At 41.7% G+C, this 72089-nt stretch overlaps 2 protein-coding genes and 1 pseudogene across 2 annotated transcripts; 1 reads left to right on the top strand and 2 right to left on the bottom strand.

Annotated features, from left to right (window-relative positions):
* The window catches only part of LOC147620055 (uncharacterized), a 17656-nt pseudogene extending 8957 nt beyond the window's left edge, over positions 1-8699 (top strand).
* Positions 8700-20090: 11391 nt separating this feature from the next.
* Positions 20091-25506, bottom strand: LOC147620054 (glycerophosphodiester phosphodiesterase GDPD6-like). The gene is made up of 8 exons (XM_086772206.1): positions 25350-25506; positions 25091-25260; positions 24285-24468; positions 23187-23261; positions 22709-22818; positions 21539-21757; positions 21259-21417; positions 20091-20593 (listed from the first exon to the last, which is right to left on the bottom strand). The coding sequence occupies exons 1-8, from the start codon at positions 25381-25383 to the stop codon at positions 20339-20341; spliced, it is 1206 nt and encodes a 401-aa protein (XP_086628332.1). The 5' UTR covers positions 25384-25506; the 3' UTR covers positions 20091-20338.
* Positions 25507-25998: 492 nt separating this feature from the next.
* LOC147620053 (uncharacterized) lies at positions 25999-31987 on the bottom strand. The gene is made up of 2 exons (XM_086772205.1): positions 31276-31987; positions 25999-26681 (listed from the first exon to the last, which is right to left on the bottom strand). The coding sequence occupies exons 1-2, from the start codon at positions 31888-31890 to the stop codon at positions 26445-26447; spliced, it is 852 nt and encodes a 283-aa protein (XP_086628331.1). The 5' UTR covers positions 31891-31987; the 3' UTR covers positions 25999-26444.
* Between the last annotated feature and the right edge of the window lie 40102 nt (positions 31988-72089).

Genomic DNA, 72089 nt, shown 5'->3' with positions numbered 1-72089 from the left:
ATACAGAAACACCTACAGCACAAGCAAGTATAAACAAGAAGCGTGATGGTGTAGCAAGAACTATATCTTAGGGTGGAAATATGCTTGAGAATAGCAATGGCAATGATGCAGCAAAATATTCAGCCCACCACAATGTGATACTGTGCATGGTAGTTGTAAGGGTGATGATGCAAGAGAAAATGCTACATAAATGAAAATGAAATGTTAGATGATCTTGTTGCCATATATATATATAGGCAGTGATGTGTGTGAACACACTTAGGACTGCCGGGGTACTTTTTCCCTCTTTAGGAGGTTTTTTCCCCCGGCTTGTATATACGCCCATCCTTCGAGGGCTAACTTATCTTTTGTACATTGACACAATCTAATACATTGTGTGTTGTGTGCATTCTTGCTTCTTCTTCTCCAAGCTTTGTGTGCTTTCCTGCAACCCTAATTCCAACAATTGGTATCAGAGCTCGTGGAGCTTGCTTTAAACCATATAAAGCCTTTTTCAACTTGCACACTTTGTTTTCGTGCCCTTTTTGAACAAAACCACGAGGCTGCGATACATACACCTCCTCATGCAAATCTCCATTCAAGAACGCAGTCTTTATGTCCAACTGATGTACATTTCAACCATTAAGAGCTGCCAATGCACAAATGCTACGAATGGTAGTCATACGACAAGTGGGAGCAAAGGTCTCATCAAAATCAATGCCCTTTTCTTGAGCATAACCCTTTGCAATAAGTCTAGCCTTATAGCAATCAACACTGCCATCTGGCTTTCGTTTCAACTTAAAAATCCACTTACATCCAATGGCCTTTTTACCAATAGGCAAATCACATAAAGACCATGTACCATTCTTCATTATAGCATCATATTCACTTTGCATTGCAGCCAACCAATTTTTTTATTTTTGTGCCTCATCAAATGAAAGAGGTTCTCTTCATACATACTAGACACAGCCAAAGCATAACAATCTGATGCATAAGAGGCATGCTGAAAACCTGAATGAGTACGACTAGATATAGGTGCATCAATTTTACTATCACGCAAGGTTGGCACCAGCCATTTAGGCATATTTCTAGCCTGCTCATTTTCAGCCCTATCCTCAGAAATTACATCCTGTAAATTTGCATCAGAAATAGGTTGATCTATGATGTCGTTTGAAATCTGCATAGGCTGAATATTTGGGGATACAATTTAAGCAGTGTGATGGAGGTATTGCTTTGTGTCAGACAAAGTATATTGAGACATTGTTTGAAATTTGCATAGGCTGAATATTTGGGGATACAATTTAAGCAGTGTGATGGAGGTATTGCTTTGTGTCAGACAAAGTATATTGAGACATTGTTGCGGAGATTTGGCCTTGAAGACTGCAAGCCTATTGCTACTCCAATGGAGACAGGTTTGAAGTTGAGTCTTCATGATGCTGGAGATCACTTTGATGTCACACTTTATCAGACAGTTGTTGGTTGCCTTATTTATGTATGCATTACGAGGCCGGACATTCAGTTTGTAGTCTCACAGGTGAGCAGGTTTATGCATAGCTTAGGGTCTCAGCATTGGAAGGCAGTTAGACACATCTTTCGCTACTTGAGTGGCACCATACATCTTGGGTTGTTTTATCCCAAGGGGGGGGATCGTTGCCGCCAGATTTACATGCTTTTTCGGACTCAGATTGGGCTGGTTGCTATGACACAAGAGTGTCCACAAGTGGTTTTTTGTAGTGGCTTTTCTATGTTAGGAGCTCTTGGTCTTTGGCTCTTAATTCCACCTGTAAGTGGGACACTTCTAACGGGCCGTGTTTGTGGGTGCCTTGTCCTTAGCCACCAATTCACCTTCTTTCTCCTTTACCAATTGAGCAATGAGATGCTACAATTTTCATGTAGTGATGGTAGGATCTAATGGTGTAGCTTGTTATTTCCTTTGTGGCAATGGTGGTTTAGCATGGGTGGCTTCCTCTTCCTTTAATGATAAAGATGAGAGAGCTTATCATTTTGGTAGGTGTGGTACTCGTGGTGGTAAAGCTTTCTTTCCTTTCTTCCTTATGATGATTATGATGATGGTTCGCACATGGCATGTTTTGCTCCAGTGTGGCTTGCATCTCTGGTGCTTTTGGGGGGACATGCAGGCGGCGGGCCCTAGCACTGAAGCGCACCATTCGTGCAGCACGTTCGTTGGAACGCCTTCATCAAATACAGTCCCAACATTCCCTCAGCTACTTCGAATAGTGTGGTGCTATGTGACTGCTCATTTTTTTGTGCTCCAAAAATAATTTTCTTGTGCTAGGTATTGTTGGGTTCTGCTTAAGCAATGATAAGGTACGCCCTTCTCTGGTCCTCTACGCACCTCAATTATGTTTCCTTCCTTTTCTCTTCTATATTTATCTTCTCCACCCCTAATACTCATTTGTCAGCGTGAGTCTATTCATGATTCCGGCCAGCAAGCCCTTTAAAAAGCCTACAAAAAAATAGGGCTTGCAAAGGGCATAAAAGAGCTTCCTAAAATGAATAATCCACCACCCTAGATGTTCTCGATGGATAAAAATTTTTGCATGTCTGCTGATTCAAGGAATTTCCAAACCCGGAGCGAGATTTTCCAAGCGAAACATTCCAAACAATGAAGTCGTAACCTTATCACAACGATTTTTATCCCCAACAGTGTCGCATATGACATAGACGCCACAACAAAAAATAGTTCATCACAATATTACATTGTTGCAAAGAAAGTAGACGCAAATAAGTGTAAAAAATGGTGAGTTGCACCTATATAGGGTTCGTTTGTCTCTTCTAGGATTTCACATGAAGTGAGGACTCAATGTTAAGTTAAAGAGGACTCGTCGCATATGCTTGGAAAATTGCTCCTTAGTTTGGTGAGATTGATGGGAGAACCTTTCATAGGCAAAGATGAATCTATCTTATCTGCCATTCAAACTAGGGATGCCAGATAGAGACATGGATGTTTCCTCCCTACAGCATCAAGAAAAGTTCTAGTGAATCGTAGCTAGGTTTTTTTTCGAGTCTAGACTTCACATTTGTAGGGTTCGTAGTCTACCCTAAAGTTTCTATATTGCAACCTAGGCCCTTCTCAATGGAAGGCCCTCAAGGCTATCTTCTATTATACCTTCTCAATGGAAATGTAACAACACTTAAGTATAAAAAATATTTTCACAATGGAAATGTAACAACACTTATGTAACAACACTTAAGTATAAAAAATATATCAAATTCGACTCCTCTGTGAAACCCTAGCATAACACCAGAGCCTTATATCTCTTTCTGCCTTCAGCGTAAATGACGGGTTGAGCACACCAGAAATCGTCCAAACCCCCCAGGGATCTCTCTCTCTCTCTCTCTCTCTCTCTCTCTCTCTCTCTCTCTCTCTCACACACACACACACACACACACACACACACTCTTCAAAAAAATTTACCTGATACATGTAACTTTTTTTGAAGAGTTTTTGTGAGTTAGTAGTGAGAGAGAGAGGGAGAGAGCTTTATGAAATGATCCACCTAAAAAAAACTAGATAGCATCCTGGAAGAGGACTTGGGCTCTGGTAAGTTTTTGAGGTGGAGAGTGTAGGATCCGCATCCTTGACTTTGCTCCTGAGCTGCCTATGTAAGAGGAGGTGAAGTTTGCCTTGCTTTTTGAAAAGAGGTGATGATGTATATGACATAAAAAATCTGCCTGCAGTTCAGGAGGTCCTGTCGGTGTGGCCTCCTGCATGCAGTTTTTCTTATCCATCATCCACAATCTCTACATCTCTCCTCATTTTAATGGTGAACTTGGGTCCTTGCTCTTTCTTTGCTTACTTTTCATGAAATTATCGACATAAAAAAAACTTCATGCAAGAGGCCGCATTGGCGCGGCCTCCCACAAAGGCAAATTTTTTATGGACAACATGCCATAGCCTCTTCATATATACATGACATCATGCCATACCCGCTTCAATTTTTTTTTGTGGACAACATGCCATAGCTGCTTAAGATGTTGGAAATGCACAACATGCCATAGCCTCTTCAGATGTACATGACATAAAAAAAACTGCCTGTAGGAGGCCGCGCGACAGCCGCTTCAATTTTTCTTTGTGGACAACATGCCATAGTTGCTTAAGATGTTGGAAATGCACAACATGCCATAGCCTCTTCAGATGTACATGACATAAAAAAAACTGCCTGTAGGAGGCCGCACGACGCGATCTACTGCAGACAGTTTTTTTAATGTCATGTACATATGGGTGCTGTTGGAAATGGTGAGGAGCTTGTGTTGCATGCTCCTTATGATGATTATGTGATAGCTCACTGTATCAGTGTAACCATTAGGGGAAGGTTGAGGTCTATAGGGGCCCTTTAAGATGCCATGTGATTAAAAGGTTATTAAAGAAAAGGGCCAATCATGTGATGCCATGTATACAAAAATGTTGGGTGATTAAAGGTGGTCAAAGATTCTCTAGAAGATGCCTTTTTGTACTTTTCATTCCCAAAAAGTGGGGGGAAAAGTTTTTGAAATTTCGAACATCCATAACTTCTACATATAGGCTCAAAATTTGTCGGAGATTAGAGATCTAGAATCTACTCGCTGAGCTCTTTCCATAGATATGTCACATGATATGGTTTTGCCCACTCAATTTTAAATTTACTTTTGGCGAAAAACTTTGAAATTCAAACTTCTAGCCATTTGAAGAATAAGAAGGTATCTAAAGTCAAAGAAACTTGACATGTTAACAAAAAGTCATTAAAATCATAATATGGCAGCTTAAAGGGCTCCTATAGACCTCAACCTTCCCCTAATGCCCCTATTCGATGTACAACAAAAAGGGATGGTACTAACCCTCTGTGGCTACCTAAGAGCCTATCTAATGATGCTTGCCACCATTACTATGTCGGACATGACACCGTGTAGGTTTTCTACTCGTAGTCTTGCTTTATGTAATCTAGGTGCTAATTTCCCTTCACTTTTAAGCTATCTGCACTGGGCTATCCAAGTATGGCTTATGTTATGAATGATGGGTTTTTGGTCTTTGTACCACTTAGTATAACAACTACAAGTTCACTCTCCATTTGCATGCCATCATGTACTTACTTGGTGGAATGCTTCGACCAAGTTATCTAGGAGTGGTCTCCATTTCTCTTCATATGCTACTGGAATTGGCCTCTTCACGGCCTCTTGGAGTTGGATCAGGTCTTCAGCTCCCTAATGGCTCTCAACCAATTGTCTTTCTAGCAAGTAGATTATGCCTTCTAAATACTATGTGCATTTTTTATAGTGGCTTTTCTATGCTAGGAGCTCTTGGTCTTTGGCTCTTAATTCCACCTATAAGTGAGACACTTCTAACAGGCCATGTTTGTGGGTGCCCTGTCCTTAGCCACCAATTCACCTTCTTTCTCCTTTACCAATTGAGCAATGAGATGCTACATTTTTCATGTAGTGATGGTAGGATCTAATGGTGTAGCTTGTCATTTCCTTTGTGGCAATGGTGGTTTAGCATGGGTGGCTTCCTCTTCCTTTACAGATAAAGATGAGAGAGCTTATCATTTTAGTAGGTGTGGTACTCGTGGTAAAGCTTTCTTTCCTTTCTTATGATGATTATGATGATGATGTACATCTCATGGGAGCATAATGCACACACACACACATGATAATTGTAGTTGACTAAGCCAAACTGTAGTAATACATGTGGTACTTATGTCAAGTGTTGTGGCCTTCAAAAGGCATGATGTGTATTATGGGTGTTGATCCAATAGGAACTATTTAATACAGAAGTAAAAGAACTGCCCAACATGAGGGAACTGTCTATTAAGATGGTGATTTTGGTACTGTGTTGATGATGATAATGATGAAGTGGCCACAAGTGTGTGTGTGTGTGTGTGTGTGTGTGTGTGTGTGTGTGTGTGAGAGAGAGAGAGAGAGAGAGAGAGAGAGAGAGAAGAAGAAATTTCTATGTTGGGGTGTGTGTGTGTGTGTGTGTGTGTGTGTGTGTGTGTGTGTGTGTGAGAGAGAGAGAGAGAGAGAGAGAGAGAGAGAGAGAGAGAGAGAGAGAGAGAGAGAGAGAGAGAGAGAAGAAATGTATATGTTGGTGCTATGTCTAGAATGGTAATTTTTGAAAACTTAAGCTCAATGTTCAATTTTTGAGCCTATCCAACACAGTTTTGACACAGCATATTGTCATGTTTCTCTTTGTTATTATAGCCCTTCTACCCGTGGGAGAGGCAAGCGTGGAAGGGGCTCTCGTTGGTTGAGGATCTACCTGGGTTGAGAATATTGACCAAGTATTGTTGCGGAGACAGATATACAAGTAGACTCTGACACACAGGTAGATGAGGCTCAAAGTCGGGATATGAGCATAGGAGCAGTTCATGAGGTGGATAATACTATGGGCCCTCTGGAGGCTTGCTTACAGATTGTCCCTTTTATTGTTCAGCCAAGGATACCTTCGAGAGTTAATTTCGAGGATGAAAACAAGCTTTAGATAGATAGGAGAGGAGACATATTGCATCGAACCAAGATGTTTAGCTATTTTTAATGTCCTCCCATCCCATTGTGCAAGCTCATCCCATATGCTAAAGTTTGGGGATTGCGTGATGATGTCTCGGGATTGAAGACAGCGAAGCATTATAGAGTTTTGTGTACCGTGATTGACCCAACAAGAGTACCTAAGATTGCCTTGCTATTGAGTCTACAATGAATGAACTTGTGAGTGCTTTTTTTTTAATGATTGAGTCTACACATTGCGTATGTCTATCTAGTTGAAAATTGAAAACCAATGCACTTGTTTTGTTTTGTTTTGTTTTGTTTTCAAGTTTGAATACCCATGCACTAGTGGCCATTAGCCTAAGAGATGAGATTATAAAATGTGCCAACATTTGTGTGGCAAGCTATAGTGACTACATGGATGGTTTGCCAGAGAGGGACAGGAGGTTGATTGCTCAAATTAGAAATAAGTATACAAAATGGTCAGAGCCGTGGTATCCTCTTACAAGGAGGTATTCGGGAAAACTAGTTTATAATGTAAGTTTATGTGGTATGAACTTCGATGCTGTACAACAATATTTTCTCTTGTTTCTATGACCAAAGTAGTAGATTGTTGCCAAGTTTTGACTTGGACTTTTCATGCCAAGTTCAAATGACTCATGAGCAAGCAAGGTGTAGTATGTTAGAGGAGGAATTGAAAAGGTTGAAGGAGAAGGAGCTCGTTCAGCTTGCATCTTGGTTTGGTGACTATATTGGGAAGGTATGTAAGTGTTAACTCTTGCAAACTAGATGCATGACTATGTGATATGAGAATGTGTCATAATTATGTCGACATGGTTTGTAGATACTCAACGTTATTAATCCTAAGCTTGGTGATGAATGGCAGACGAAAGTTTGAGCTCTGAAATGGGGACACGATAGCTTCACGACTTTGGAGAAGCTAAATATGTTGGCCTTGTGCGATGCTTCAATTGAAACAAAGGTGTTTTGGTTGTCTCTCTTAGAGGCTAATAAGGTAACAAAGGCAGCTTATTGGCTTACTCATGGGGATCATGTATTTAGAAAATAAGTACCTTAATCATTAAAGTGTTTTTGAAAATCATTGCTTCACCTATACATTGTCAATTTCTCAATGAGTTTTTTAATTTAATGTAGTTGGTTATGAAGAGAGGGCTTGCTTGATAAAGTGTATTAGAGAGCACAACATGTTCTAGGTGATTATGTCAATGTGCCTGGAGGAATCATTATTTCGCAAGATTGCCCTATGTTTGACTATTTTAAAGAGGTGAAGCTTGAGGCTAGGAAGCACATTTTCCCTATTGAGAGTAAAATTGAGATAAAGGAAAAGAGCCTTGAATTGAGATCTCTTAAAAGCTTGACCTTATTCAAATGATGCTGGCTCAAAGAAGGCTAGTTTATAGGTATGTTTTTTTGCTATGGAAATCTAATGATTCATGTGCATCTTTATGGCAACTTAGTGGATTGTTCTTTATATTGTGCAGATTCTTTTTGTGGTTGAAAGAAAAGCGCCACATTCCCTTGGTTCCTGTTAGGGCAAGAAAATGGCTCTTGCTTAACAACAAGGAGGATTGTACGTATCCACCACCCATGCACAACCTCTCTCGTTGGGAGTTGGATAACTGCCCATGGTGGATAGATATGGTGTCGGTGCATGTGCTTGAGAGAGAGAGGGAGATTCGTGACCAAATGTAATGACTCTGTTGAAGAGCCTCTACAAGGATATGGACTCCTCAAGATACAGGTTTTATAAATTCTTGTTTCGTGAGGTTACTTATTTCTTGTTTTGGTGTTGGTTTTTTGGTGTTGGTTGTATGTTTAAAAGGATGATGTGTGCTTTCAAGGTCTTGGGGGGCAAGGTGAAGCTTGCCCTTCTTCAACTTTTGCAAAGAGCAGCATGTCGATGATGTGCCAGAGGATGTGCCACCTCCACATGATATTGCTATCATGATTTATTGTATTGTGATTGTGTTTCAATTATTTGGGGTCTTGCCCTGTGTTTTAGTTCTAGGTTATTTGGTTTTTATGTAGGCCTTAAAGATCCCATCATTGTAAAAAAGTCCTCTCCTTTTGTATATGTGTCAGAGCTTGCGTATTGTGATCTACAACTACTTGGAGATGCCAAGTGCATAGCGATAGCTACCAACTACATTGCTATAGGCCGCAATTTTGCATCTGGCATCGTGAGAAAACTTGGGCGGGGGCGGTACATGAGCATATGATCAAAACTAAGCCAAAGGGCAGAGAGTACATTAGGAAGGGCAGGCCAGTGGGTTGGGCTGCATATTTCATCTTCTTGGACCTCCTGTTTGCAGGCCTTAAAGATCCCATCATTGTCAAAAAGTCCTCTCCTTTTGTATATGTGTCGGAGCTTGCGTATTGTGATCTACAACTACTTGGAGATGCCAAGTGCATAGCAATAGCTACCAACTACATTGCTATAGGCCGCGATTTTGCATCTGGCGTCGTGAGAAAACTTGGGCGGGGGTGGTACATGAGCATATGATCAAAACTAAGCCAAAGGGCAGAGAGTACATTAGGAAGGGGAGGCCAGTGGTGGGGTTGGGCTACATATTTCATCTTCTTGGGCCTCCTATTTGCAGGGGTGCATCATGCACCAACCACATACCCTGTTTGGGATGTGTGTACAAAGGACCATGTGCATTATGGTGTGGCCCTTTCTGCTTCAACACTATCAGACTGGTTGGTTGCTTTATTATGGCATCATTGGGAGGTACATCTACAACTTTTGCTTAGAAATTGAGTGTATTTGATATTGTTTCCACATGAATCATCGCTCCTCTCACTCTTCACTAGCTACACGTTTCTTGCTACTTATGGATATTTATGATAGGGTTTTGATTGCTAGGAGTTTTTGATATGGTGTATGTTTTGACATATCATGGACATTTATGATACGGTTCTGGTTTTGATGCTATCAGTTTGCCTTCTGAGTGGTGATTTCTGAAAGTTAATGTATCTTTTGGTTTCTTGGAAAAGTGTGTTGTCGATGTATGCTGAAGCAATGGCAAGATCAATGGCGGATGATGAACGGTGCAAGAAGGATGTCCAACAATGTCAACTAGGGCGCAACGTCTTCATTGATGATGAGTGTGACTCATCTTAGTCATTCAGATTAGCTCTTATATTTGTGTTTTGATTTTGTTTGCAAGGTGATCTTTTTGCCTAGTATCTTGTTTTATTGTTAGTCTTTCGATATTAAACTCACATAAGCTACAAATATACCGAGGGTATTTTGTGTACAATGCATTCAAAAACAAGAAACTAAATTGTATACTGTAATCTTTTGTTGTGGATGCAAAATCTTCATTGGCAATAGGTGCAACTTGTCTTTGTCTTTGTTTTTTGGTTTTGTTACATAGTGATAAAGTACCATCGTATCTTGTTTGATCATGTGTTGTTTTGATGGGTTCTACTCGGTTATTTTGGTTCTCCTGGAAAATCTCTCTCGGTGCTTCTAACTCACGGACTCATTGCAATACAATGCATGCATGCATGCTCTTGCAATTCAAACTTCTCGATCAACAGGTATGTTCTATTCGATCTACCTCCCTATCATTTCTTTAACCTGAGCAACTTCCAAATCCAAAAATCTTATTTCCTTCCTTTTCATAAAACTCTTAAACACATAACTATTCATATCCAAAGCAAGGGTACAGTATTATAACAAAGTTACATCATTTTCGACCTTAACCTTCTCTCAACTCTGAGAAATCAAGTGGTCTTACACAATATGAGGGTGGAGATAGCAGTGCCCTAGGTAGCACTAAGGCTATATTCATATAGTAAGCATATGTACATACAAATAATCTTAAAGCGCTTCACCTTTGAGCAGCCCAAATCTTTAGGATGATGCAGCTATACCAGCTTTCTAGGCAACATGCTATTAAAGGTCTTAGTCATTGGGAATATCAAGTAGAAATGGGTATATAAGCATGTAAACTATATCATTTTTTTGATACCTAATGCAACTTGGGTTATTCACCATTTTATAATTCTCACTCCATGATGTTCGCAGCATACATTTGTATACCTTCATGGACATACATAATGTAATATAATATAGTGTTCATATAATTTTACTATTAGGATTGGTATTCTTAATAATTGTATATAAGTATTAAAGACTGATTTCAGAAGATGTTTTGTTCCACTTATCACAAACCTACTCTCCTCTTAGATGACCAACAAGGATAACACTGACTCAATGCCTTAGTACCCTAGTACATCTTTCAGGACAATGCACTTAAGATTCTTATAAGCAAACCTACATTTATTTTCAGAAGTCTATGATTTCAGAAGATGTTTTGTTTCACTTATCACAAACCTACTCTCCTCTTAGATGACCAATAGGGATAACACTGACTCAATTCCTTAGTACCCTAGTACATCTTTCAGGCCAATACACTTAGTATATAAGCAAACCTACATTTATTTTCCCATGAACTATCCGCATTATTCTTAATTGTCAATAGGCACTTACCAAGTTCTTAGGGCTACTAGCAGCTGGAGATCGCTGGTGTTGGCGAGACCTTGGACCACTCAATGCTACCCTCTTTCACCCAACCATGCCCTAGGGTAGGGGTGATAGGAAGGTGAGAAGAGAGGGCTAGAAGAAAGTAATATCCTATTACGTAGAAGGAAGTAGGAATCCCAAGTGTTGCTATTGCAAGGAAACTAGTAAGTGAGGGCTATAAGAAAGTGTTGACAATCCTAATATGGGATTGATCATGGTGGATAAACATAGATTAAGCATAAACACTAAGGTGGATTAAACCATACAAGAAACTCCATGGTGACCACCACAGAGAGAGAGAGAGTAGCACACTCAACAATATCTCTCTTGAAATATGTTGTAAACCATACAATGATATAGGCCTTCTAGACTTATCCCACTTTACACATCATCATACCATGTGGCACTCCCTTTCCCACATTCTTTTATGTGGCTCTCAACATTCACACACCATACAATATCATATGTGGCATTCTTATCTTTCCACAATATCTTGCACCTCTAGGGTGCCTTCCCACACACACATAAACCGAGCTTACATATTTCAACACCCCCTCTTAAGCGAGGTGTTCTCACTCACCCATCACCCACACGACAATAGGCATTACGCCTTTCTACACTCCCTCTCAATGCTACCAGAGTGTTACATCACATTGTGCTAGGGCAGGAACATGCACAATATCCACTTTTGAGTCTCAACTCGGGTAGGACCACACCTCCACTTTGAGCACCTAGTTTTGCTCAAGTTGGGAACCTAGTTCCATTTTTAGAACCATACATCCCTTTTGAGACCTTCACCTCGGGTAGGAGAACCCTCATGCACTGGGTGAATACAAATTCTCATTTTGAGCTTTTAGCTCCTTGGGTTTGGTTACCCTCATAATCATGGGTGAAAAAAAAAATACATTTCCTTTTGGCGGCTGAAGTCGGGCAACAAATTTGAGCGTGAAATAAACCATGGCTAAATACGAGAGAATACAGTATATGCGTGTTATTACCCGGTGGTACAAGCTTGGTATGTGTGAATAATTCCATTATGGATACATAGTGCAAATATGCCCATTAAAGGCAAGATACTTGGTGTGTGTGAATGTACCCTTAAAGAACCAAATAAAAAATATATATATATTTTTAACTTTTGTAGCCTTGCGTCAAACTACAGGGTAGCTGGCACATGCAATGCACGCTGCAGTCGGGGTTTGACATCGTATTCTTCCACAAGTCCATTGTTGTGTATCTTCACCATAGTCGTAACGTGCTTCTCTGCTTGTTGTGAAGCTCGTGGTGTACACTGCTGCTTGGTGACGTGCTCCTGAGGTTGGCTTTTTCAACGCATCTCTTCTTCTCACAAGCCGCTACTTCTCTACAATTCACAAAGAGCTCTACTGTGCTTTGCACATGAGCTCAGTGGAGACCAGTTTTTTTTCTCTACGCCATCTTCTACAACTGCTCCAACTCTATTATCCGCTACATCAATTGATATCATCAGTCTTCTTCTGCACTACAATCGTGACCTTAGACTTAGCTATGTGAACCGACTCCATGCTTACTTAACTCCTCACTCACGAACTATTGCTCTCAAGCTTCTTCGAGCTTCTTCTTTGGGTTGCACACAGAAACACTACACTTGCATCGATACTGTCAGTTGCCTCTTGTGCTCTTTGTCAACTAGCTGCATGGATTCAAAGTCCTTGTTGATTGTGACCTTTCCTTTGATTTGCTTACATGAGCATGACTCTCCTCACAGCCTTCTATGACGGGGCTCCTCTTTTGCTCTACAGCAACATAGATATTGTAGCTAGCAAAACTGTTGCATTCCCTACTGTTGTAGGGGTTTGCTTCTCTCTGTTGCGTTCCATTATGCTTTTTCTTTATGCTTAACCGCTATAGGCCGCTTTCCTCTTAGTGCAACCTCCCTTAGCAGCCTTTCTATGCTACTCATACAAAAGCTAATCCAAAATATGACTCAGTTCCATATGGCTTGCCTTTCATGCAAGCTAAATGGCTGCATATGCTACACTTTCTACTGTGTTTGTTGCAATTTCTCTGCCTGCAATCTTTACTTTTGCCTCAGCAAACCTCTGTCATGAGGTTCAATGTGACCATAGATTTGGCCTCTTCAAGCTCCCAATTGAGTTCATCTATGCATGCTTTTGCTTACTGCATGCTTCTTCAAGGGTGCTTTGATCTAATCTCTCATCAGAGACCACAAGGTGCCAAACATGTGAAAGCTCAAATGCCTCCACTCCTTGCCTATCTTCTATGAGCAACACACACGTGTATCCTCCTCTTGATACACACATGAACTCCCAAATGAGCCCATAAACTCGCTTGCCACAAGCTTGACAAGCGTGCACCTGATTCGCTCTTCACTAAATTTGCAACCCTTCTCAAACTTTGAGCAAATCCATGCTCAAAAAAATCTCATAAAACCAAGCTTTTCTTGGTGTGAAATTCTTCTTGGCAGCTCCTTGTTGACAATGTAGACTCCAAAGGTCTTCATATGGCTGAAATCTCTATTTTCAGCTTTGTAGGCAGCTTCATGATCTCTCCAATCACTAGCAACATAATCTCTCTCCAAATGCAATACTAATGATAATGAGTATGCTTAATTTTTTCATAATAGGATGAAAATAATACTTAATCAAATAACCTCATAAACAGGAAAACTATACATAGATATGCACCATGATCAAGAGCCCACCCTAGCTCTGATACCATGTTGACAATCCTAATATGGGATTGATCATGGTAGATAAACATAGATTAAACATAAATACTAAGGTGGATTAAAGCACACAAGAAACTCCATGACTAGAGAGAGAAAGAGTAGCACGCTCAACAATAGCTCTCTTGCAATATGTTGTAAACCATACAATGATATAGGCCTTCTAGCCTTATCCCACTTTACACATCATCATGCCATGTGGCACTCTCTTTACCACATTCTTTTATGTAGCTCTCAACATTCACACACCATACAATATCGTATGTGGCATCCTTATCTTTCCACAATATCTTGCACCTCTAGGGTGCTTTCCCACACACGCATAAACCGAGCTTACATATTTCAACACCCCCTCTTAAGTGAGGTGTTCTCACTCATCCATGACCCACATGACAATAGGCATTGCGCCTTTCTACAGAAAGTAGTATCATGTTACCCTCTAGAATCCCAAGTGTGATACATCAACCGGGATACATGATACATTAAACGAGATTATCCGAGGAACTAGGAAGCGAGGACTAGAAGAAAGTAGTATCATGTTACCCTCTAGAATCCCAAGTGTGATACATTAATTGGGATACATGATACATTAACCAAGATTATCCGAGACATATTGAGAGCTTGAGCCCATCATATGTGGAGAGAGAGAAGCTCTTGTAACTGCTTGTCTTTTAGCATTCCTCCTACCTTGGTCACTTTTGTAATCAATCCATGTGATTAGCATTAATCAGAAGGATAACATTCTTATCTATGTAGATAGATCCATTGCTATGTCGATTAACAAGAGAGCACCACCTTCTTGGGCCATGCATGCTTGAAACGTACAAAGCCCATACACAAGATTCAATTTCTTTTACTGACATGATGACTACTCCTTAGGGGGCCTAACGGAGGAAATTAAGTTCATTGCATCATTGCTGGTGCATTGAAAAAACTCACAATATCAGCACAGATAGAATTAGAGTTCTACCCAATGGGCAAAGGTCAGCCATGTAGTGTGGGATGATTCTGTGACATTCACGCTTCTCAAATGATATAAGGAGGTATGGTCACATATGAAGAAGGGGAATTTATGGGCCAAGGACTGGAATAAACTCTGAGATGCACTAAACTTGGACACTAATGATCATACTAGGAATAGAGTAGACACTTTGAAGAAATAATAAAAGAAAGAAAGAACAAAGCAGAACTCATTTGGAGCAACTCCAACTGCAATTTGTGATGCTATGTAGAGTAGTACTCCTAAATGCTCTGGATTGAATGGGGCTATTGATAGTGAAGTACCAACACTAATGAATCGCAAGCAACACCAACTGAAATAGCTAATGAAGATGAAAAGGGTCCACAAGTACATGCAACCAACACAGCATACCAGCAGGAGCCGTCACCAGGTGGAACTAATGTAGTCAACGGAAGGGGCAAAGGGGAAAAAGGCCAAGGTATCACAGAAGTCTACCTTGACCAATCTTACTCGCATGATGGGCGATGGGTTGGAGGGGATGTGTGAGACTATCCGCGAAGTTGAAGAGAAGCATAATGTGACATTACGACAATTGGAGGAGAATAGAATTGCATTAGAGGAACAGCTCATGCGGATTAGGGAGGAAAAACCAAATGATAACAAACTTATCCTGCTAATCAACTTGAAATAGCAAAGCTTTTGAGCAAGTCTAGGGAATAGTGAGTTTTCAATCCTTTGTCATATCCTTCACTAATAACAGCATCCTTGCTTCAACCTATTCTTAAATTATTTTCAATGTTGTGCAGACTACTTGGATCTTCGCCAGGTAACAAGACGCTTGATATAGGTATAAAACTGCATCTTTCTTATTCATGGATCCATATGTGTTTATTTATGTGGCTTATGTTGATGTGGGATGTAGCATGCTTCAAAGTATGTCTATGTATCAATGCTCATCTACTTTGCCTCATTTGCATGAGTTTGCGTTGTTGACTAGGTACATGCTTGTTATTATTAGTTGCCTTACAATGTTTTCCATAATCATAACGTACTTAGAGAAGGAGGGTTGGAGGTATGGGCCGAGGGAGTGGTGGTGCTTTTCTACAGCAAGAGACCTTTGGCAAGCCATCCACTCCAACATTTGGTCCGAGGCATGATTGGAGAATCAGCACAAGTTCTTCTATGCATATAGAATGCCTATCAATCTTTTTGTTTACTTGCTTTGAACAATTACTGACTTGGGAGTGGGTGGGTGGGAAGCCTCTTGGTTGCAAAGTAGCAAACATGCTACTTTGGGGTTTGATTCCCCATAGGCTAGAAAAATTTGTGTTTGAGTGCAGGTCCTTATATGGCAGTGGAGGTCTTCTATTAGAAGTCGGTGGTGATGAAAAGTAATTTTAGTAATTGTTTATTTTACAACTGCACTTTTTGGTTGACTGATTGGATTTATCCCTTCATGTGTGAGAAAGGCCTGAGTCCCCGACTTACTCCAAACCAAGTCACTTTTGGGTCGGACGAAGGCCACCAGAGACAGTCATGTGCACAAGGTCTCTCTCCCGCGGTATCTCTTCATCAATCTCTGTGTTCACCAACACGTCCCCTATCTTAGTAGTCCCCCATCTAGCAGGGGGCAGTCAAAGCATGACCTAGAAGCCTCAAAGTATTTCCGTAGAAGCCATGGAAACTCAACTTGTTGGATGAAGGTGGAGACATTTAATGGAGGGAATGAATTTGCCAAGGGAGCTTCTACATGCAGTCTAAGAGACAGCTCCTTCCCACGTGTGCTATGATAGATGCCACTGCCTTAGGGGACTCAACCACCTATCCCAAGTGACTATTAATAACTGAGAAAAGCCTACGATCCTTTGGCATCCCCACTAGCATGAGAAATGCAATTTTAGCCCCGCGATTGTCAGTTAAGAAACCATAAAAACAGAGAAAACTAAGATGCAACACTCTCTTCACCATGACCTCCAGTAGAATTCAACCTTGAAACTTGGCCAGGAGCTGGATCTCTACATGTGCCTCAGCATGGCATACAAAGCAGCTTTTAATTGATAATGGGCTGGTCTTCATATAGCAATCCTACCAATTAAAGTCATGGACTCCAATGAAACAACCAAAGCATAAAGAGGATGAAGGTCTGCTTTTAAAAAAAATACATTTGATGGTATCACCTCAAAGAGGTTATCATGGAATCCTTGTGGTGCATGGGGACCAAGATCAATCAAATGTCGATAAGAGAAGGGACGTTGCGGAAGCACCTGAGGGTGAAGAGAACAGCAAAAGAAACCATTAGAAGAACGCAGCAGAGCAGATAGAAGGTTCAAAGAAAGAAGAGAGGGCATGCGGACAGCCAGAGGAAAGGGGGAAGAGAGGGCCCAAAAGAGATAAGTGAAAGTCACACACAGGGGAATCTTGCAGGGAGGGCGAAAGAAAGCACCACAAACTTGGGAGAACAAGGACTTGCACAGAGAGGGAGAAATTTGGAAGGATGATTGAAGAATAAACATGGAGGTGCAGATAGGCTGTTGATTGCAAGAGCAATGTTGATAGATGTAGTGCTACGGAGCACAAGAAAGTTAGAGAGTGAGTCACATGAGCAAAAAGAGAAGCATGCACATTAGAAAAAGGAATAGACTAAGGTCGAAAGCCAAAGGTTGAATTATGTGGTCATTCGTAAAAAAGGTGAAGTCAAAGGTCAAAAAGGTAACACATGGAAAGTGCAAGGAGACACATGTAGTGTGAGCATTTATGGACACATAGATGGCACAAGGTAGCACACCTAGTGTGATTTGGAAGCTCTATGAGAGCTATAAAATGATATACTCTTGGCTCATTTGAGTGTGATTAATGTGAGATTATGTGTGGTTCTATGTCTATCTTATGCTCCCATTATTGTGCTTAATTACTAGCTTAATTATCTTTTAATCAAGTTGTTAATCTCATCATTATGGTTGTGATTATTTTTGAGCCACCATAGCCATGCTTAGATCCATGCATTTTCTAACATGGTATTAGAGACATGGTAGTGCATAGGCTATGGTTAGGAGGATAAGATTAGGATTTCTCTTATCATTAAAGTCTCAATCAACATGTGATTAAGTCTAAACAATTGGTATCACCTTGGAGTGGGCTAGAAGTTTCGACTCCAAATGTTAGGTTGCGGGGTTTGGTTTTACTATATAAGGTTGGTGATGCAGGTGTTCCACTCACACCCAAAGTGAATAGCAAAGCAACTCCTAATAAGCCAACACTGAAACCTCTGGTCTCCTTTCTTGGCTTCAAAGAATCTGATAAAGAAGAAGACCAAGTACGGATTTCTCCTGCATCAAGGTCAAGTGGAAGCTTTACTTATAGTACTAGTAAAGACAAACAACAGTGAAGATAGAGAGAAAAAAACTAGGGTGTTAAGAGAACACACTCTATATGTGCCCAGGAGGGGACGGAGTCAGGTTAACGAAACTATAAGCGATATAAAAACATAAGACATGGTGGGCTGAGTCTGGGATCATGACAAGAAACAAGAGAAAGTGTCGTCAAAGAAACGTTGGCAAGATTCTCAATGGTGATCTGAAAAAAGAGGCTCCAAGGATAAAGCGCTACAACTTTAGGCACTCTACCATTACAAAGATAGGAGCTCCAAAAGTATCAAATGATACTAAAGAGAGAGCAATATCAAGCCAAGACGAGGAAAATCAAGAGAAGGGACAAGAAGTATCGTCTCCTAGTCACGCCGTGATAGTGGAAACTGATGATCAAGCTCAAAGCCAAGCTATGGCTGGAGATGAAGGTAAAATTGAGGTTATATTACAGGAACAATTGAATGTGTTTATAAGACAAAGTGCGACTTATATTGGCACCAACATTGAGCAAGATCAAGAAGATGAGACAATATGTTAACCACCCAGAGAGAGAGAAAGATAACAAAGATGAGAACGAGAATGATGCAGATGCAAAAGCGGAGGCAGCAGACGTAGGAAAGAGAGATATAGCTGAGCGAGAAAATATTATTCATTTAACCCTTGTAATTTTTCATCGCCAAATAAGCAAGTATATGTGAGGAACCATGAATCAAACAAATGGAATGTAAGCGACCAAATGAGCACATAAAAAATCTCACTACCCAAGCCAAAAAAGTTGTAACACTCAACCACCACTGAGAGTAGGCAAAGCAACACTTTGGGGAAGTGAAAATTAACCCGACCATCTCTAAAATAACCTTTGAACTAGAGAGTAACCAAACCAAAAGAGCCTTTGAGTTACCCAACCAAGTTAGAAATGATGGGAGGTGATGATATATTATAAGCCTCAAATCCGACCACCTTGCACTAGCCTAAAAATATGGCACCAAGGAAAAGTGTTGAGAGATGTGGTGCCATGGAGCACAAAAAAGTTAGAGATTGAGTCACATGAGCAAAAAGAGACGCATGCACATTAAAAAAAGGAATAGACTAAGCATGCACATGATCATTTGTAAAAGATGAAGTCAAAAAACGTAACACATGGAAAGTACAAGGAGACATGTGTAGTGCGAGCATTTATGGACACACGGATGACACAAGGTAAAACACCTAGTGTGATTTGGGAGCTCCATGAGAGCTATAAAATGTACTCTTGGCTCATTTGAGTGTGTGATTAATGTGAGATTATGTGTGGTTTTGTGTCTATCTTATGCTCCCATTAGTGTGCTTAATCACTAGCTTAATTACCTTTTAATCAAGTCATTAATCTCATCATTATGGCTGTGATTATCTTTGAGCCACCATAGCCATGCTTAGATCCATGTGTTTTCTAACAAGCAAGCACACAGGAAAGTGCTAGTTGAAGGATAGTCATGGAGGTGCAGATTGGTTGTTCAAGGAGCAATCACAGACAGGGAAGTGCTGGTCGAAGTATAGGCATGGAGGTACAGATAGGCTGTTGCAGGGTAAGCGCACGGAAAATAATCGTCCAGAAAATCACCGTTTTGTTGTGTGAAGTTCATCTGCTATAATAATTGACCAATATAAGTCTATCATATCCCCAGGCTGTTGAGATACCAGATTTGGTCGATAAGCAGATAGGTTATCCATTGTGATTTGCCTCTTGGTTTTGCTTTGGAGCATATCAAGAAAGCCATGGAAGCTCAGGCAAGAGAATGTTAGAAAGTGCATTGAACTTGCATCTGCTGCCTCATGAATGCTTATAGATGCGTCATCCATCAAAGAAAAGGCATGAAATACATTAAGTAAACTGCAAAGCAGCCTTATGAAAGAGCAGCACACAAGCGTAGGGGGTAGATGTGGCGCACGCCAGAAATAAATTTGCACCAGCAAAGTAGTGTGAACACCCTCAAGAGGGGCCAGTAACCTGCACCTCAGCACACACACAACAACAAAACAAGCTTACTTGGACAGAGTTAGCCTGAGTATTAGCATGTGGAAGAGTAACCTCCAAAATGGTAATTGCATGTCCCCAAGGCAAAAAGCTTGGCCTCTATCCTCGGGCTCATAGACCAGACGACACTACATGTGCATGCCCAACACACACACGTGCGCGCTCTTAAAGAAAGAGAGATTCTATTACGTCAAAGATAACATAGTAGCATGTTCAGGCATGATTTACTTGCACCCTCGGAGGATATAGAGGGAGATCAATCATGTGGCACTTTATGTCTGTAAGAATAAATCATTCTAGAGAAAGTGTCAAGCAAGGCCACAGCTGAGGATTCTGTCAGCAAGTCCAGAGGCGAAGTCCATTCTTGGTACAAATGTAGACTGCCCGTAAAATCAGTAAACAGTCCATCAACTTCCATGATGTTTATCCAGTATTTGTACTCTTGATATGGATCTTGATGGAAGTCAAAATGCAGAAACGTGTTCTCATTCTTGTAGGTATAAGGGTGCACCTGAAATCCCAACAAGTAGAATCAATATGAAAACTCCAGCTCAAGAGAAGGGAACACAGAAGTCATCTTCTGGGCACATGTATATGTATCTTAATAACCACTCTATCTCCAACCCTCAACAAGATTTTAACTCAGCAGCTTATTGTAACAAAAGCCCTTGGATCATTCTGCACATGTGTGTGTGTGTGTCTCTGTGTACGCGCGCGCACCTGTGTTCATGTTTATGTATGCATGTGCTTACAGGTGCATATGTGTGGGGGTGTGCACACGTGTGATTATTTATTATCAACAGGTGTGTGCATGTGTATGTGGACAGATGTGGTTATTTATTATCAACAGGTATGTGCATGTGTGGGTGTGCGCACTTGGGCACTCTCTCCCACGATGGGTGTGAGCATGCGCACATGAGAGAGAGAGAGAGGGAGAGAAAGAGGGAGAGAATGAGAGAGAGAGAGATTTATTATCATCTTACAAAAGACCAGAAGGGTTTATGAGAATATATGTTTCAAGCTATCATGCGCAATGGCATGACTCCAACAAAACAAAACTGATTCCTCAAGCAAGGTACATAAGAACCAAAATGAACCCTTGCATGCAAGTGCCCACGCACGAGCAATGGGTGCGCATGCAATATTGTGTGGGTGTGTGTGCTGAGAGAGAGAGACCTGCAAGCCATGGGCATGAGCAGTTGCCACCAAATGCGTTGGAGGCTTCAAATAGTTATGAGAGTCAGGGGGTACAATTGTGTCCTTCCAAGGTCCAATTCCCACAACATAGTGTTTGATGTAGCTTAGATATTGATCAGATGTGATTTCCCAATATGACTGCATGCACCAACCATTATGTCAGTCGTGATTTAAAAAATAAAACTAAAAACATGCACACGTGATCCAAGCAAGACATGCGTGGGTGCAGCTTTTAAGCAAACTACAGAGACCTGTTTACCTGATTTGTGTCTTGTGTGGGAACGGTGACATCATCAATAAGAAAAATCTTGGGGGAGTTAATCAGACCAGAAGCATAAATCAGTGATGTTGGAGCTAATGACTGTATAAAAATGGGCTTTTCCCTCCATTGTTCTGAGAGGTACTCCCCTGTGTATCCATACTTCAGCAGTGTCTCTACAAATACATCCTCAAATTTCTTTCCCCCTCCCCATGTAACCTGCATTACCATAAGACAAACTTTAGTGCTTGAACAAAACTAATAACACTTGAATCTTTGCAAGACCTTAAAAGGCACTCCACCAGAGTAGGGGGATTTATTACAATTTACGAACAGTAACATTTCTTCAAATAGGGCCCCCAGAGCACCCATTTCATTAAATGAGGCGTGGTAGCATGGTCGACGGAGATGGACTCCACTCTAAACTCCCAGGAGGATGGCATGCACAAAAGACTACTTGTGGATCACAACAGTGGAGACCCAGTAGGTTTCATGGAGAAGTTGAAATCTGGCCATGCCTAAGGACTTCAGATGAAGGATGATCCCCAACAAATTGGAATCTGGCCAGGCCTTAGGACTCCAGATGAAGGATAAGCAATAATCCTTACAGACACCGAGGGAATTCCCACTGCCCAGCATTTGATCACCCGTGCCATTGAGACAAATCTGGTTGACATACTTTTTTTGCACTCCAAGTGCCAGAAACTTTCAGGTGTGATGAAGGAACAAAGAGCGGCATTTTCGCACATCTAAAGCCCCAAGAACCTTTCTGGCCAGGGGGATCCGATGGTACTACAAGCCCCCAGTGTGGCTTTTCTCCCAGCTATGGAGGGATCTCAGTCTTTGCCTTTAGTATATAATGTTTCTTTCAACTATAGGACCCTCTTTTTTTGGTTTGGGGTAGGGATGGGGGTGGGGGTGGGGGTGGGGTGGGGGGTGTTTTAAATTTGAGTTGTCCTTCACAACGGCTTCTAATCCGCCTCCTTTGGAATCACTGGTCAGTGATGGCCCACCACAAAATGCCCACGAGAAAAATGCATAGCTCATGAAGAGTTTTCAGCAATTCCATGAATAGATCCTTGAGCCAATCAAAAAATAAATTACACATTGGATAATCAAAGAAATGGCATAGGTGGACTTCAAAATTAAAAAGTAGGTAAGGTCACTTACATGTTGATTGATGAAAACAGGGTTTTTTATTTCAGGATAAATCCCAACTATCCGTGAAGCATTCAAGGCAATCTCAATATATTCTTCAAATCTAATGATTGGAAATTTACCTGTAATCAAAATAGAAATGTACAGAAAGTTAGCCACCCCCATGTAGCGTAGTGGTGAGGGGATTGGAGTCTTGAGCAGGTATTCTTGAGTTCAATGCCCACTTGCTGCACCCAGGAGCGATATTGCAAGGGACCAAGGGGAGGGCCCAATGATGGGTACATGGGTATGGGTGTTCTCTCTCAAAAAAAAAGGTACAGAAGTGTTTCTGCTTACTCATGAAAAAGTCTTACACTCCGATTTTGTAGAATATATTATTGATCAACACACTTGAAGAAGCTTAAAAAGTCATAAGAGGAATACAGCAAAGCAATCAATTCATGTCATAGAGGAAAAGTATATCAATTTAGTTCAACAAGAATGTAATTACCATCAAAAGAATGATCACGAAAGCTGTATCTTTGCCGTGTGCGTAGAGTTTTGAGTTCCTCCCATGTAAAATCAACTGCAAAACATACATGATGTATATCTGGGTCAACAATTCTCATATTAATGCTATCATAAAATGAGCTAGGAGCTTAAGGTTATAGATCACGAGGTAGCATACATGAAAATGGTTACATCACATTCTGCAAACGCACATGCAGTGAAAAACTTCTATTAAATATGAAAGATGGTACAAAATAATAACAGACCCAAAGCTAGCATGGCTAAGGCAGTGTAACACCTCTCCAGAACATATCTGTGCAGATCAGATGTATTTCTTGCACCCGGACAAAGAACATGGAGGGCAGCTTTCCTCATAGACAGATTTCACACGTGTGCAAGCTGCTCCAAGTCCCAGACAACTCAGGTACATCCACACCTTTCCAGGCAATCTGAGTGGGCCAGATGGGAAGCAGGCAGTGTTTCCTCAAGAATGGCTGCCTCTGCAACCTCCACTTTAAGGGTCAAATTGGGTTTTGGAGTCGGGGGAGTGTGGCGGGTGTGGCGGGGGGGGGTCGGTGGGGGGGTGGTGGGGGGATTCGTGAGGAAATGGAGAAGGGCAGGAAGGGAGAGGAGAAGAAAGGAAGCGGGTATGTCTGTCACACCCCACCACACAACAGCTCCCCAACCCTTCTCCACAACAACTCCCCAACCCTTCTCCCCCCCACATCTCCTTTCTTCACCTCCCTTGCTGACATGGTGTTTTCGTCCCCCTCACAAATGCAGCTTCTATTTTCCATAACTATGATGGCAGCAGCAGCAATGATGGTAGAGACAAACAGATCATGTATTTTAGTCTACCACATCTAATCAATACTATGTATCTCTGAATGGACTCACTTATTTGTTGCCTGAGTAATGGTTGGTGGGCCGGCATAATGTCATGTACATATGTACATATTATATACAGCCATATGTATCTGCACATATAGGCACAGTATACACATATAGCCGTATGTATCTACACATAAGCAATGTACACACTTCTTAAATTGAAATTTTCCACACTGAAGATGATAAAGATATATTCTGAAGAAATTACCAGGGAACCATCCAGTAATGTTGCTTCCCTGTACTTCATACGTGGCAACCCGATCGGCAAATTCTGAATGCTCAGCAATGTTGGTGGTATCATTGAGAGTAACATCATGGAAGCAGATAAGCACTCCATCTTTTGTTGAGAGTATATCTGTTTCTATGAAGTCTGCACCCTCCTTTATGGCTCTCTGCAGTAAGAGTTCAAGATCAAAACACCTAATTGGCTTTTAATAGGACTTATCATGATACTTTAGGAAGATTTGATTACTTTAATCAACATTCTGATTGCCTGAAATTTAGTGTAATAACTGGCCTTTGATGAGATAAATAATGAGTCAAATATGGTTAATTAACCTTTAATTAGATTTGATCAAGATTAAATCATCTGATTGTAAATAAATTGGGTTCTCAAATGATATTTGATGAGATAAGCATGGAAAAGCCAAACAAAAAATGTCTGGTTTTTAGTAACTTGGATATTATCTATGGCCTTTGATGACAGAAATCATTGGCAAAGCTAAACCATTAATCAAGACCAAATCACCTGATTATAAACAAAATGGGTATTATGGCATTTGATGAGATAAAGCATGAAAAGCTAAACACGTAATATCTGGTTTTTAGCAACTTGTAATCATCTAAACGGGCAAAGCCAAATCATTCATGCTTAACTGACCTTAAATCAGCTTAAGCAAGATCAAAGCATCTCATTTTGGGCATGGCATCGTAATTGACCTAAAGCATGGCACAGCTTAATTATGGATATTAAATATGATTCTAAGAAGATTTGGCCGAAGGCCAATAATTTACCAGGTAGGCTGGAGCGGTCTCCTCGGGCAATTCACCACTGGAACCCCGATGGGCGATGTTAAATGGGCGGACTGTTTGAATGGGCTGGCGTTGTTTCTGTGATTGAGAAGAATGAAGCGGCCTTGCATGGCCACTGACAAGGCAGCAGCAAGCCCAAAAGAAGAGCAAAACTGCATGCGAAATACAGCCATGGAAAACAGTGAGATTGAGGGGTTTCAATTTCTTCAATGACGCTAATCAAGAGGAGACTTGAGCTTACACTGGGGCGAGAGGAGAGACGCCATGAGCTGCATAGCAGTATGCTAGCGATGGAGATGATGATCTCGCATGTGAAGAGCCCTGGAATTTCAGAAGAATAGGCTACGTTGGATCCTCCTCGTGTTTTTCCCTTTCACTCTTTAAACTCTTGAAAAAGTCCAAATTATTAAATCCAATTATAACCCACTAAAATTATCTAACATGATGATTGAATGTTTTAATTCATTATAATTGCACCATTGAAATTATTGTAGCACCCTTAATTATATTATATTATCTATATTATGGAGAGATTTTACACTAGATGTAACCTTGTCCACGACCTAAGAAAAAACCTTTTTCCCACCAATCAAAATAAAGGAAAAGTCTTTATCTTCGTCGGCTTTTTTTAAAAAAATCTAACCGATTCAAAACTATAATTGCCAGAGTGTCATCATTTATTTCAACATTAACCTTGGTTTTTTTCAAGCTTAGTAGTGAAAATTGCAAAATAGGACAATTTTTTTTAGCATTAGTCAAGGCATCTGTATGGGCTCTACTTTAGTACACTCAGTGGTCAACATCTATCATTAAATAGTATATATAATCTCTCAAAAAAAGTTACAAATGCACATGTGGTACGTGATGGGGTCATTAAAGTTCCTAACTCTTTTTTTTTTTTTTTTTTTTTTTTTTTTTTTTTTTAGTTAAAACAGCGGAATATATTAAAAGAAAAAGATGTTACAAGAACCCATGTGGAAGGTCCATGGGGAGACACATAGGTCTGGAGTACCCTTCAGAAAAAGGGGGACAAAACCTCTGAAACAAAACTGAGACCAGATCGGCCAGCACTGCATATAAACAGCCGTGTTGATGCAACAGTTCAAGAGACAAACGGCAGCCAGCCCCTCTTCTATTTAGGGAGAGAGGATGGTTCAAATTAGAGAGCAGATGACTAAGGGCTAACAACATTGCAGCATGACTACTTTGATGTACCAATTTGACAAATGAAACCTGAAGCCCAGACTGAGGCTCTAGGCAGTGGCCAGCCAGCCCCAGTTGCAGCAAGATTAACCTTTATTCAGACGAGAGGCTGAGAAAATCTCGTGACCAGAAGTTAGGGGCCATGAGGGCTTAAGGAAACCCACAGCAGCCTTCTGAGGCCTGGATGTAAAACTCGGAATTCTGGAGTCTTCTTTGACATTCCATCTGAAGCTCTTGTATCATAGCATCCTTCGTTAGACAATGCGAGGAGACATGGAATCTCTTCCATTTCCTCCAAGGTAGTTCTTGCCACCGGTCCACCTCCATGGGAGCACCACTCGGCCGGAGATGATGAATTAGCTTGAGTACACTGTCAAGAAAAAGATAAAAGTGGTGATTAGTTTTTGTTCCATAAAGAGCTTCATTACGTTGCTTCCAAACATGCCAAAGAAACAAAATTCTGACGGAATGCCACATTAAAGGGTCAAGCGAGTGGCATTCGCCTAAGAGGACTTCTTTCCAGCTCAAAGGGATTTTCCTAATTTTCTTAAAAGCCTTGTTAAGAACATCCAAGAATTGTCTAGTGTCAGGGCAAGAGAAAAAGAGATGGGGGACCGTTTCAATCTTGGAATTACAGCGGGGGCAAAGACCGTTACCATGCCCAAACTTCAGGGCTTTCTCAAGGGTCCAGGTCGCTTTGTGCATGACAAGCCAGGCCAAAATGGCGTGTTTTCTTTCATTAGCGAAGGCCCAAATGAGCTTAAAACGGAAGGCCCATTGATGTTGGTTCCAGGCCAAGGACCATCTCTTATTGAGCTTAAGAATCAGCTTACTTGCATGCCAGTTGTTAGGTAACTTGACCAGGTTACTGGAGTAGCCCCACCGGATGGCTTTAGAAAAGGTTATACAGTCACAACTCAACCCCGGGGGAATGGACACCTTAAGAGCATTACACCTCTGAATGACCAACTCAACTCCACTACGAGACAATATGAATTTATTGCAGATTTGATCTCTGTTTAACATCCCCGTTGAGTCACATAAGTCGCCCCAAACCTTTATACCAGCTTTGAAACAAGAAAGACTGGTCTGGAACTGTTCATTGGAGATCGGAGACACAAGATGTCCAAACCACACAGAGTCAGCCGAATAGGCATATCTACCTCTCTTGGTAAAGGTTTGAAAGAAAAAGAGCTTTTTGTATTTCATCCACGACTCCCACATCCTACAGCACAGTTTACTACCTGTAGGGGAGAGATCGGCCTTTGAGAACAAAGCTTCATTGAGAGAGAAACCCTTCCAAGATCTTTTACCTTTGAGCCAAAATTTATTGATATCCCTTTTGAGTAAGTCGGCCCAAACATCCTTAGAATAGATAGCCCTTTGCACCCATTTAGCTGCAAGCTTCTCAGCAAGCAACCCGATGTTGATGATACCAAGACCTCCTTGCTCTTTTTCCAAGCAACATGACTGAAATGCTACTTTGCTGACCTTCTTACTTCCGAGAGATCCCCCCCAAAGATAGTTCCCCATGATCGAGTAAAGGGATTGGAGTTGGGTCTCAGAGGGTCTCCAACAGGCCAGGAAGTAAACAACAGAGGGGATAATGAAGTGATTGAGGACAAAGGCTCTTGACGCTACCCCTGTGTTGATGTGACTCCATTTCTTTACCTGATTCTTGAGTTTATCGAGCACATAGTCCCACCTTTGTTTGGAAGAGATGTTGAAGCCCATGGGGATTCCAAGAAGCCTGAAAACAACACCATCAGGGATATTCTTACAACCAGCGGACAGGATCGAGGGAGGGGGCAGCCCTTCCCCGACTCTGAAGCTGGTCTTGGAGTGATTTATTTGCGAGCCACTGGCAAGACAAAAGGTATCCAGGCAAGTCATAAAATGAACAGCAGTCTGAACATCATTGCGGAGCAGCACATTCGTATCATCAGCAAAAAGCTGCAGGCATAAAGGATCAGCCCTGTTGGGGATCTCAATACCCTTAATATTATTGTCAGATAACTCCTTGTTAACCAGCCACCCCAGCGCATCCGCAACAATAGCAAAAAGAAGCGGGGACAGGGGACAACCTTGACGAATAGATTTCCTCAGAGGGAAGGCACCAGTGAGAGACCCATTGACAGCCACCTTGGAAGACGCATTCCCAAGCAAGGTTTGGACATATTTTATGAATTTTCTATTGAGGCCAATATCTTGAAGGGATTGGAAGAGGAAAGACCAGTCTATTCTATCATAGGCTTTATCAAAGTCTATTTTAAGGAAGATGTAGTTCTGGCCCGAGTTTTCAGCATGTTCCATACCCTCCCATAGACTAATGATAGCATCAAGAATATATCTTCCCTTTATAAAGCCCTTTTGCTCTTTGAGGATCCACTCATCCATATAGGGGTTGATTCTGTTAGTCAGGATATGAGCAAACACTTTGTAGAGGGACGAGAGACATGTTATGGGTCTCCAATTACCAAGATCTTCTTTCTCATCCTTTTTGTGAATAAGCTTGATGATCCCCATGTTTGTCTTTTCAGCTAAACCTCCCTTCCTCATGGCTTCCCTCCAAATGTCAAGGATGTGAGGGGACAATTCGTCTTTGAAAACAAGAAAGAATTCGTTGGGGATCCCATCTTCACCCGGAGATTTACATTTTTTAAGATGAGAGATAGCCTCCTTCACCTCCTTTTCAGTGAAGGGGGAGTCTAGCTTCAAGGCTAAAGAGGGGTTCACCATCTTCTTCCTAATGCTGGCAATCTTGGCCCTAGCGGCCGAAACTTCATGTGACGGAGGGAGGGCTGTGGAGAACAAGTTATAAAAGTGGTCCTTAATAACCTGCAAGTTTTCCACATCACCAATAGCCAGGTGACCATCCGGTTTCTTGACCATAGGGATAAGATCTCTACCTTTCTTCCTTTTAAGGAGAGAAAACATCTTGGGGTGAGGAGTATCGATTTTTCCAGCCCAAACCTCCCTGAACCACAATCTAGTGGCCTTAGCAGCTAATAACTCTTCAAGTCTGAGCTGATTCTTTAGCTCAATCAAAGAGTGATTTACTGCAACATCTTTAGACAGATAAATGTCTTGAATCTGGTTCCTGATTTGCATTCTCCGATTCAAACGAATCAAAGAGACTTGCATCTTATACTCCTTGCAGATAGAATGAACCTTATTCACCAGACTTTCCCATCCCTTGGAAGGGGAGATGAATTGATTGAAAGCCTCAGCAATGGAGGCTTTGATCATCTGTTGGATACAAGGGAGACGGAAGAGAGAGGGGTCAAGGTGAGGCCATCCAGCCCTACCTTTGGCCTGGCCAAGGGACAGGTTACAGATAAGAGGGATGTGATCAGAGATGGTTAGGGAGGGATCCGTGGTAACCTTGATTTTTAGGAACATATCAATCAAACTCCCCGAGGCATACAGTCTGTCCAATCTGGCCGCCCTGTGAAAGGAGCCTTTTTGATTGTTAGACCAAGAGAATCCAGTTTTCGAAGAGAGGTCAGAGAGGTCTTTCTCACCCTTTAACCCATCCCATTTAACCTTTTCATAACCACTGATGGTACTGCCCAGAAGTCTACTTCTATCAACCTGAGCCTCTACCATATTAAAGTCACCAATGAGAAAGATGGGACCCACAATCTGAGTGATAGACTGCCAGGTAGAAGCTCTCAAGCTAGCCAGGCAGGGGGCATAAACCGAAACAAGAGTGAAATTGAAAGGGTTGCCCATCCTAACCGCGGTCCAAGAGTGATTAACATCCGACCAGGAATCTAAAATGGCGTGATCCCATTTCATGTGAATGCCAATAGCTGTCCCACCTTTCCCTGAGGGGTGATTGGTAGAAAACCACCGAGAATTCCTAGAGATTTTTTGAAGGTTCAACTGGAGTTGAGGACCCCCAATTTTGAGCTCTTGAAGACTGATAAGGTCGAAGACAAACGTTGAGTCCCTTAACCACATATTAATGGCTAAAGCCCTCTCCGGGTTTGTAAGCCCTTTACAGTTCAAAGAGAGAAGGTTCAGAGAATTCATTTTTTACTTGTTTTTGAAGGTTTCCCCGCAGATACGGAGGTTCTTAGGACATCTTGGCTTTTTTCTTTTTTCCTCTTCATTTTAGACCCCATAAGAAGGGGGGAGAAGTCCTCCTCGACATGTTGTTTCATTGGTGAGAGGGACATCCTCTTCATCAACGAAGCATCTTCTTCGTCAAGTTGGGCTTTGAAAACTTCATCCATATGCTGCGTTTTGTCTATGAAATCATCATCCGATTCCATAGGTGAATCAAGGTCTTGACTAACGAAAACGCGGTCCTTGTTGGGGACCCTTCCCGGGGATGGTTGATCTACATCTGGAGGGGCTGGGCTGCCAGCCTCTTTGGCCTGGAACTGGACTTCTAGACCGTCCTGAACCTCAGCTAAGAGGGGGGCATATCTATTAGCTGGGATATGCCAATTAGGTTTACTGTTTTTAGACTTGGACACATGTTTACGCTGAGGCTGGACAAACGCCTCCTCCTTAGCTGGGGTTCTATCATTAGAGGCTGGTTGATGGAGGTCGGGGCAATCTCTAATAAGATGCCCTTGTTTGTTGCAATTGAAACAAGCGTTCGGGAGGTTCTTGTATGTGAGAGTTTGCTCATAGATAATCTGACCCTCTCTGTTTTTCAGGGGAACTTTCTCTTTGAGGGGTTTGGCGGTGTCAACCTCAATGAGCATTTGGTGAGCCCATTGGGGGTTGACAACCTGAAACGGTTTTTGCCCTAGAACCTTACCTACAGCACCCCCTATCCTTTTAGCCCATATAGAATACTTGGTTGGCATATCTGTAAACTCTACCCAGACGGGGATTTTAGTGGGTTTGGGTCCTTTAGGGTCAAATGAATCATACCATCTAAAAAAAGATATGGGGGTATTCCTGATAATCCACTGCCCGCTGTTAATAACAGAAGAGGCACTTACCTTATCTTCAAAGAGGAACATATAGTACGCATTAGGCAGATGCTGGACGGAGGCTACTTTGATGCCCTTTTGGTCCCAGTTAGATCTAATCCAGAATTTCAGGGTGTCTACAGGCGGTCTTGCACCATGACAGAGACCAATCAGGGCGTGGGCAGCCAGATGGTCTTGCCAAGCTGCCAATTCCTCATCGTCACAGATAACAGCACCATCATTGTCAACATCATATTCACCAGTTCTTTCCTCAAATGCAGGGTTCTGTGACAGATTAATCACTGTATTATCAATAGCTTTAAAGGGTAGAGTTGGAACAACATGACCTGATGATGGCTGACGCACAGCATCAGCAAAAGACGTAGGGGGAGTCGAACGCAGAGGGCCAGACAGGCCCTGAGGGGGGGCGTCCAGAAGGGAACCCCGCTTGCCTTCCGCATCACCCAGGCCTCCAGAACCTTTCTGCTGACGAGTGAAAGGCAAAGAAGCTTTTAGTGTTGTGAGGGAGCCACCCGTCGGCCTGGATGGCACCTGCTGAAGAACCAGAGACGGTAGAGCAGCTGCTTCGCGAGAGGACTGCGCAGATGAAGAGGCGCCAGCAAGAACCAAATCGTGTAGTGACATCCTGAAACAGAGTTCCCCCCCCTCTGGGGGAGGAGGAGAAGCGCCGGGCTGCACAGCAGGGCGACTGACGGAAGATTCAGGGCAGAAGTGCTGAGGGTTTAGCATGCAAAGCCAGAGGGCTTGGACGACACCTGGTTCGCTCACAGCGGCAAGGCGTCAAAGCAATGCACCTTTTTCTTGTGGATGTGCTTTAACAATTTTTGGTTGATAGCACTCCTTTGCATCAACCAAAACTATAATTGCCAGAGTGTCATCATTTATTTCAACATTAACCTTGGTTTTTTTCAAGCTTAGTAGTGAAAATTGCAAAATAGGACAATTTTTTTTAGCATTAGTCAAGGCATCTGTATGGGCTCTACTTTAGTACACTCAGTGGTCAACATCTATCATTAAATAGTATATATAATCTCTCAAAAAAAGTTACAAATGCACATGTGGTACGTGATGGGGTCATTAAAGTTCCTAACTCTTTATCAAAGCAATGCACCTTTTTCTTGTGGATGTGCTTTAACAATTTTTGGTTGATAGCACTCCTTTGCACTCTTAGAAACATTGTGACTTAACTCATCTTCTCAAGGGTTGCTCTAGTGCCTAAAAGGAGAGGAAATCTTATGCCAAAATGAGGCAGATGGCAAATAACTCTCTCAATAACAATGCTTTTATTGCTTATCCATAATACTTTGTTGGAAAATAGTAAAATAATCAAGTGTTCATTTTAATTTCATATTACAATTTACTTGTATCAATTATTGATGCTCTCAATCAAATTTTCTAAGGTTGTTCTAAGGTTTTATTTTAAGACAATTAAGATCATATCTCATCTCTCATCACTAACCTCTAGTGTAACCTAGGTTGTCCTCTAGCTAGTTGCTTGCCATCTCTCCTTATCCCCCTCTTGCTCTACTACTCAAACTAGATATGCCCATCCTTCCATTTTCTCCAGCCCCACCTACAGAGAAAGAGGGAGAGTCCCCTCGTTTGCCTCCTCCCTCTTCTAAATCCCTCTTTTAAATCCCCTATCTGGATTGTGTTGTGTATGTCGCCCCTCCTTAATGGCCTTGGGAATCCCCTATCTAGTATGGCACCCCTCCTTAATGGTTGTCACCTTTCCTGAGGTCCTCTACCTCCCTTTAGTAGGCATGGCAGTGTCTTTTGCGTGCATTGAAAACTCAAACTCATAATGGCCTTCACCTTTCCTAAGGTCCTCTACCTCCCTTTAGGCTTGGTGATGTCTTATGCCTGCATTGAAAACTCAAACCACAAAGACACTCATGCGGCAAACTTGAGGAGTTCAAAAAAAAAATAAGAGAACAAATAGAGAGGACGTGGGGGAGGGGGAGGGGGAGGGGGGGATGCAAGCAACATAGAGAAAAGAGAAAGATGGCTTGAAAGAAACATGAAAGAGAGAGAGAAAGAAAGATGCCTTGAATGATATATGGGCTATGAGATTTTTATTCCCAAAAATGTAGTTATTATTTAAATAACTTAATTTACTCTAGCATTGTTGACCTTTGCCCCCTTTATTTAATCCATCATGAAAATGCATCCATAGGGCATATTTATACTATAACAAAAATTAAACTTTGCAATAATCGATACATATTAAAGTATGAAAAATCAAGAATAGTAGAAGCATTTAACCATACAAATGTTGTAGATATCAACAAGCATAGAACCATTTTGTTATTGATGTTGCAATAACAAGCTAAGAGTTAGAACAAGAATCTATGAAGATAAAGTAAGTGATTGAAAAATGAAAGGCATGACCATCATTTCCACATCTTATGATTGGTGACTTATTGATTCAAAGGCCTTCTAGTCTTTGCCCTTGACTAAAAAGGCTTGAGGAAAAAGCATGCACAAAACTACACTAATATGTGTTGGACTACTATGTGTTAAACTTTTAGTTCTTTGAAATGCATGTGAATTGATAACTCTTTAAAGGCTTAGACAACATGCTAACCAAATCTTACTAATACTTAGGTACAATCTAAAAATTTCTCAAAACTTGTTTAAAGACCATTAAAAAGCTTGAGGCCATCATTGAATGCATAGAATTCAACATTATATGTAGCTTATTGCGTGGAGGATGTGGGTCCTTCCATGCAAGGTGGCAACCCACACCCCACCCTTCTCTTTTGTGGCCTTAACTAAAAAGGCTCGAGGAAGAGGCATGCACAAACTACATTAATATTTGTTGGATTACTAAACTTTTAGTTCTTTGAATTGACAACTCTTTAAAGGCTTATACAACGTGCTAACTAAATCTTACTATTACTTAGGTACAATCTAAAAAATTTGTTAAAAGACCATTAAAAAGCTTGAGGCCAACATTAAATGCATAGAATTTAGCATTATATGCAGCTTATTATGTGGAGGCTGTGGATGTGAAATGCAAATCAGAGATTTTGTTTGGTTAGGGTATGATAGTCTGCTCCCACCAATAGCCAGTTATAAAACTATGGAGGATCCCCCTCTTTATGTTAAGTTTAACTCTAGGTGGAACCTCTCTTAGGATAGAAGGCAGTGGTGGCAATTCAAACTTACTAACATTTGGTCTAGCACCATTTCCCCCAAAATCTCTTGTCTCATGTAGTTGATTCTTCATATGGCCCTCTTGATGCAAGAGGGGGATCAAAGGATTAGCATCACGGCTAGATGATGGACCTAGATGTAAAGTGGACATTGAAACCATTCCTTATCTTTTCATTACATATCTAGGAAATAGGTGACCTCTTACCTTTCTGTCCACCATCATCTCCTCAGCCCATGTGGATACCTTTAATAGGAAATAATTATTACTTGGAGAGGCTAAGGGAATATCAACAAATTAGAGTTACCTATTGTGGATAGGAAGCCAGGTCCTCCACACTCTACCAAGAGCTTCTGTTAATCCCATTTTGGATTAACAAACATGATCCTCCAATCCGCAAAGAAGGTTTCACGTCATGAACAAGAGAGGTTTTCACGCTGTGAGAATGCTTTGCTGAACTTTCACGTGCTCAAAAATTTTGGCAGACTTCGCGGTGTCAGAGGTGTCAGGTAAAGGAGGGCACCCTATATCAAAAAGAGGGGATCTAACCCGAAAGGCAAAATTTTTAAGCACGTGAAAGTGTAGAATAACATTCACACCGTGAACCTTTTCTGACTTTTCACGACATGAACCATTCTCTGCAATTTCACGCCTTCTGAAATAGAGCGATAGAATCGGCAAAAAAATAAAATTGGGTTGACAAATAGCTTATCAAATCATACATACATGCACTTAAGATCTAGAAAACTCATCGGAGATGATCTTACGCCCCGATCTTACGCCTAACAATATGTTATGGCTCACCCTAACCCTCCTTTGAAACACATCCAAAAAGAGATTACCTGGTGAACCGCAACTGTCGTGAGGATCTTTCCAATGGCCGAGCTCGTAACCCTTGAGGTCTCCAAGCTCTACAACTCCTTGAGAAGAAATTCCACCGCTTCTCCCGTGAGTGTTGTCACCGCCGCATTGCACTACGGGTCCTCGTCCCTCCTCTCACCTCACTTCACTAACACACACTCATTAGCATGCATTAGGGAGAGAGATTAGCAAGAGCAAGACTCAATTGCACAATGGGAGAGTATGTTTTATTATGAGAGAAATTCACTTATATACATGGCTCACCCTAACCCTACACATCCAAAAAGAGATTACCTGGTGAACCGCAAACTGTCGTAAGATATTTCCAATGGCCGAGCTCATAACCCTTGAGGTCTCCAAGGTCTACAACTCCTTGAGAAGAAATTCCACCGCGTCTCCCGCGAACGTTGTCACACCTCTGCGTTACACTACGGGTCCTCGTCCTCCCTCCTCTCACCTCACTCCACTCACACACACTCACTAGCATGCATTAGGGAGAGAGATTAGCAAGAGCAAGACTCAATTGCACAGTGGGAGAGTATGTTGTATTATGAGAGAAATTCACTTATATACATGGCCATAAGTGTTCGCAGTCACTTAAACTATGGCCGACCGGGCACTTTAGGCTCATAAGAGGCCTAATGCTATTACAATGACTACTCTCATAATATATCCATGAAGTACATCACTTAGGACTTTATCCTAACTTGCTACCACACGCTCTTGAAGCAAAAATTGCCATAAATACTCCGTCACACCATTATACGTGCGCCCGTCCAAGTTGTAGCTTTGGACACTATTGCTTCATATCATGAATGTATGACCCTTTGGTGTATCTACCATGACTCCTTGATGTAAGATAATGGCGGTAGATCTTGTTAATCCTAGAATTGGATTAACACAATAGTGCATCGAATCACCCAAGATCTTCCTATCAAAGAAGTGTGGGATCAGGACATCCCGCAAGCACACACCTAAGTGTTCTGAGAAACCTGACCACCACTGAAACTAGTAGCGAAGAGTCCATGGAAGAAGGGCTGAGATACGCTGGTTTTGGGAAAGAGGAGAAACCACTCTTCCCAACCAGGTCCAGTGGTATCATTGATATCGCCCAGGGATTTTTTGGTCTCCAAAGCATTCATGAGACGAAGAAGCGCAATCTGTAGGGCATGGGTCCATCAACCAGCGCTGGACTTGGTCCACGACAAGAAGTGCCTATCCAAGCATCAAATTCTAGATTGTCAAATACCGGCACCCCCCAAATAAGATGGGACATAGAAAGTACAGCTAGGATGGGTCAAATATTCTTCCCCACCACCGAGGAAGTAGAGTTAGACCTCAAACGGAGTGAGGTGGAATGACAACTACGAGAATTGAGCTTAAGGAAACAAGCGCTCGATACTCAAAGGATGAGAGTTGAGCAAAAGGAAATGGGAAGTTTTAACCCACTCTAGTCTCACGAGGGAAGGAACTAGAAACGGTTATGGGTAGAAGTGAGGGAGAAATTCCAAACTTGGAACCCATAAACGAGGAATCCATAACGGAGGAAGGGTTTACAACCGTAGAAGAGGAGGGTAACCTAGCAAGGATGGCGAGTGAAGTAGAGGACCGTCTGTACACCAAAAAGGATATTGAGCAGATGATCAATCACCCTACGTTCCTACAAGATATGGAACTCCTGATTCTGCAAAGACGTACATAGGCGACTAATGGAGTCACTCCAAGGTATAGCAGCTGGACCATCCCATGGACTAGAAATACCTAGAAGAGCCAATACAGGAAGGGGACGAGGTCTAGGAAGGGGGGGAGAAATTCCTCAAAGGCCTAGGATAGATCCAACCATGGACCTTAATACAACCACAAGGACAGACCTATTAAATATGGCAGCAAAGATGGGTTGGGGGATTAATGATACATGCCTTCTCACTGACCTTGGAAGGAAAAGCTCATCAGTGGTTCTGAACCCTTAAGCCTGAGGATAAGGTTAACTTCACAAGGCTAAAGAATGTTTTTGTGCCCAGTTTTACCTGAAATGGTGACATATGGAGCCATGTGGCACAGTTACATAATATCAAACAAAAGGAAGATGAGTCGATGAGAGACTATGTGTCTCGTCTTAAGCACTTAAATTCGAGGTGCAAACTTCAGGAGAGGTTAACTGATGATCAATTGTTGCCTTGCTTCTGGAGAGAGGGGTTAGAGACCACAAAATGCATGATTACCTGGTACTAGCCCGACTTGCTACTCTTGATGCATGTTGCAAACTGGCAATCGAATATGAAGATAATATGTTGGAATTACTGCAACCGGAAGATGTTAAAACATCTTCAGCAACTACGACTTCGCGTGTCTCGAGCCACCAAGAAATTGGAACTCAAAGCAAGCAAGTCGGAAACATGACAGTGGATAAGCTCAATAATGCCATATTAGAGAAATTGAAAGTCAAAGAGGGAAGAGAAACATCTGGGCATGGGCATAATCATCTTTACCCCTGCCGGCAGGGAATTGGTGTGGTGCTCTATGTGCAGATTAAATCACACTACCATTTAGTGTCCACAGTTAAGAGCAAGGCCATTACTCTATTGTGCTCACTGTGTAAAATTAGGAAATTATGACACTCAATGTGTAGATATCCAAGATTTCAAAATGTTGCATAGCTACCAGCACTTAGAGCCCCATTGGCTTTACCGGCGCCACATGTACAGATCACCGCTACTGCTGGACATGAAAGATACCTGCCCCCTCTACGCAACGAATTCGGGGGAGCTAGCAGCGGAAGTAGCACTTCTTGCACAGGACAGAGACTCTCACTCAGGGCCTCGCCCACGGATATCCGGACAAGAGACTAATCCCTCGGTTCTTCCAAAACCGAACCCGAAAAAACTTCCCTCACCCAGCAAGCACGGGAGATTTCTCTAAAATATTTTTATTCTAACGTAGTCAAGAGCCTTAACTAACCGAACTGATCCAATCGAACCTGTAAGTCACATGGTCAGATCAAGGAAAAGACTTGCACTTGGATCATAGAGACCAACGCTTTTTTCCTCATCGAGACACAACCGTTGATTCTTTTCCATAGAACAAGAACTATCCGGGATTTACTTCATCTATCGTATCCCATAACAGAATTGAGTCTCATTTTAGGGATCCATCAATCTAGCCTAACCCCATCCAATCCCATGGGTTAGCCAACTGCCCAACCACTGGTAGTGATGGGATCCATTTAGGAATTTGGTTAGGTTTTGTCTCGGGTACCAGGGAAAAGAGTTCCCAGGCCCCCTAGCCGGCGCTTCATGCAAACTTCAAGATAGTCACACCAATTACACACCCAATATGAAATTGCCTGTTTCACAGATTCAGCTAACTTTAAAACAATCTTTTAATGAAATCATAGTATCATTGATCATAATCCTCCAAAATCTTTGGTTGATTTCTAGTTTCTGATCATTCCTTCATCGGTGTACCTATGGCATCATTGGCAACCAGAACGCTTACCACCTGTTCACTCAGGGGCCTTTTCAATAGTTCCTAGCTCATAGTACCCGGAAATATATTCACTTATAAAAATCCAAATGGACTCTCCATTGAAGATCAGCAAGATCAACCAACAGATCCATATAAAAGAGCCATGGACTCATCCGTTGTTGAGGACCAGCAAGGTCAATCAACCAGATCCATGCTCGATTTCAAAAAACAACTCTTACTCCTTGTTCCAATATCTTCCTTGACGCACATATGGGTATCTTCGGTGACCCAGAGCCCGAGCACCGTATGGTCAGCACCCTCTAGGATCCTTCGCAAGTCACCTAGCGCTTCACTCTCATAGGCCGCTTCCTTGCTCCCTCATCCACCGTACCGGAAGCTCACCATTTAAATCGAACTGAGGCTGGTCAAGACCTCAGTCGACCGTGCTACGCGAAACATCCTCCGTTGACTCTCTGTCCAGCTGTTTGCAACTTTATCACTTAGGTCTCCCATGACCTCATTCACAAGACGGTCAAAATGCTTCCCCAGCATTCTTGACATAAATCAGTCATTTAAAAATAGGTCATAAATACAGTTTCTATAACGAACTCTCATCTTTCCACATTGTTCCACACAATCCACATTACTTAATCCAAGTCCAATCATATGTATTCCCATCGTCCTTCATCCATTCTCATCCAATCACATCATTTTCCATATCATCACATCTTTCCACATTTATACTCATCACATCTCATCCACTCGCATCTACCCATATCCACATCTCATCCACTCACATCTACCCATATCCACATCTCATCACATCACATTCATTCAATCTCATCCATCACATCACATTCATTCAATCTCATCCATTCATATCTACCCCGATCCACATCACATCACATCCATTTCACCTCACATCTCATTCATTCACATCTATCCTGATTCACATCCCATCACATCTCATCCATTCACATCACATCTCATTCATTCACATATATCCTGATTCACATCACATCACATCCATTCACATCACATATCATCCATTCACATCTATCCCAATTTACATCATATCACATCACATCACAGCTCACCCATTCACACTTATCCCGACTCACATCACATCACATCCATTCACATTCATCACATTCATTGTATCCCCATTCCATCACTATATTCTATCTACCTTACATCACGTCCACATCTATCCACATCATATCCCATTCATTCCATCCACTTTACATTACATCCATATCATATCTCATTCATTCCATCCACTTTACATTACATCCATATCATATCTCATTCATACACATCCCATCTCATTCACCCACATCCATCCAATCATTCACATGCGTCCACATCTATCCATACATTCACATCTATCACTTCACATCCACATATATTCACATCACATTCTTTCATATACACATCCACATCCATTTACTTCCCATCTCACCCTTTCACATATCCTCTCATCTCATCATTCACATCCACATCCATTTACTTCACATCTCATCCACATTCATTTTCATCACACCACATCCTATCACATCCCATTCACATCTTATCACATCCATTCACATCCTATCGCATCCCGTTTACATCTTATCACATTTATTCGCATCCTATCACATCCCATTTACATCTTTTCACATCCTATTTACATCTTTTCACATCCTGTCGCATCCCATTTACATCTTATCACATCCATTCACATCTTATCGCATCCCATTTTCATCTTATCACATCCATTCACATCTATTCGCATCCCATTTACATCTTATCGCATCCATTCACATCTTATCGCATCCCATTTACATCTTATCACATCCATTCACATCTTATCGCATCCCATTTACATCTTATCACATCCATTCACATCCTATCGCATCCCATTCACATCTTATTTCCATTTAGTATCTTTTCCTACTTCGATACCGATAATGAAACTTTTTCTAAATTTCTGCCAATTGTTTGGCTTAGATAAAGGTTCTTTTTCTTGACGACTATTTCCATATTCTTTCTTCATTTCTCAAATGAATTATATTCAATATTCCTTTTTTGAATAAAAGAATTCATGGGATTTACAAAAATCAATTCTACACATATTTCCACTTTTGATAAATATTCATAAATTGAATTATACTAAAAATTTCTCTTTTTTCCATTTAATTTCTTGGATCTCAAATATCATGGGAATTTCTCTTTTTACACTTAATTCCTTGAATTCTAAATGTCATGGGAATTCCTCTTTTATCATCAGATAAATTTATCTAAAATTTATCTTTTTTTTAATAAAAATATTCAATATTCTAATTATACCAAGAATTTCTTGTTTTTTATTTAAATGATTGAATTCCAAATATGATGAAAATTCCTCTTTCATCATTTAAATTTATACATACATAAAATAATTTTAACTAAAATTTCTCTTAAAAATTAAATAAAAATTAATCCTAATATGATAAGAATTTCACTTTTTCCATTTAAATGATTGAATTCCAAATATGATAAAAATTTCTCTTTCATCATTTAAATTTATACATGCATAAAATAATTTTAACTAAAATTTCTCTTAAAAATTTAATAAAAATATCCATTAATCCTAATATGACAAGAATTTCACTTTTTCCATTTAAATGATTGAATTCCAAATATGATGAGAATTACTCTTTTATTATTTAAATTTATTCATGCATAAAATAATTTATCTAAAATTATTTTTTAATTTTTAAATAAAATATCCATTATTTTAATATTTCAAATTTTCTCTTTCTCCATTGGAATACATGGATCTCCATTATCATGGAAATTTCTCTTTTATCATAAAAATAAAATTACTAAAAATTCTTCTTTTTCTCTAATTAACTATTTATACATAAACATTAAAAATCAATTTTCCATGGATATGATGAGAATTATTTATTTAACATAGGATGAGTAATCCTAGAATATGGTAGGAAGTCCTCTTTTCACATTATGCATAAAAATGATTTATGTGTTAATTTTTAAAAATTTTGCCATAGCTCCGCTGCTATTACTGATAATTTTCAATAATTTTGAAAAGCATAAGGTTTAGTGATACAATATGATAGAATAGCTATCATTTGGACCAATATCAAATTTATGGACTTAATTCCTAAGTTTATCATAATTTAAGTAACATAAAAGCATTAAAAAGCCATTTCTTTGGCCTCTAGCTTGACTAGCATAGAGTTTGCTTTTAGAATTAAGAATTGCTCCATGAGAAGCATCATTTGAATAGAGAATTGGTCATAGGAATGACCATTCTTTGGGGGAGAGAGAGATATACATAAAAAAACATCCTAAATTAAGCATAAATGTAAACTTTTTGTGATTAATCATTAGAATTCATTGGAGAGCTTCATTTGCACTGAAAAACCATTCATTTGAATACTTCTCAAGCTTGAGAGGGGTTGAGAAGTGAAAAACGTTTAGAAGATTAAAGAAAAACCATAAAGTCACACCTTACCTCTTGTTTTGCTTGATTCTCTATTCTTAGGAGAGGCCCCCAACCAATCAATTGGTAAATATGTTGAGAAAAGCTCCAAGGAAGGTTGAAGAGAGAGAGAAGCTCCAATCTCTCCAAAATGTAGAGGATTTTTAGGGGATAATAGAAAATATACTTATTTTTAGGGGATAATAGAAAATATACTTATTTTTAGGGGATACTGGCATGGTCTAGTTCACAAATGAGAATACAAAAGAATGAGGGTCTATTTATAGGTGAGGGAGGCCACTAACTGAGTCCAACTAAGTTCTAGAATTTTCTAGCTTCAGTTTGGCTGAATTTGGACCAGTTTGGCTCTCTTTTTTATTTGTTTTGATCGAGGAGAGAGGAGAGATAAAAATATCTTAATATTTTTGAGTTTAAAACTCATTCACATGTATGAAATAGGTGCCTCCTTGAAGGCTCTCCCTTTCCTTACTACCAAGGTATCAAAATTGTATGATTACTCTAAAATAGAACCCATTTTCCTCAAACATTCTGGACAGTGTGTTTACTTGGGACTCCTCTTCTGTTTCTTTTGGAATTGGGGTTGGCACGTCCAATTCACTACCCCGAGTTGGCTTGTTTCATGGTGGACAAACTGTATCCCTTACCCAGTTGGCCCTCAGCTTGGCTTCATGAAGCCATTGACACTCTTCAACTAAGGCCTTGGCATCTTCGAGCTTCCTTATTTCTTTGTCGGCATTGGGGTATTCATCGACCCCCTTAGGAGTTGTTGGTTGCTCTCTTTGCGCTTCCTGGTTTGATCCTCTATGACCAATCCCTTGATATCCCTCTTCCTTTGATTGGGTGGATTCGGTGTCAATTGTATCTTCTTTGGATCCGTCTTGAATTGTGACCCTTGTGTCACCCTTACCCACTTTTTTCACTCTTCTCTTGCGGCCAGCTCTGGAAATAGTTGCATTCGCTCGATTCCTTCCCTTGTCTCCTAATTGAACTTGAGCTCTTGTTAGGACATTGAGTGGTGTGATATTCTCAGGCTGTACACTAATGGTCCGGATGGTGGCTTGTTTGGCAGTAGAAGTTGAGCCACTTGCGCGGTATGGACAATCCTTGATCAAATGATCAATTCCACATTTAGTACAGGTGAGTACTGGCATGTCATTGGGCGAAGCCGCCACTTGTTGTGGTTGATGTGTATGAACCATATTCTTCTTTGGGCACTCGGCGACTCGATGCGGCCTTCCACAGCTAAAGCATTGTAGTGGTCCTCTTCTCAGATTTGAGTTCATGTCCTAGCCCTTCCATTGTACCATGGTTTGAAACATAGGTACTGGCGTGTTATTCTATAGGATATAATATTCTAGCGTAACCTCAGCCGTTTCCTCGTAGTACTCCCCGTTAAGTTCTACTTCCCGCACCATGTCAACATCTTCTGTTTGACGGCTCTTAGATCAATCCTTGATTGATCTTAGCTTGTGGTGGTTGTGGTGGTAGAATTGGTGGTGGTAGAGGTGAAGCGTCTTGTACCCCGGAACATCCCCCTAAGTAAGTAGGAAGAGTTGGGTTGTCTTGTAAGAGTCCTCCCCTCAGCCTGAATAATGAATAAGCTTTACTTCAATCCCCTGTAATCATTCCCTATTTCTGAATACAAGAAAATATTATTTTTCCTTGTTTTTGTTTAGTGAGATAAAAATTTCTAGAGAGGGATAATTCAATATTAAGATATTTTTGGATATATAAATTCTACAAATATCAAAAATATGTTTCCTTGAAACAGAAAATCAAAATAAAATTTCCAAGGTGCATTAAGAATCAATTAAAAATGATTTAAAAGACCTTAGCCTAAGGGTCAAGATTTTCTGAAATTTTTGGATTATGGTCTAATTAAGGTTCCTATGGACCAATAAGATTAATCCAAGTGTTGGGATGAGATAAATCCAATGAACAAAAAAAAGTATCCAAAAATGAGTAAATGCCCACATAAGATGAAGAGTTGATTGAGTACAAGATTTATTAGTTAAAAATTATGAAATATTACTAAAAAAATGACCCTTGAGGCATACAAGAAAAACCCGAGTCGTTAAGATACCAGTTAACCAACTGGGATGCTACTACGAAAGAGATGACACAAATGCTACAATTCCGATTCATCATAATTGGTACCAGGCACTAGCTATCCTGGATGGTGTGGCGGGGGTTAGCATCATCACAAAACGTTGTTGGAAAAACTGGGGGAACCCCGATCTAAAAAAAGCAAATCTAATCGTTAAAATGGCCGACGAAACATCTTTGAGGCCCATTGGGCTTTTAGAGAATGTTAAATTCAGACTCTTTACGTTTCGCTATCATCATACATTCGTGGTCATGGACTTCCTGCGCCAACTTGATTCATATGACATAATATTGGGGAGACCCTTCATGAGGGAATCCAAATTGGTGCATGATTGGGCCTTGGATCATGTGTGTACGTAGGGATTCACAAATCTTAAAGATTGATTTGAGATCATGGAAAGCACACCCCATGGAGGGGTAGTTGTTTGGTAACAATTCAGTCACAATGGAACGGACCACCTCTATACAGATATGCCAGCCCTCGAAGGGAGATCCCAAGGATGAAGAGGAAATGAAAATATATGTATCACTTCCTCCTCCGACTTTAGTGAAAACTGGATGCATGTGTTGGCCACCATTGATGTGATGCAACCCAGGGGAACCAGTATTTGGAATCTGGAACCGTCCCCACGACCTCTATCCACATGGTTAATTGGCAGATCATTGATGAGGAATCAAAAGAGGAGACATCAAGTACAGAAGGTACCATAGCATGAAGCCGTACCAGTGCTCAACGCCTCAGACGGTGGTGAAAACAGAAACGGTATATAGCCCGCCAAAATGCCCTATTACGAAGAAAACCCACGGATGCCCAGTGTGGCTGAGGTACCTTGAGGCCACTAAGGTACACGATGAGTTCTCACAGGATTGAGGCGAGGAGTTGAGTAAGATATCGTTGGAGGGAAGGCATAAAGAGAAAATCGTCCTTCAAGAGCCAGAAACATCCAAGCTTACAAAAGCTGGGTGCCAAAAATGCAATAAAGCCCTTGCAGAGGCAGAACGTGAGGCTAGAAAGATCCTAGCTAAAGCCAAAAGTGAAAATGAGGACAAACCAAACTTGCTCTCAGTACCCAACCACTTCAAAACCTATACTGTTGGTGAACAAAAAGTGGTCCCACTGACAGCTACAAGGGTGAAAGAGGATGGGCTGTCCACATCATATGATGGCCCGGCACAGCAAAAGTCAAGGAATTGGATATTGCGGGACTAGGGGAAGAAGCTCGGCTCGTATACATTGCTAAAGACTTAACTTCAACTGAAGAAGATGAGCTCATTGCTCTCCTTAAGGAATTTAAGGATTGTTGCGCTTGGAATTACAAAGAGATGAAGGGGGTACCGCCTGAGGTAGTACAGCATAGGATTCCAATCATAGAAGAGTCGAGACTAACCAGGAAGAAACCATACCAAATGAATCCTAAGTATGCGGCAATTGTAAAGGAGGAAATTGACAAGCTCATCGCTACGTATTTCATCTATGAAATCAAACATACGGATTGATTGTCACCAATCATGATAGTGCCAAAAAAGAATGGAAAACTTAGGGTATGTGTTGATCTTAAAAAGGTTAATGGAGCCACTAGAAAAGACCATTATCCACCGTATACAGAACACGTTTTGGAAAGAGTGGCTGGGAGAGAAGCTTACAGCTTCTTGGATGGATTCTTCGGTTACAATCAGGTGTGCCCATAGCACCAGAGGACCAGCACAAGACAACTTTTAATACAATGTGGGGGAGATTTGCATACAAGGTTATGCCATTCGGCCTCACAAACGCCCCAACAACCTTTCAATGGTTGATGTGCACAGCCTTCAAGGACTACTTACAAAAGTGGTTGGAGGTATTTATTAACAATCTGTGTGCACACTCTCGATGGGTAGACCATCTGGCCTGCTTGAGGAAAGTGTTCGAGCGATGTCGATTATATCGTATATCCTTGAATCCCTTGAAGTGCCAGTTTTGGGTCAAGCATGGTGTGATATTGGGACGTGCATTATCTCAAAGAATGGTATATCCACGGACGATAGCAAGGTCAAGTTGATATTGGAGCTGCCACCGCCTACCAACTACAAGGGTGTGCAAAGATTTATGGGTCATGTGGGGTATTATCACCGCTTCATAAATTTTTATGCTGAAATAGCCAAACCCTTGTACAAGCTCCTCATTGTCTTTGAGTGGACTGAGGAGTGTCAGGAATCATATGATCGACTGGAGCATGCGTGCCAATTCTACAACCCCCCACTTGGGATCTCATATTTCACGTGCATATTTTGCTATTGGTTGCATACTAGCCGAGCCTGGTGAGTTCAAATTGGACCATCCAGTCTGCTTCGCTAGTCGTAAGTTGAATGATACAAAGGTGAATTACACCACCACCACACAGAGAGAGAAGGATTGGCCATGATTTACGCCATCAAGAACTATCGACATTACCTCTTGGCCAACAAATTCGGTAAATAAACCTTTCACCACGGGGAGAATCACACGATGGTTACTATTGTTGTTGGAATTCGACTTTACAGTCACAGTAAGGAAGGGAACACAGCATGTGTTGGCCGACCACATGTCAAGAATTCCAAATGGGGAACCAACAACTGGTGTTGATGATGATCTCCCTGATGCTTGTTTATTCAAGTTGGACATGGTACCCGAATGGAGTGAAGAAATCTCTGAGTATTTAGCTTATGGTTTTCCTGCAGGAAATACCTTTGGACAAAGATAATATGCAGTAGCTTATCAAGCTTGCTGCACCTTATCAACTGATTGCGAGAGAACTATATAAGCAAGGAAAAGATAATGTGTGCTCAGAAGATGCGTTAGAGAAGATGAGTTTGCCACCATATTGGAAGAAGCTCATTCAGGGATAGCAGGCGGGCATTTTGCTGGAGAAATCACAGCTCAAAAGGTGCTTCAAGCAGGAATATGGTGGCCTACGTTATTTGGAGATGCCATAGAATTTGTCAAAAAATGCGAAGAATGTCAACGTTTCACTATTCCACAACAAAAGGACAAGATGCCACTCACCCCTGTTATTGTAAGACAACTGTTCAAGAAATGGGGGATAGATTTTGTGGGACCTATTAGTCCAGCGGCACATCCATCCCCCAAGCCCCCAATACGTGATCGTGGCCACGGACTCTTTCACAAAATGGGCAAAAGCCAGAGCCTCAAAGAGAGCCGATGCATGAACAGCTACAAAATTTTTATATGAGCAAATCATCTCGAGGCTCGGCTACCCATTAGAATTGGTTAGTGATCGCGGCTCGCATTTTATCAATGCGGTGATTGATCATTTACTTGCAGGATTCTTAGTGATCCATCGAAAATCATCACCTTATTATCCACAGGACAATGGTCAAGCAAAGAGTACAAACAAGATTTTGTGTACTATATTGACAAAAACCTTGGAAGCAAGTCGAACAAACTGGGAACATAAGTTGACAACAGCCCTATGGGCCTATCGACGAACATCATATAAGGTAGCGACGGGTTACACTCCCTTCTGTCTAGGTCATGGTGTGGAAGCAATTATTCCCATGGAATACCTAGTCCCAAGCTTAAGGATTGCCGTACAAGAGCTTCTAACGGAGAATGCATTAGCTAAAAGGCTAATTGACTTAGAGAAGCTTGATTAGACCAGAATGATAGAATCACATGGACTCATGGTTGAAAAATTACGTAGGAAACATTGATTCGAAAAAAACCTTAAGCAAAAAGAACTTGAAACAGAGAACCTTGTCCTCATGTATGGTGTCAAAAGCACCAAGAAAAAGAAACTCAAATACCAAGGCCTAGGACTGTTCCGAGTATCAGAAATCACACCTCAGGTATCTGTTAACAACAGAAACAGCTTGCAAAAGAAAAGATACAACAGCACAAGAAGAGGCTAAGGCTAGAGAGGCCAAAGCCAAACAATTACTGCACAAAAGACTGATACATGTCAACATGGCTTCTGTGAACCTTTTGGACGAAGGGGAACTAAACATTGAGCTAGCAGGACTCCATGTGGGACTTACTACAACTAAAGGACATGCAACAAGCATTGTATTAATAGATACGAGGTCAAGTCATAACTTGTCACGTAGGCTGTAATGCCTGTGACCGACGGCAGACCGGATGGCCATATCCGGGGTTCAGTGGGAGAGGACGCCCATGCGGAGTCATGGGCGGCCAGGCTAGTGTGGACGGCAGGCCACACACTATATAGCCTGGGGGATGAGGGGCAATCCTCATTCTTCCTCTATGGCTGGGTGGTGAGCTAGAGGCCGTCCCCTCTTGTGGTAATGCCCGTAGTGGCGTTACGGGAATGTAACACTGGTATCAGAGCGTGGTTCGATGGGATTGTCAGAGCCCGCGCGTGACCGGGGGACCGGAGCCCGCTCGATGGTTTTCGACCATTCGTCTCCTTATCCTTATCTCGAATGGAGGGTGTGGAGGGAGGCAGCCATGGAAGAATGGTGGGGAAGATTTCTCTCTCTCTCTCTCTCTCTCTCTCTCTCTCTCTCTCTCCCCGTCACACAGCAAGCAGCATTGGAGGTAAGCAATTTTCGTTTTTTGCTGCGTTGAAGCTTGTGTGCAAAAGAATAAAAAAAATTCGTTTTCTGTGTAGAAAGGGCGGCACAGCCCCACTGTCTGTGACTTGCGTTGAGTGTGGGGGAAGGCGAACAGCAGCCCCGTACCTCACAAGGGGGGGGGGGCTTGCCTTGGAAACGCGAGTAGTGGGCTCCTATGGCTAGACTGTGTGTAGAGCCTGGAGGGGGGAAGAGCAGCCCCCAGCGAAGAGGAGCCCACGGCGGCGGCACCAGCCCCTAGCCTGGGGGGGCGAAGAGGAGCCCACGGCGGCACCAGCCCCACGGCTGCGTTGAAGATCTGAAGCGTGTGAGGAGCCCACGGCGGCACCAGCCCCACGGCTGCGCTGAAGAGTCTGAAGCGTGTGTGTGCGGGCACCAGCCCCACGGCTGCGTTGAAGAGTCTGAAGAGCCCCACGACTGCGGGAGCAGACCCAGCTGAGTGGGTGGGGGCGAAGACCACGTTTGGTGTGGGGGGGGCCGAAAGCCACACCCGGACGGCTCGAGTGTGTAGGCTGCTCACCCGCCCAAGCTTCGCTTGGCCCTTCGCAACAGCACGGACATGAGAGGGAAACCGGCCGGCCAGCCAGCCAAGCAGGCGGCGGCAGCGACGGCGGTGGCTAGCCAGCCAACCAGGCGACGGCGACGACCAGCCCACGCCGGCCAGCCACCAGCCCAAACGCCACGAGACCAAAAAAAAAAGAAAAAAAAAGAAAAAGAAAAGAGTTAAAAACCATTTTTTCTTTTATTTATATTTTATTATTCATTTTTATGCAATTAAAAATGAGAAAATTTCAAATGAATCCTCTCGCAGAAGGGGAGGAAAGTTAATCCCGGCAAGGCACAGCCTCTCGACAATTTTTATTTTTTTATGAAGACTCTGCGAGCGTAGCCTCACCAGATTTCAGTTTACACTTTTGCGAACGTCGTCTTGCTAGAGTCAAAGTTTTTGTTCGGACAAATTTGTGTTTGTTATGTAGTGACAAACAAATGTGTTCTTCTGTAGACACCCCACGAAACAAACCCAACACATGGCCGTCGCGCCGTGTGGCCGTAGTGCCTGTTTTCCACGAAAGAGACAAATCCCACGGCTGTAGTGCCGAGTCCTTCGAGACAAAGCCGTTCTATGGCCGTTGTACCTAGTGAACACGTCTATGGCCGTAGCGCCGCGAGAATAACACATGTGGTGATCACACATTTGGTTCGGAGAGACTAAATTTAAGCTGAGCATACACTTAGTATTGACCATCAAAGTCACGTAGTTTGGCTATAGTGTAAATCTGAAACCGCGGTGTGTTTTACTTGGGCTAAGACCGGCATGGCATCAGTTGTGCCCAAATTAGACGAAATGCTTATCACGAGAAATCAAGGTAAGCCTAATTGAGCCGTAGTGCTCATAACCCTTCAAAATCTTTTAATAGATGCTAGAAGATTGTGATAAACTTTGGCAAATGAGAACCATGTACAAGCGTAGTCTTGATTTGGTTATGCCTTGTGTCCAAACAAGTTGCTTACTGTTTGTAGCAACAAGAGAGCTTTGGCCCATAGAGGCAAGCTGGCCCTTGTTGGTAGTAACAAAATAGTGTCACTACTTGGGCCTAGAGAGTAGTGACTAGTTTGATTTAGTCACGTAGATTGCCTTGTAAAAGTAATCCCTAAGGTGTGTATTACTTGGGATAAAGGGGCTAGCAGTGCTGCTAGCAGTACTCAATTGAATGGTTTATCTAGGAGTACTAATCTGAGGGATTAGCATACGCCTAGATAATAATAGCAGATTTAGGAATAAATCTGAAGGGGTATAGTCTTGAGATGTAATGCTCAATGCCCTTATAGAAGTTGATCGATGAAGAGAACTGTTCTTAAACTTACTAGCATGGTTTTCTCTTCTTTTTATTGCCATGCGTCGACATCCCACTGCTCGAGAGTTTGTGGTGATCTTTCGAGGGGGGAAAGAGCCTTTTTATATGTCACATCAATTGGTTTGGCGGTAATTTGATGGTATGGGACCATTCTCACGGAATCGATTGTAGTCTTGGTGGAATGGGACGCCAAGGCTTGTGCATGTAGCTTGACTCTTTGGCAGGTTGTATGTACACTTGTCTGTAGTGATAAAGTGTGCAAGATAAAATTTGAACTTTGACAATTACAAATATAGCCATGAGTTGGGATAAAATCCAGTTACAGAGTTCGGAAAGCTCTAGGTAACAAGACCATGATGGTGTACTAGTGCTAACAGAGTGATTTAGTTCCGGAGTGATCTAAATCTAGAGGTTAGCAGTAGGACTAGTTTGGTTGGACAGCTTCATGCATGGGGGACGCCCTATAGCATTTTGCAAGCGTAGTCTTGCCTATGTTCAACATAAGTGTGCGATTGTGAGAACATTTTAGTTGCTACCATATGAATTTGGAAAATATATTACTTTCCTACATAAGCAATTGTAATATTGCATGACCGGCTATTTTGCTTACAAGTTCATGTGCGTGTAAACCCTATGAGTCGTATGACCCCTAGGAAATGAGTGGAGCATTTCTAGGATTTAATAAGGTTTTACATGGCAATAGTGAGTAGTATCTCACTCCAGATGAGCCTGGTTGTTGTTAGTATCGGATCCGACATATGTAGTGTACACAAACTCGGGCTGAGTTAGGATAGAAGGCTAAGCCGGAGAGCTTAGTGGTAAATCCTACTGTATCTGGTGAGTTTTAACTTAATCGGAGTGTTAAGAAGTAAACTCAAAGTCTGGGGCTGAACCGGAGTGTTCGGAGGCAGACATATCTTTTGTTAAATCGGAGAATTTAGCAAAAGATGAGCTTGGGGTGAACCATGGTACCCAGGAAAAAAGCTCTTCACACTAAAATAGTGCACAATAATTTTAGGGTGATAAAAATCCATCTCGCAGGAATGTTTTATAACTTTCCATAGATGATAGATGAAGACCATGTACTTTACGGAGTTAAAGTACATAGGTGGTGACTTCGGTGCCACATTTTTTGTAGGAAGTCACCAGTGGTGTGGTTAGGTCAGCCGAGACTCCACAAGACCTATGCACTCATTTTTAAGTTGACCTCTATGATAAGGACGTCCTAAAATTCGTGTTGTAATACCAGAAATTGTACTGCAATGTGCAATGGAGGGGTCAATTTATGTAGTCACTTCTTAGCAGCAAGTGACTTAATCATCTTGTTATAGATGGTTGTATATGGTACTCCCACTCGGGGGAGGTACGGAGTTACTCACAGACTAGTATGGAGCTACTAGTGTGATGATAGTGGTACGTAGTTACTCACAACATTTTAAATTACCGAGCACCAATCCATGAGTATCGAGGTACTCATAAATATGTTGACATTGCTCAAATCGAGGGACCGATTTGTTCGATGGTATGGAATAAGCAAGGAAAGTGGAGTAACTTAAAAGTTACACATCACTAGTCCTAGTTAGTTGTCAAGGTCATCCGTAGTTTGATGATCCCCTCTACCTATCAGATAACATTCAATTTTGCAAGCCCTGGCATTTAATCCGTAGTGATTATGAGTTTGGTGTGAGATATGGTTATAAAGAACTTACAAAAGTACTCGTTTATTTGCTTGTCATTGGTTATAGCTTGGTAGAGATTGCCACCTGTGATGGGTAGGTAGCTTTGCCGCTATAATGAGGAGGCAGCAAATAATGTTCTTATAGTTATACTTCATACCAACACCGAACAGGGATAGGATAAAATTCCTAAGTTCATCATCACGAAGTACTATGATGTTTGCATTTATATTGAATGTATGATGTAATGAGACATTGGGCTTGTGTAATTACCATCAATTATCTAGCAACCGATGGCTTCGCAGCAAGCTCAGTCATTATCTGTGGATTAATAATGTGGTTTTTAGTAGTTTGGAATTTTTCTTGATAGATGGTACAACCCACCCAAAAATTCATAAGTGTGTAACCGCTTATGAAGGGTAATAATATGCAACAATGAAGCACTTTGTTACAAGTGTGAAACCACTGATAAGTTGCAAAGCAGTTTATCAATAGTACCACCAAATGTGCGTAGACACTATACCACATCTGTTTAAAAGTTTTTTGGAAGGACTCAAGAATATAACATATGATATTAAACACGGTCTAGATTTGTTCTTGGACCTATGACACTAGCGCGTAGTCCGCTTGAGAGTAGAGTTTTTGAGGACAAAAACCTTTCTTGAGGGAAAGGAGGGATATACTCAAATATCACATAAACTGGAATAGTTGTGTGAGTCCAGACAATACTTAAAGGGATGTGTCTGGTAATAGCAACCTTATGGAACTTGACAAATAGAGAGAAGCACATCATAACTGATGAACAAACAATGAGTGTAGGGGCAACACCTCAGAGAATAGAACCAACAACCATTCTCGAAAGCTTACCCACACAATACCCCACATCTAAGGGTACACAGAAGTGGGTGCCCAAGAATCAACTTAAAGATCAACCAAACAAGATGGACACCATGAATGATATAAAGGACCCAAGAAGAACCTGAAAACAATTCAAAAGTCAGACCTTGCTGACTCGAACCAATGGGCAGGACTCCAAGCACCCGAATAAACCTCAAGGATTCCATAAGCAATGGGTTCAAAAGGATTTAGTGTGAGCACAAGGATACTATCAAGGCAATACAGAAATATGGGTACCCAAACCCCAATGAGTGGCTAATACCACAAATAGTTCGAATCATCAAAAAGAGGGTGGTAAGAGCATGCAACATCAACTCCTAACTCAAGCAAGAACCACGCCAACCATTGTGTGGAGGATAAAGAAAACTCAGCCAAATGGGTTGGGAATTGCCAAAGCAACGAAAGTACCCACTCTGGCTACAAGACTGAACAAGGAACCTAAAGCTAAAAACAAAGCAGTTCAACAAGGAGATGCAGATAGAATCCCTCCACAATCAGGCACAGTGACAACATTGTTCAATTGGGTGGAAGGCACAATAAAAAACTCCCACATGGAACTAAAACGACTGTAACAACAAATGCCCAAAAGTTCCCAGGTGACCCCTTGGTTCTCATGGCAATAAAACAAAAGGTATCCAATGATTGCACAAATGGGTATGAGGTAAGCAAAGTATCATTCACATATCATGTGTATGATTGACTGCTTGAGGATATAGGAAAAGAATAAGAAGTATTTGATCTTCTGCATTCCATGTGGAACCACAGCAAAACGTTCATGCCGTGAACAAGGCCAAAACCATTCACGTCGTGAACAAAATTACAAAGGTTCATGCTGTGAAAAACTTCAAAAGAGTTCACGTCGTGAGACGGTAATTTTTCACAAACCAATCACGTAGTGCCATGTAGCATTCTTCATTAAGATAGCTGCTCTATCTGACGGCTACGTTATAAAATCGATTTTCTTTCCTCTTTTTGTCATTTTGCATCGTGTGTATTGTGTGCGCATCGCTTCAAAGTGTACCCCCAAGCTCGCCTTCTCCTTACAAACTTCTCGACTATCCCATTCGAGGTGGGAGCTTGATCCTATTCTTTTCTTTTCCTTTTTGTTTTTGTTTTTTTTGTTTTTGTTTTATTTATGAATCGTGACATCTTGGGGATATCCAAATTAATTGGATGACTTTTACCCTTCACGTATGCATCATTCCATAAAAATTAATCATTCAATATGCATCAAACGATTAAAAATACAGCCCGTGTTTGCACGAAAACTGCGTTTTCACGAAACCTGTGTTTTCACGAAACCTGTGTTTTCACAAAAACTGCGTTTTCACCTGTGTTTTCATGAAAACTACGAAACCTGTCTTTTCACAGCGTAACCTTTTAATGGCCACACCTTTTCACGGCCTGACCTTTTCACACCACACTTCAGGGACTAACCTTTTCACGACCAGACCTTTTCACGCCACACCTTTTTACAGCCTGACCTTTTCACACCACACCTTTTCACGGCCTGCATATTCACGTACTCACTCCTACCTTGCCATGAACTGACTATTAACACATCAGAGGATTGCTCCTACACTAACGACCTCTTCAATTAAACTAACCTATTCCTCCCCATAAAATATATAAATTTAAAAAAAAACATGATATCAACCCTAATCGTTCAACTAATCCTATGTGCCTAATACAGATGTCAGCCTCTGAGTCCGAAGCCCACGAGAACCCAGCTACAAGTCAAGCTAGTAGTGCTATTGGATCCCCAGCTAGTCAGAGAAGACAAGGAAAACAACAACCAAAGCTAAACTTCTTGGGTCCTTATGCCCAACCCTTCTTGGGTCCTTATGCCCAACCCTTCCATGGGATCATCATCAACAGCAAGGAAGCCCATACAACCCATGGAAAGGTAGCCCTCTAGTACCACAGCCCATGGAAAGGTAGCCCTCTAGTACCACAGCCCATGGAAAGGTAGCCCTCTAGTACCACAGCCTGGAATGTCTACAAATACTGGAAGAGGCTAAAGTTAAAGCAAAACTAGACAAAGTCGCTCTTGAAAAGATAGCGCAAATACTCCCTCGAAGTATTGACACAGAACTCTGCGCGGAGTACCTAAAGACCTATGACAAGGGGACCAGACGAGGACGAATCACCAAGGCAGATGGCACTACGGAGCAACTTCTCATCACAGAGGAACTAATTAGGGAGGCTTTGCAACTTCCAACCGCAATCAGGGTCCACCACCACATCATTGACAAGATGCCTCTGGAGGCCATGCTTAAGAAGAATTCATACAATTCGAATGGTGCGGAGTACGAGAATATCCAAGATGAGGCTACAGAGAAGGCTTGCAGGGCCATGTCTTTGATGATGCAAATAAAGCTAGTAGACAGATACTTGATAGAGTCGGTCTCAAATAGAATTGCAAAAATACATGAAGAGTAAGAAGAAGATTGAGCATACTATCTACATAAGGAGATGGAGAACTACTTGAAAGCCCACAAATCTAAAATATGTAACCCATACCTTCTCACACAGGTTCTCAATCACGTAGCAAAAAGACCTCTCAAGGAGCCCGAACCAGAGGAACATATGCAGTTGGCACTGCTACCAGACCAGCCCAAGTTAACAGTTGAAGATGTGCAAGAAGGGCAAGCCATCTTGATGGAGACCAAGGATATAATAAAGAAGATGAAGAAAGATCGCAAGAAGAAAACAGATAAGAAGATGAGGGGAGTGCTTACGGATGTTGCCTGCAGAGTCACAAAGACTAGAGGAGGAAGTGGCCACAAAAATCTACACTTACCAAGAGGCACTTAAAGAGAATATTCTCAACCATACCACACAGGAACCCCGGCAACAAATCACTCCTCCAACAAACCCATCACAACTTATATTTATAGACTTATCTCCTCTCAAAGACTCAAGTCTGGCAAACACGCCAACGTAAACAACTCCAAAACCAGCAACGCTAATACAAGTTGAGGAAAGACAAGATGTAGAGGCAGCCGGAGCCCCAATACAGGAACCAAAGGCCCCATGGGAGCAAGTAAAAGACAAAGAACTCCAAAGCCCTCAAATCCCCAGCAAGATGAGAATATTGGAAGATGATGAAAGACTACCCCAGTTGGCCTCTCTGTAGAACATCGACTATCAACAATTCTTGTAGGAGACCATGGAAGGACTTGATGAGCTACTCAACCAACCACGAACTCGGCTGGAGACACAATCAAGCACAAATGCAATGTGGGAGCAGGAAAAAAAGGTTTGGCGATGCCACCTTCTAACAACACATATGCTCCACGACCGTAACACTGCCCTCTGGAAGCAGGTAAAAGATACCTCCACACAAGTGCAAAGGTTAAAAGCAAACTTGGAAGCGGCTAAGACTACCCACCACAAAGAGGTCATCAAATGAAGAGTTTGAAAGCTACAAAGGAGCAGAAGAAAATGTACACCGCCCTAGTGTCAGGACTATGGTCCTACGGAAGTCGAACCCTAGCATAAGTTAATAGCTTTCGGAGTCTCGAGAGTATTATTAGTGCTAGCGGGGTTCAGGGGTTAATGGGCGTTAGGGTTTGGTCGATGTGTGTACACATCTAAGTTAGCACGGCTCTTAAGTAAGATGGGCGGCCGGGCTAGGAGGTGTGGACACAGGCCAGGGTTTTGGTATAAAACCCAATGAGAAACCCTAACTCGTCATTATATGGTTGGGAGGTGAACCGACTTCCACCCTCTCTTCTTCTCCACGCCGAGGCTATGGCGGCTTGAGGAAGACGCAGCCGTAGCGGAGGCGTTACACTGGTATCAGAGCTAGCGACGACCGGCGTGACCTGCACGAGAAAAAGAGCTCAACGCTGCAGCAAAAGAAACGAGCGCCGCCGCCCGTACGGCCTGAGCAGACGGCCACCACAGCGGACGACCAAGGCAGACCGGCAGTCCTCGAAGGCGATCGGTGAGCGATCGTTGGCGCGCCGTTGGCGAGCGCGCGAGAATTCTCCCTTACTTGAGTGGCACAAGGGGGAGGCTTCACCATCCAAGGAGTGGGGTTTTGAACCCACAACCTCAAGCTCCAAGGCAAGTGTGCTAGCCACTTCACCTTTTCACTTGTGTTGTTCTTCTCTTCAAAAGAGCTCTACTTATTCTTTCAAGGGAGGACACAAACTACAAGGAAAGTGACACAAACTACAAGGAAAGTGACCTTTTCACCTTCAACTTTCCTTCTTTCAATTTGTGAGAGGAGTTTTCTATGCTCCAAGTTTGGAAGTTTTTGGTGGACGGATCTTCAACGACATGCTACATGCAACACACTTTTTTGCATGCATGTGTTGATTGACGACTCAAGTGGTGATTTCTTCTCGATTTCCGTGCATGCAAGAGGACTTCTTCTACGACGCTTCAATTGGAGTTCACTTTTGAAGGTAATCCGTTCTCTATTTGTAAGCACGTGCATACCATGGCCTCAGCGGAACCGTCTCATGTTCACTTCGATTTTGAGAATGATATGCATGATGTTAGTGAGGCACACCCTTTGGGTGGTGGTGTGGGTGATTCGCGACAGGCCGTTGCGCCTGATCGGGATGACAACATGACCGATGCCGAAGGGGGTGCGAGTCCAATAGATGATTATGGTTTGGTAGACACGGTAGAGTTTGGGCGTCTCACTTCAAGGGTAGTTGCACTTGAGCGCACTATAACAAATGTCAATACCAATCTCACAAACATGAGCACGCTTTTTACTGAATTTATGGCACGTTTTGCAAGTGGATCGGCGACAAGTGGAGGGCCTATTCCGATAGTTATGCCTCCTCTTGTTCCAAATCCTATAGTAGAATCTATTGCACCATCTGCAACGCAGGAAGGGGCTATGTTGAAAAACGTGAAGCCGCCTGTGTTTAAGGGAGAGGAGCGCGATCGTAACAAGGATGCGGTCCATACATTTTTACACAAGTGGACGGACTTGCATCGTTTACGCCGCACTCCCGCTGCTGTTATGGTCACTGAGACGAGTCTCACACTTGAAGGTAAAGCCTACAAGTGGTGGATGAGTCTACCTATTGAAACTCGCCCTAAGACTTGGGAGGAGTTTGCGGCAGCATTTAAAAAGGAGTTCTTACCGCAAAACGAGAAAGATCGGAGTTGGACAGCCTGGGACAAGTGCAAGATGGAAGGTCTTACACTTAATCAGTATGTGTCCAAATACCGTGAAGTCATTCTCAAGCTAGATGGTTTGGACGACTTTCAAAAGGTTCGTGGGTTTGTTAGAGGCCTTGATAAAGAATATCAGGCAAAGGTTAAAACCCAATATCCTAAAACTTTGGAAGCGGCTATCCAAAGTGCCCTTATCTTTGATGACACTATGGATAAGAAGGGCATGGATAGACCGGCCAAATTCAATGGCTCGCAATTTAATGCTAATAAGCGTAAACTTGCCAGCAATTCTACTGAAAACACAAAGAAGTCTAAAGGGTCAAGTGGTCCGTTGTCTTCACAAGACTTTGAACGGGCCAAGAAGGAGAAACTATGTTATCATTGCTTAGGTAGTGATCATGAGAAGAAAAATTGTCCACAGTTGCCTCGCAAGAATAAGGATAAGGAGAAGGTCAAGGAGAAGGCTGTACACATGGTGCAAACACTTCCCTTGGATGCTGATCCTAAGTATTCTGCGGTAGAGGTTTCGCACACTGCCGAGATGCATGAGTGTAATCTCACTGCATCTATGTGGCAAGAGACAGTTGGACCACATGATTTGGTCCGTATGCATGGCTCCATTTATGGTCATCGAGTACGTATTCTCATTGATGATGGTGCTACGCACAATTTTTTGAACTATGCATTAGTTAAGAAATTAAAGTTGCCGGAGACAAAGAGTTCTCATCGTTATGTGGTGTCCACCATTCAGGGGGATGATCACGATGTGTGGGATACTCTAGTACGGCAAGTGCCTGTGTTTGTGCAAGAACACACTATGGTTCTTGACTTCCAAGTGATGAATATGTCTCGTGCGGATGTCATCTTAGGACGGGAGTGGTTATATGGGTTAGGGTCATCACTCAAAAGGAGTTATGAACATAATACGTTTACGTTTGAGGCCAATGGTAAGCATGTTTTACTTATTGGGGAACGTGATGTACCCCCAACACCACTCATATGTAATGCCGAACTCTCTTTTTTGGAGCATAGTAATCAAATAGAAGAAGTCTATTTTTGTTATTCTGTGTCTCAAACTAGTGGGTTTGATGTGCATGATGTTTCTTCAAATGAATCTTCCTCAGCGATGCCTTCTTTCTCTTTACCTTCTTCTAAAATCTCTTTAAATAATCTTAAGCAACCAGTTAATGCTTTGTCTTTGCAACAACTGTTACAAGAATTTAAAGATATTTTTCCTAATGAATTACCAGAGGGTTTGCCACCCGAACGAGCTTTGCCTCATCGCATTGATGTCGTTCCGGGCACCAAACCAATTAGTAAGCCGTCGTACAGGCTTAGTGCGACTGAAGCAGCTGAGGTGGAACGTCAGCTTGCTGACTACCTTAGTAAGGGCTTCATTCGCCATAGTGCTTCACCATGGGCATCGCCCATTCTTTTGGTGAAGAAAAAGGATGGATCCATGCGCATGTGTGTGGATTATCGCTCCTTGAATGCGGTAACCATTAAGAACAAATACCCGCTACCTAAGATAGATGAGTTGTTTGATCAACTCAAAGGTGCGAAGTATTTTTCTAAAATTGATTTACGTTCAGGATATCATCAAGTGCGTATTAACGCTGATGATATAACCAAGACTGCGTTCCGAACTCGCTTTGGACACTATGAGTTTTTGGTTATGCCGTTTGGGCTTACTAATGCCCCGGCAACGTTTATGACGCTTATGGATAGCGTACTAAGGCCGTACTTAGGCAAATTTGTCATTGTCTTTCTTGATGACATTTTGGTCTATAGTTCGACTTTAGAAGAGCATTTGGAACACTTACAAAAAGTTTTTCAGTTACTACGCGAGAATGCACTTTACGCGAAAGAAAGTAAGTGTGAATTTCTCAAGGATAGCATACAATACCTAGGTCATGTAATTTCTGCAGACGGAATTGCTATGGATGCTAGTAAGGTTGATGCTATTATGCGATGGCCAACACCTCGAAGTAAGGAAGAACTTCAAATCTTCTTGGGAATGGCAGGATTTTATCGCAAATATGTGAATGGTTATGCAAAGATTGCCGCTCCCATGACTGATCAATTGAAAGGCGCGGCAATTACCTTTCAATGGCGTGAGGAGCAACAACGTAGCTTTGATAAGCTTAAAGTTGCTTTGGCTACAGCTCCCATCTTGGCAATTGTGGATCCTCAAAAACCATTTGTGATTGAAACGGATGCCAGTGCTAAGGCAGTGGGTGCGGTTCTCATTCAAGATGGTCATCCTGTTGCCTATGAGAGCAAGAAGCTCAATCGTGCTCAACAAAACTACTCAGCTTACGAGCGTGAGCTCTTTGCCATCATATATGCCTTACGAAAATGGCGACATTACTTATATGGTGCACAATTCGAGCTTGTTTTTGATCACGAAAGCATAAAGTGGTTTATGAACCAAACAGATTTGCAGGGTCGAAAGGCCAGATGGGCTGAGATCCTTCAGGAGTATGATTGCAAGCTACGCTATCGCAAAGGACGTTACAATATTGTAGCTGATGCTTTGAGTCGTATGCCGGAGATTAATTCGCTGCTATTCACAGAGTTGAAAAGCGAATTGTTAGAATCTTTACGAGGCAAATGCAAGTAGGATTCAACATACTCAAAGGTGTGGAATCATGTTCAAATGAGGGGTCCCTCTCACTCAAACGATAGTGTTTCCAGTTCTTCCACACATGGTTCTTCTTTATCACAAGATGAACTACAGCGATGGAAAAACTTTTCCATCGATGATGGATACTTACTCCACAAGGGGAGAGTTTGTGTTCCATTGGACTTAGACACTAGGCGCCAAATTCTTTTTGAGTGTCATGATAGTCCAAGTGCAGGTCATGCGGGCATTCGCAAAACGTATGCTCTCGTAAGAAAGCATTTCTATTGGCCTGGACTTCACAAGGATGTTACTGACTATGTTCTGCAGTGTCAGAAGTGTCAAGTGAACAAAGCAGAACGTCTTAAAGCTGGCGGGTTACTGCATCCATTAGAGATTCCTGACGGAAAGTGGGAAAGTATCTCTATGGATTTTATAACGGGCTTGCCCACAACGAATCGTGGACATGATGCCATTTGGGTAATCGTGGATCGATTAACCAAGCTTTGTCGGTTTGTGCCTACTAAGAAAACAGTTACAACTCCAGAATTGGGACGCCTTTTCGTGGAGAATGTTTACCGACTTTATGGCTTACCATCCAATATTGTCAGTGATCGCGATCGCAAGTTTAACAGCCATTTTTGGCGAGCAGTATTCAGTAAGTTGGGTACTATGTTGAACCTTAGTACAGCTGATCATCCGCAGACAGATGGTCAGACTGAACGGGTTAATCAAGTGCTGGAAGATATGCTTCGGGCATATGTCAGCAAAAAACAATCTGATTGGGAGTCTTATTTGCCTATTCTTGAGTTTGCTTACAATAGTGCAAAGCATGTCTCGACAGGCTTTAGCCCTTTCATGTTGATGTATGGTTTTCAGCCACGTTCACCAGTGTCGGTGGGACTGGCGAATGAGAAAATCAGTCAGGTTAAGGATTTTATCCAAGACCATATGGATATGTTGCGCCTTAGGGGGGAGTAATGTCAGGACTATGGTCCTACGGAAGTCGAACCCTAGCATAAGTTAATAGCTTTCGGAGTCTCGAGAGTATTATTAGTGCTAGCGGGGTTCAGGGGTTAATGGGCGTTAGGGTTTGGTCGATGTGTGTACACATCTAAGTTAGCACGGCTCTTAAGTAAGATGGGCGGCCGGGCTAGGAGGTGTGGACACAGGCCAGGGTTTTGGTATAAAACCCAATGAGAAACCCTAACTCGTCATTATATGGTTGGGAGGTGAACCGACTTCCACCCTCTCTTCTTCTCCACGCCGAGGCTATGGCGGCTTGAGGAAGACGCAGCCGTAGCGGAGGCGTTACACCTAGAAAATAATAACATGGTCTTAAGCCAAACAATAGTACAAAGGATCAAGGAGAATGCTGATCTCAACGCCAAATTGTAGCGAAGGAATGGCTCCAGAAAGAAGTCACCCACACAAAGGAACTCACAACACTCCATGCACAACAAGTACAGGACTTCCAAGCCAATGCTAGGCCCAAGGAAGAAGCATTGCAACACCAAATCACACAGCTAACAGCACAGCTCAAAGCAAAGGAGGAGAGGGCAAACCATCTACAACATGAAAGGGGACAGACCAACAAGGCTCATGCAGAGAAGATTAGAGCTCTTAATGAAACAATAAGTGCAAGCCAGGAAGAAGCACACCAAGAAACAGTGACGCAACTTACACAACAACTATAAGACACTCAGAGGCTAGCGGCCCAAAGACTCCAACAGATAACCAAAGCTCAGGCAAGGGAAGCAACCACCCGACGGGCCCAAGAAGATGCAACATGAAGATTTGAAGAATTAGATACTGCAAGGATGGTCAGAGAAACGTCAATTTCAGACCTCCTTACCAACACAGACTCCCGCCTCTACAAGCATTAGAGCGTCAGCAGCTAGCAATCCAAGAAAGAAGTCAGCAGCAGCCGAAACCTAGTGATAATCTTTGTCTCCTCCTTGAGCGTGCCTCTGAGTTGGGACAGCTGGTAGTAACTCCTCGGGCCCCTCCTCAAACTCTTTCTTTGTTTTTGTCTACACTAACCCTCTCTCTACTTCAATATGGCATCAATCTATCTAAAGATATAGCCCTAGGAGAACTAACATTAATCAAACAAAATACGGAAAGAGACGATGATCCTATCGTAATCATGGGAATTTTGAGGGGAGACTTAGTATTGACTAATCCCTAGGACATCTTTTTCTACCCTCTACATCCTATCGTGCTAAACCTTTGTAGTTTGTGTCGTGTTCTCCAAAACTCGGAAATTCTAGATAACAGTGTTGAAAAATCAGACCTGTTTATCCTAGATGACATTCCAGAGACACCCGCCACTATGAAGTAGTAGCACATAGTTACCAATGGGTTATAAGTCATGGCTGGCTAGAGGTATATAGCACTCACCAACATCATCTAAATATATGTGAGTCCACTCTCTATCATCCTTTTGGCATTCTAAAACTCTACACTAATATCTACAAACATTTAGAAGCCATGCTAACAAATGTACAATACAATTTTGATGCTACCCATATAGAGTATCCCACTATAAACGAAGAAGAAACTCCAAACTTATGGGAGTTTATTAAGTCTCATAAGCCTAGCCACCCACCTCTTAGCATAGGTTAGGGTCAAGAAGAATCTTCTTCTTCATTTTCAAAATCAACTTACCCTGTCTATTCTAATGTCACTAGTAAGCTACTTAACCCATATCCTAACACGTCACCTACTAACACCTCTAGGGCTGATTGCATTTTCTCATCTTTCTATCCTCCTGAGATAGATTTTTCCACTAACACTCTCGCCCCCGACGAGGAGGTACTGGCACCTCACCCATCTCCAAAAAGGCACTCTCAAGAGGTACGACACACCATCCCACAAGATAATCTTGAAGCATTTACTGATGATACCATCTTGGATTCTTTGTCAGTAGTAGAGTACAAGGGGTTCATACCATCTTGGATTCTTTGTCAGCTGCTGCTATCTGCAGAGTACAGGGGGTCATACGTGCAATCCTCTTTTGAAGCCAAAGCTAATGTTCAAGCTACTTATGCAAATCATTCCATTTGAGCCCACATGCAGGATCATGCTAGAAGCATATTCATAAGTCACTCCAACAAAACAGCATAATGTACCATACCCTCTCCGTGTCCCATGACCTGACTTAGAAGAACTACTTCCATTAGCTGGAGAGGGCACATTATGGGCCAATGTGGCAAAGCACACAAAGCTGGCCACAATCCTTAGTTAGCTGATTTGCTAGAGATATGGATAGTTACATTTATAGTCAGCTACTGTTTCCGCCGCAAGTGGAGGAAAGCAAACCCTGTGCACATAAGAGGTGGCTACGCCACCATAGTCACCACTGGAGAGCACCCTCGCCTGGAAGATTTTGGAATTCAGCCCGACTGGAGAAAGGACTACCTGGCAATTCTCATCTTTATCTGTAAAGGAAGAGGAAGCCACCCATGCTAAACCACCATTGCCACAAAGGAAATGACAAGCTACACCATTAGATCCTACCATCACTACATGAAAAATGTAGCATCTCATTGCTCAATTGGTAAAGGAGAAAGAAGGTGAATTGGTGGCTAAGGACAAGGCACCCACAAACATGGCCTGTTAGAAGTGTCTCACTTATAGGTGGAATTAAGAGCCAAAGACCAAGAGCTCCTAGCATAGAAAAGCCACTACAAAAAATGCACATAGTATTTAGAAGGCATAATCTACTTGCTAGAAAGACAATTGGTTGAGAGCCATTAGGGAGCTGAAGACCTGATCCAACTCCAAGAGGCCGTGAAGAGGCCAATTCCAGTAGCATATGAAGAGAAATGGAGACCACTCCTAGATAACTTGGTCGAAGCATTCCACCAAGTAAGTACATGATGGCATGCAAATGGAGAGTGAACTTGTAGTTGTTATACTAAGTGGTACAAAGACCAAAAACCCATCATTCATAACATAAGCCATACTTGGATAGCCCAGTGTAGATAGCTTAAAAGTGAAGGGAAATTAGCACCTAGATTACATAAAGCAAGACTACGAGTAGAAAACCTACACGGTGTCATGTCCGACATAGTAATGGTGGCAAGCATCATTAGATAGGCTCTTAGGTAGCCACAGAGGGTTAGTACCATCCCTTTTTGTTGTACATCGAATAGGGGCATTAGGGGAAGGTTGAGGTCTATAGGAGCCCTTTAAGCTGCCATATTATGATTTTAATGACTTTTTGTTAACATGTTAAGTTTCTTTGACTTTAGATACCTTCTTATTCTTCAAATGGCTAGAAGTCTGAATTTCAAAGTTTTTCGCCAAAAGTAAATTTAAAATTGAGTGGGCAAAACCATATCATGTGACATATCTATGGAAAGAGCTCAGCGAGTAGATTCTAGATCTCTAATCTCCGACAAATTTTGAGCCTATATGTAGAAGTTATGGATGTTCGAAATTTCAAAAACTTTTCCCCCCACTTTTTGGTAATGAAAAGTACAAAAAAGCATCTTCTAGAGAATCTTTGACCACCTTTAATCACCCAACATTTTTGTATACATGGCATCACATGATTGGCCCTTTTCTTTAATAACCTTTTAATCACATGGCATCTTAAAGGGCCCCTATAGACCTCAACCTTCCCCTAATGGTTACACTGATACAGTGAGCTATCACATAATCATCATAAGGAGCATGCAACACAAGCTGCTCACCATTTCCAACAGCACCCATATGTACATGACATTAAAAAAGCTGTCTGCAGTAGATCGCGTCGTGCGGCCTCCTACTACAGGCAATTTTTTTTATGTCATGTACATCTGAAGAGGCTATGGCATGTTGTGCATTTCCAACATCTTAAGCAACTATGGCATGTTGTCCACAAAGAAAAATTGAAGCGGCTGTCGCGCGGCCTCCTACAGGCAGTTTTTTTTTATGTCATGTACATTTGAAGAGGCTATGGCATGTTGTGCATTTCCAACATCTTAAACAGCTATGGCATGTTGTCCACAAAAAAAAATTGAAGCGGCTATGGCATGATGTCATGTATATATGAAGAGGCTATGGCATGTTGTCCATAAAAAATTTGCCTTTGTGGGAGGCCGTGCCGGTGCGGCCTCTTGCATGAAGTTTTTTTTATGTCGATAATTTCATGAAAAGTAAGCAAAGAAAGAGCAAGGACCCAAGTTCACCATTAAAATGAGGAGAGATGTAGAGATTGTGGATGATGGATAAGAAAAACTGCATGCAGGAGGCCACACCGGCAGGACCTCCTTGCTGCAGGCAGATTTTTTATGTCGTATACATCATCACCTCTTTTCAAAAAGCAAGGCAAACTTCACCTCCTCTTACATAGGCAGCTCAGGAGCAAAGTCAAGGATGCGGATCCTACACTCTCCACCTCAAAAACTTACCAGAGCCCAAGTCCTCTTCCAGGATGCTATCTAGTTTTTTTTAGGTGGATCATTTCATAAAGCTCTCTCCCTCTCTCTCTCACTACTAACTCACAAAAACTCTTCAAAAAAAGTTACATGTATCAGGTAAATTTTTTTGAAGAGTGTGTGTGTGTGTGTGTGTGTGAGAGAGAGAGAGAGAGAGAGAGAGAGAGAGAGAGAGAGAGAGAGAGATCCCTGGGGGGTTTGGACGATTTCTGGTGTGCTCAACCCGTCATTTACGCTGAAGGCAGAAAGAGATATAAGGCTCTGGTGTTATGCTAGGGTTTCACAGAGGAGTCGAATTTGATATATTTTTTATACTTAAGTGTTGTTACATTTCCATTGTGAAAATATTTTTTATACTTAAGTGTTGTTACATTTCCATTGTGAAAATATTTTTTATACTTAAGTGTTGTTACATTTCCATTGAGAAGGTATAATAGAAGATAGCCTTGAGGGCCTTCCATTGAGAAGGGCCTAGGTTGCAATATAGAAACTTTAGGGTAGACTACGAACCCTACAAATGTGAAGTCTAGACTCGAAAAAAAACCTAGCTACGATTCACTAGAACTTTTCTTGATGCTGTAGGGAGGAAACATCCATGTCTCTATCTGGCATCCCTAGTTTGAATGGCAGATAAGATAGATTCATCTTTGCCTATGAAAGGTTCTCCCATCAATCTCACCAAACTAAGGAGCAATTCTCCAAGCATATGCGACGAGTCCTCTTTAACTTAACATTGAGTCCTCACTTCATGTGAAATCCTAGAAGAGACAAACGAACCCTGTATAGGTGCAACTCACCATTTTTTACACTTATTTGCGTCTACTTTCTTTGCAACAATGTAATATTGTGATGAACTATTTTTTGTTGTGGCGTCTATGTCATATGCGACACTGTTGGGGATAAAAATCGTTGTGATAAGGTTACGACTTCATTGTTTGGAATGTTTCGCTTGGAAAATCTCGCTCCGGGTTTGGAAATTCCTTGAATCCGCAGACATGCAAAAAATTTTATCCATCGAGAACATCTAGGGTGGTGGATTATTCATTTTAGGAAGCTCTTTTATGCCCTTTGCAAGCCCTATTTTTTTGTAGGCTTGTTAAAGGGCTTGCTGGCCGGAATCATGAATAGACTCACGCTGACAAATGAGTATTAGGGGTGGAGAAGATAAATATAGAAGAGAAAAGGCAGGAAACATAATTTAGGTGCGTAGAGGACCATAGAGGGGCGTACCTTATCATTGCTTAAGCAGAACCCAACAATACCTAGCACAAAAAAAATTATAGAAAATTATTTTTGGAGCACAAAAAAATGAGCAGTCACATAGCACCACACTATTCGAAGTAGCTGAGGGAATGTTGGGACTGTATTTGATGAAGGCGTTCCAACGAACGTGCTGCACGAATGGTGCGCTTCAGTGCTAGGGCCCGCCGCCTGCATGTCCCCCAAAAAGCACCAGGGATGCAAGCCACACTGGAGCAAAACATGCCATGTGCGAACCGTGCGAGAGAAGGGGAGAGTCAACACCAAGAGAGTGAAGGGAGTGGCGAAGGATGCCCACTCTATTATAAGGTAGGGGCTATTAAATAGCCTTTGAAGTACATAAGATAAGGTAGTGAGGACCGTTAAAAAAAAAAAGTTTACATCACACTAAAGATAAAATCTAGATAATCCTAGGGTGTATTCACACACTTACACACATAGGTGTGTTCACACACACACATACTACCAAAGGGAAGAAGGTTCATAAACATTGCCCCCCACTAAACATATTCAATAGATCCCCTTGTAGTGATAAGGTGTCTAGAAGGCCCAAGTATTATTGACCATGTTTGTGATGTCTACTTCTCCTCGGAATTGTCCTTTCTTGAATTGGCTTGCTCTTCCTCCTCTCACTCTAGCGATCCACTTCTTGCATTCAGTGATGAAATGTCTCTCCTTTTGTGATAGTAGTGACACTTCCCTTTCTTCTTCTTGGAAGTATCGTCAGATTTGTCTTTATCTTTGACTTAAAATGCATGTTTACCATGGTGCTGGAGTTGATCCTGGACTACTCCTCTTGCAAAAGAAGACTTACTAGCTCATGACTGTAGGTGTGCATACCTCTTCTCATTGAGAAATTTGTACCCAACATGTCCCACGCTTAAAAATGTACTCATTAGGGTCATAACATTCCCTCCCCCTTTTAGGAATCATTGTCCTCAATGAAAAAGCCTCAAGGACTAGTATGACAAAAACAATTAGAAACCTCGAAAAGTATGATATCACAATCATTTTTCCCTTTGTTTAGAATCCAATACAACTTATTAACTTGATCTAGTATAAAGCTAATCAGTTCACTTATTATTTCCATGTCCTTGGGTTGTCTTCGAGCCGTTAAGTCCCTTGTTTTCTTTCAAATCCTAGAACAAATGACATACACATCCCGTATTACCCATGCCTACACATTCCTAGAACAAATGACATACACATCCCGTATTACCCATGCCTACACATTCCTAGTGATTTTGCTCTACAGTGTCGCAAGTTTGTTACAATTCATGCTCCCCCTATAGAAGTGCTTTTTTTAATATCTGTGACAATGCATCTCATAGTCCTTAACACCATGTTAATTTCTTAGACATACTTCTTCTTAATAGGAATGAAGTTGTCAATGCAAATCTCAAAAACATTTAAGTTTTTGAAGTTCATTGCATGGTAGGAATGAAGTGTATCCTACTTTGCTTGTCATCTTACTATTACCAAGATTAAACTCAAAACAATTCAAGGCCCTCTCATATACATTTCCTTGACTCCTAAAGTATTCTTGACTTATAAGTCTTCTCAAGTTACGACGGATAGCATAAACCTAAATTCTTCCTGACTTATAAATTTCCATAACCTTCAAAGTATTTCCAACTTAAGATATATAGGTCTTCTTAACTTCCAAAGTCTTCTCAAATTAAGATAACATAGCCCTAAACTCTTTCTAGCTTATGGGTCTCCTCAATCTCTAAAGTATTTCAAACTTAAGATATATAGGTATAATTCTTGAACTCCAAAGTCTTACCGACTTCACATAGCGCATGTTCTTGTCCCTCTAGGACATGGACTGTCTCATGACAAACATAACTTTTTAAAGCTCCACAACATGACCCTCTTTAGCTTGACAAATATATATCCCCCCCATTATTGGTATGATGAATCAAAGAGAAGTTGACTCTTGATCCATTTAATATAACATGCTATGTGAGCCTCTAACTCCACATTAGCTTCCTCAATTCCTAGTGTGAACTGCTAGTTTGTAGATAACTAAAAAGTTCCTTTCGTTTGCATGCCCTTTGAACTGCAACTCAGTTGAGCCACTTGCTCATAATTATCCTAGCCTAGATTCTATGATCCTTAGCATCTTCACATATCTCAAAATATATGCAGCAATGGTGGCTGAACAATTGCACTACCAAATGGTTGCATTCTGAACCCCAACCCCTTTTAATAAAGACTGGTACTACAAAATCCAAACTTCCACATGTCTTTAGCCATTCCCAATTTATAAGTCACGTTTATCTCACCAACAAAATGATCAATCCACTTCAGCTAATAAACTAGTTCCAAAGTGATTTTGTTATCATTCCATACCAAGTCATTCTCAACACATAAGTATAAGCACTTGCACACATCTCAAGTCTCTCTACGAGTCCAAGCTAATCTATCTTGGAACCTAATTAATTTGAGTCTATTGCACACACACATCATCATGGATGTAATTAGACACCATCCACCTTAGCTTAGTGTAATCATTTATCACAAGCATGCGATTAGCTTAATCTACTTGCATTAGTGAAGGTACCATGGATTTCAACATGATATGAGAGCCTCCCCTATCCCCACATCACTAATCTCAGCTCATGTTAACTTAAACACTTTACTAATCAACTAATTAGCCACACTAATCTCATCATCTTATCCATTCTTCCCCTTTGTGGCCCAAACTTCAAGTGCTTGGAATTTCTTGTTCTCTCAACCATATTAGCCAAGACTTTTTAGAAGATTGTTGCTCAACCCTAGGCTAATCTACAGCCAGGAGGAATCAGTGCATTTCGACGTAGGTAGGAAACAATGCATTTTATGACTGGTCTATTGATCTATTCTTCATTCATACTTGTAATTACGATGATTCCTCTTAGGGGTAGTTTAGCAATGATATGAGCTATCTACATCTCAAAGCTTGAGCCATTTCATCCACTGTGTGAGCCACAATAAGCAAAAACACAGTCATGGGTTTTTGCCATTTGACCTATTTTTGGTGGTTTGAGCTGAAGATTTTTAATGTGCCACTTTTCCTCATCAAGGATAAGAAGCCCATGCAAAAATCCCCATCAATGTGGTCTCTCTTACGTTCAATTTAATCCTCCAAAATCAGTTGGTACTAATCACTATGATTAAGACTAATCAATTGGTACTAATCACTATGATTAAGATTAATCAAGATAATTAACATGTAATTAGTATGGATGATGTGGTTTGATGTGTGAATGATGTAGATTAATGTAGATTGATGTATGGATGATGTGGTTTGATGTGTGAATGATGTGGATTGATGTAGATGGATGAATGGATGATGAGGTTTGATGTGTGAATGATGTGGGTTGATGTAGATGGATGAATGGATGATATGGTTTGATGTGTGTATGGATGATTTGGTTGATGTGTGAATGATATGGGTTGATGTAGATGGATGAATGGATGATGTGGATGTGGATGTATGAATGTGGATGTGGATGTGGATGTGGATGTATGGATGTGGATGTGGAAATGGATGTGTGAATGTGAATGTGGAAATGGATGTGTGGATGTATGAATGTAGATGTGGATGTGAATGTATTAATGTGAATGTGGATGTGGAGGTATGAATGTGGATGTGAAAATGGATGTGGATGTGGATGTGGATGTATGAATGTGGATGTGGATGTAGATGAATGGATGTGGATATGGATGTGTATGTATGAATGCGGATGTGGAAGTGAATGTATAGATGTGGATAAACGAATGTGGAATAATGAATGCAAATGTGTATGTGAAATAATGTGAAGTCGATATGAGTGAATGGATGAGATGTGATGACATGTGAATTGGGATGTGAATAAATGATATGTGATGTGTGAATGAATGTGATGTGATGAGATGGAAAATGATGGATTGGATGAGAATGAGTACACATATGAATTGAATGTGGAATAAGTAATGTGGACTGATGAGGGATAATGTGGAAAGACGAGAGTTCACATATGAATTGAATGTGGAATAAGTAATGTGGACTGATGAGAGATAATGTGGAAAGACGAGAGTTCATTATAGAAACTGTATTTGTGACTTGTTTGTAAATGACTGTTTTATGTCAAGAATGCTGGGGAAGCATTTTGACCGTCTTGTGATTAAGGTCGTGGAGACCTAACTGATAAAGTTGCAACAGCTGACGGAGAGTCAACGGAGGACGTCTCGCGTAGCATGGTCGGCCGAGGACTTGACTAGCCTCGGTTCAATTTAAATGGTGAGCTTCCGGTACTGTGGAT

Source organism: Cibotium barometz, chromosome 32 (assembly GCF_041138505.1).
Source record: "Cibotium barometz isolate CiBa-2024 chromosome 32, ASM4113850v1, whole genome shotgun sequence".
In the NCBI taxonomy this organism is placed as follows: domain Eukaryota; kingdom Viridiplantae; phylum Streptophyta; class Polypodiopsida; order Cyatheales; family Cibotiaceae; genus Cibotium; species Cibotium barometz.
The sequence above is the reverse complement of the archived record's forward strand: the minus strand, read 5'-3'. Positions and strand labels throughout refer to the sequence as shown.

What these genes read in the sequence shown, in the direction of transcription:
- LOC147620054 (XM_086772206.1), bottom strand. Translation starts at nt 25,383, where the DNA reads ATGCAGCTCATGGCGTCTCTCCTCTCGCCCCAGT. An exon ending in AGACCGCTCCAGCCTACCTG is followed by an intron (nt 24,469 to 25,090) that starts GTAAATTATTGG and finishes CTCTTACTGCAG; the next exon opens with AGAGCCATAAAGGAGGGTGC. An exon ending in CATTACTGGATGGTTCCCTG is followed by an intron (nt 23,262 to 24,284) that starts GTAATTTCTTCA and finishes TATGTTTTGCAG; the next exon opens with TTGATTTTACATGGGAGGAA.
- LOC147620053 (XM_086772205.1), bottom strand. Translation starts at nt 31,890, where the DNA reads ATGTCACTACACGATTTGGTTCTTGCTGGCGCCTCTTCATCTGCGCAG. An exon ending in TGTTCCTCTTTGAAGATAAG is followed by an intron (nt 26,682 to 31,275) that starts GTAAGTGCCTCT and finishes TTTTCTTGACAG; the next exon opens with TGTACTCAAGCTAATTCATC.